Raw genomic sequence first — 52,950 nt, forward strand, 5'->3', positions numbered from 1 at the left:
AGCACACCAATAGCTTAAACCACCCCCATCCCTGCCTCCAAGAAACATAATCCCAGAATTATGAACTGTAGGGATTAATGGTGGGTCCTAAGCAAGTCCGATCCTGCCTTATAAAAAAAAAAATAGTGAATTGTTGTGGTAGAAAGAACATGGCATTTGGAGACAAAAGGCCTGAGTTCAAATTCCAGGTCAGGTATCTATTACCCTTATGACTTTGGGCAAATCATTTAACCCTCCATCAAATAGGGATAATAGCAATGTCTATGTCTACCCCACAGAAAAATCAGGCAAAATAAATGTAAAAATATTCCAAAAGTGCCATAAAATAAAAACACCCTCCAAATGTTAACTCTTCCACTGTACTGTGGAGGCTGTACCTAAACTTAGCAAGTAGGAGAAGTCCGAAGGTATCCAGCTACAAAAATCTCAGTACGCTTATCATGATAGAAAGAGTAACACATGCCCTAGCTGGTTTGGCTCAGTGGATAGAGCGTCGGCCTGGAGACACATGCCCAAGTTGCAGGTTCGATCCCAGTAGGGAGCGTGCAGGAGGCAGCCAATCAATGATTCTCTCTCATTATTGATGTTTCTATCTCTCTCTCCCTCTCCCTTCCTCTCTGAAATCAATAAAAATATTTTTTTAAAAATATACAGAAGTTCACTAAAATTAATTTTTTTAAAAAAAAGAAAGAGTAATATATTGTAGAGAGAAAGATCCCGGGAAACCTGGATTTCGTAAAATTGACCCAGGTATCATATATAGAAAATATGGCAGGTATGTACACCAAGTTATTAAATCTGTTTTTACACAGAGAGCAAACCCAGGTTTTAGAAGCCTCTGTGGCTCTGAGATTATAGAACAAAACATTTGGAGACTAAATTAATCAAAATTAAAAAGTAAAAATAAAAATCACACCTGGTTCCTGATAGCTAAGTAGGCATGTATTACCAAAAGATTCAATAACTAACTGTAGCTAACAGCTGTATTCTTTACACTTCATTATTTAAAAATGCTTGGCAGTAGATGACATCCTAACCTTTTAAGGTTCCAATAGAGGCATCATTTAAACCTAGGAAAAGTTTAATTTTCCAAACATTTTTCTGGATATAAGGTATTTCTGTATATCCCAAATGAGAAAACACATTAAATATCCTTTGAAAGGGTCATTGTTCCATACAAATGTAAGATATTGTTATTATTATTATTAGAGAAATCTGAAAAGCTCTTTCATATCCTGTAAAATAAGCCAGGATATGTGAACATTACAAAATAAAGAATTCTACAAAATTGATATAGAAAACACTTGTATCTCAATACAAACTATAATAAATGAGGGGTGAAATGGAAACCACAAGACAAATTACTTCCCTGGCTGCTCTGGTCATTCTTCTTTGACAACCTTGGCTTTGATTTTCACGTCACTCATGCATACAGACACACACATATCTTGTTAATCTCTGGTCCCCTGCAGTTACTTCTGTTCTGAGCTATTGAGCTTTTCAAATAACTGATTTCTCCTGTTGCTTCTCTGAACTCCCTAAACAGCACAAGCAATCGGCTCATCAGCCACCATTCCTGACATGGTTTCAGCCCCGGTGGCCTCTCCAACCTACCACCTCTTGAGTGGTAAAGCCCCGCACACGAGACCGAAGGGTGCTAGGAGAAGACCTCAGCGCAACCCAAAGGAAAACTCATTTGCAAAACCAACTCATACGCGGCTGCCCTGCTTAAAATTCCATTGAATCTTGAGTTTCCAGAGAGTCCTCTAGGCCTAATGGGTCCTCTAAACTTGCCTGCGAGTTTATGGTAAACCCAGAGTTTTTTAAGGCATTATGAGCATTCATAAACTTCTGGAGGTATTTGGAGGTATACAGCCAGTGATGTTTCAAGACATCTTCCATTTCGTAGCACTTCGACTGCCTGGCATTCATTTTCCGGAAGCGCCTGAACAGTTTGTTGCCAGACTCATTGCCCTCACTTGCCCAGGCCCCGATGGAGCCATCCCTCTCAATAATTTCAGGGACGTGTGCCAGGGTTTTGTGAAAATAATTGGTTATCTTGCCCTCGTATCTATACTTGAACTTGGTCGAGAGGAGCTCAGCAAAACGCTGGGAGTTGAAACTATACTGGCAGAGGGATTCGGGGCACTCTTTAGCCGGGCATGACGATCGCCACACGGGTTTCATCTTCAGATAAAGGTCCATCAGCTCCCTCAGAGCTTCGTGTCTCTCCTCGGAGGGGATTAACTCACAAACGGCCTCCACAGTCTCTTTGGTCATGAGCTTCCTGGCAAAGTTGCCATTCATCCTCATGATGGGTTTGAGGTTCATCTTCTTCCGGAGATGCTTGTCCAGCGTGGCCTGCCACCTTTTCCTCTCCTCCTTGGAGGCGTTGGGATTCCTATACACCTCCCCGATCTCTAGCTGGAAGATCTTGTAGAACTCGGCCGCATTGCCAATGTCACAGTGGAGCGCATCTATGGAAGGGACTGTCTCGATGAAGGGCTTGGCCGAGACCCCTTTCACCCGATCCCGGAGTTCTTCCACAGACTCGTGGTAGGGGTTGGATCGCCAGACCTCATAGCGCTCCAGGTTTTCGGCATGGCTTCTGGTTATGGAGTGGAAGACAAGGTTTTGAGAAGCCTCCAGGCGGGTGGCATCACAAAGGGTGCAGATGTAAACGGAGCCAGAAGCCTCCAGGCCTTCCACTTCGCGGACGAGTTTCTCATCATATCCGGTGCCCCTGAAGATGAACTTGAAAGTCCGGAGGATGCCTCCCATCTCCAGCATTAATTCACTGCTCTTCATGGCCTCCCTCTCGGCAATGAGAGGGCTCAGGATGGCCGTCAGGGTCTCGTGGTCGGACTCATCTGCCAGCATAAGGCACAAGGGCTTGCAACACAGTTCAGAGTTAGGCTTGGCTTCCTCAAACACCTTCACATCCTGTGAGCCATGGGCTACGGTAATCTTCATGACTGTGAAGGAGAACCGAACCGCCTTTTCGGGGACCGCTGGCCCACTCCCATGCTTCTCGCTCACATCTCCCATTCCATCACAAGACTCCTTCACCACCACGGTGAAGGGGCCATTCAGGTAGTCATCGAGGTCTTGGGCTTTCATGCCTTCCAAGATGTCTTCTTCCATGTCCATCAGAGCAGACACCAACGCTGAATCATAGCGAAACCGCTTTGCAATGGTGTCCACGGGGTAATCATCCACAGAGGAGGACAGTCCAGACAGCCCATCAATAATGCCCACGTCGGTGCTGGAAGACACGTTCTTCAGAGGTGGCTGCCACTCAAAGGGGTGGTAGCCCGGCAGAAGGACCTTCTCAGCGCTGCGAAGGGCGTGCAAAGGCTGAAAAATCTGCCTCCCCGTGATGGCTTTCACTGTCCTGTACATCTTGTGGTACTGACTACAGCTGAGGAAGGTGTTGATGCGGATGGCCAAGCAAACAGCTGGCTGCAGGCCAGAGCCACGTCCCTGCATGATGGCCTCCAGCTCATCGGCTTGTCTGTGCTCATTTCTCGCCCTCAGCGCCAGCAGGAACAAGGTCAGGCACACGGACTTGACATCTCCACCTTCTTCTTTGTCAGCAAAGGCCTTGACTTGTAGCTTGAGCTCCCTGAGACGGTGCTTCTGAGCCCTCCGGGTCAGGGACAGGAGATGCTGGCGGGGCCGGCCTCCTTTATTAATATGCACAAAAGTCTCTTTGGAGTCCTTGTGGCTTGCTACATGGTGATTATATTTTTCCAAGCTGACCTCCTCATTGCACTCTTGCGCTGGACATTTCACCATCAGGGAATTCAAGATGCTCAGAAAGGACTTCACTGGACTCTCCAGGTCAGTTGGGAAGCAGGGATATCTGCAAGAGGGGCAATAGCTGCCCATGACTTTGAGGCATCTGAGAATGCAGATCCTGCAAAATACGTGCTTACAGTTGGTCTCCACGGGGTCGGCCAGAATGTGTTCACAAATCTGGCAGGAGATAGATTTCACAAAGTGGGCCGGGAAGTCCACTGCAAGGAGCTTGGTACTAAGATGTATCTTACTGCAGTTGGCGATCTGCTTCATCACTTCCTTGCTACTGGTCCTTGCCTGGGCTCTCTTCTTGCGCTGACGTGCTTGTCTTGCTCGGTCAAGCACGGTTTTGAGTTTTTTGCTGAGCTGCGCGTTTGGCTCACGACCTTTCCTCTTGAGTCCCCGACGGGGAGTGTGGCAGATGTCACAGGATGGTGTGTGGGGGTGCCACTCCATGGTTGCATTTCTCGGGAAGTAGACCTCGCATGGGGCGCTGCTGAACTTCCTGTGCATGACGCTCCAGCAGTTATGGCAGAACTCAGTGGGGTGGATGGAGTCAACATCTGCCTTCACATCGATCCGGAAAACCTTGGCAATGAGGTCTGGCCAGGAAGTGGCTCTCTTTTCCTTCTTTCGTAAAAGGACTTGGGTTTTACCATCCACGGGCCCGTGGACTGGATATCTCCTACTATGTTCACCACTCTTAAAAGAATTCCCACAGATGCGGCAGAGATGCCGAAGGTTGGCTTGGTGGATGGCTTTGTCTCTTGCCTTCCCATCGTCACGGAATTTCCTCAAAAACTTAGGGTGAGGCTTCAATGCTGGTTGCGTCAAGGCCGGCTTCTCACCACCAGCCTTGTCCAGGACTGCAGGAGACTGCTCTAGAGGGAGTTTCCCCTCAGAGGACTCTTTCTTTTCCGTGTGAGCTTCTTCGGGTGCCTTTTCTAAGGATCTCACCCTGAACAGCTTAAATTTCCATTCAGAAAATTTAATATGTGGGTGCTGGATTTCATCTGGGGCCGAACTGAGTCCCAGAGTTGGTGGCAAAGAGACAGCCATGCTGGCTGAGGTGCCTGGGAACAATGAAAACAAGTCATATTAGGAAAAAAATGTCCATATCCCATGGAGGTATCTCGGCAGGCATACAAATTAATACATTCAAATATTCACTCATTAATTTGTCCAAAAAGTGACTTATTAAGCCTCCTACTTTAATATCCTACTTTAGATGCTGATCATACAGCAGAGCACAGAGTCCTCCCCTGTTCTGACACTGCTTCTGGTCTCCATACCGTGTACCGAAGTGCACACGCCACCCATGGTTCATCATATATACACATGTACCATCTTATTTGCTTCCCACCCAAATCGTAGGTTCCTTGAGGACAGAATCTTTGAATGATTCATCTCTGTCTCCCCAAGTTTCCTAGTACACCTTAGTGCTCAATAGTTATTTGCTGAATACATGCAAGGAAAAACTGGCTACTAAAACCAGAGAAAAGTCATATTTTTCACATTGCATTAGCCTCATTGCACTTGCTGGACAATATATTTCCAGCTTTTTAAAGCAGACTCCCAAGAGGTTGGTAGTTTATTTCTTCCAAATGGGTCATAAAGGGATGATAAAGCTACTAACCCAAAGAAAGTAATTACTCACTACTTGAAGGATGAAGTGAATTTTGAGGTTTATGAATGCAAACTAATAAGAAGAATCATGGATAGTAATTTTGCTTACAGTTTTAATTAGTGAACACTGCTGCAAATTATAAGGCTGTGTCTATATTCGAACCAAAAACCACATTATTCTCCAAACCTGCAATAAACCACAGTGGGAACATACCAAGATTCCACAGGACTTTTAAGATGAAAAATTCAAGTCATTTCAGATATAACCATAAGCAACTTTGAGGTGTTTATTGGGCTGCCATCCTGAAAGTCATTACCGGGCAATGGTCATTAGCTCTATAGCTTGTAGCAAGAGGTAGGAGTAATATTTATCTTCTGGTAATAAAAACAAAAAACATTGGCCATTTCATATGCCAGGAAAGCCTACAAATCTGGGTTGTGGTGCAGACATCAATAGTGCTGTAGGAAAAAAGTATGAAAATGCTATTTGGATCCTTTCTAGACCCAATCAGCCCAATACTTGCAAAATTCTTTAGTACCGCTAATTGGAAAAACAGCAATCATATTTTCAAACCACCATCTTTCTCTCCCAGATTTGCCTGGATGAATACTCTTGACCCATCAATTATATCAGGCAACACTTCTCCCGCTCAATTAATTAACTAACCAAAGTGATGTGGTCATGGAAGCTACTCCTCAGGTGAACACACTTTGGCCACGGGTGGCACGGGAGAGGGGAGCACAAGGGTTAATCCTGACTGCAGCCAACAAAGTTTCTTTTTAGGTCATCCTTTAAACTATGGAAGTTCATCTCATCTTGCAAGCATTATGCGTCAGAGATTGATTTTTTCATAAAAGCTAAACGCCAATTTCCAAGACTTGGTTAAAGGGAAAATCCTGTTAAATTGTTCCATATGCAGAATTGTGTGAGAACTAAACAAATTCCAAACTATTTCCAAGTCTCGTTAACCTCAAAAATATTTCAGCAGCAACCCAACAAATACCTCAAATTGGTTTATGCTTCATTGATGTTCCTAAATTCTATCCTGAGTCAGGTCACCCTGTCCTGTTGGTTTGACCACATTCCCACATGTCTTTTCATTCCTTTAGCCTTTCCCTTCCAAGTCTTTGTTGAATGCACTCGTTGTCTGGAATTCCAAGATAATAATGACCCTCTCTGGAGCTAATTACAGTTGAGTTAGTCAAGCACCAGGCATGTTGGAAGGGTCTCTGTATCTCTATCTTCCCTCCCTCCCTGCTGCTCTGCTGACTCCCACTGGCCTGTAATGATATACCAGAGTCTACCAAAATACGTTTATCTAAATACCATCATAGAAAGAGTGCCATCAACAAGCAGTTATCAGTGCTTGAGGTCCAAAGCAAATGTATTTATTAGATTGTTTTTCAACTCAACTTCTAAAAGTTTTTTCAAACTAGAAGCAAGAAGGTGGGGAGGGGGGAGCTGTTATTCTTGTTTTTAGGAAATATTCATCAAAATGCTAATAGTAGTGATCTGTGGAAGCTATAGATATTTTGGGGTTTTTTTTTATCCTCACCTATGATTTTTTACTTTTCCTAAAATTACCATGTATTACTTTTAAAAGAAGATAGAACTTTTAAGAGCTAATGAGATATTTTTATCTATATAATTAGCAAAGATTAAAAATATTGATATTACTCAGCTTTAATTAAGGCATGGGGAAATGAAAACATCTTCATACATTTTAGGGAGGCACGTACATTGGTGCAATATCTCCAGCGGAAAACTTAGCAATGCCTATAAAAAGCTTAAATACGTATTGTCTTTGGTGCAATATATCTGCTTTTAGAAAGTTATGCTATAGAAACATTCCCACATGTTATTCTTGTGGAAATAAACATTCCATAGGTTATTCCCACATACGTGGAGATAGAAAGAAAGATTTGTTTTTAAAAGTTGTTACTTTAAAAATAGGAAACAGCACAAATAATCACCAATAGATCATTATTAAACTACGGTCCAGTATAGAATGGAATACAAGACAGAAATTTAACATTTCTATATGTATTGATGTATACGTGCAATTTTGATATGCATCAACATTACAGCAAGATGCCCACATGACAAAGCAGAGAACAGAGCAACAATAGCATATAGCAATAGCATATAGCTCCTTTATGCAAATTTGTCCATGTTTGAGTGTACCTGAAAATACAGAGATTCTGAAGGACATGCACTAAAGTCTTAACCTTGTCCACTCCTTAGAAAATAGAATTGGTGCTGGTAAGAAGGTCTCTTCATTTTCTATTTTATTCATTCTTATATCATTTGGATTTTTCACAACGAACATTATTTTTAAAATTTTTGTCATCAATTCAATTTAGGGGGAAATGTTTTAAAGACTAGATTTACATGTATATCCACAGTCACTTTTTCATATTTCTTTCTAAATTTGCCCGCAGGAAAGTTTCAAACCTGGCTAAATCTCAAATCTGACCACCATCCTTAGTTTATCTTTCTTTTCTGGGAAGCATGTAGAGAGGGGACTAAAATATAAACCGGTAGACAGCATGAAGATAGAAAAGAGTTCTCTTGTCATCATATTTTTTTCATGCTCGGGAATCTTGCAAATGTTTGATCTCCTCGCTTCTAACAAAAGGTCTCTGCAGTAGACCAGCCTCAGATTCTAAAAAGGCACAGAGACATCTGTACACACCAGTCTGGTGTGGCTTGGACGGGGCAGAGCTGTCACTGGTGGTGACCACTATCATTACTTCCTTCAGGAGGTTGGGCCACCGCAGCAGCAGCAGCTTTCCACCCTACACACGTACATCCTAGTACTTGGTCCTCAGTTTCCCCTCTTAACATATTCAACTTGGTCTACACACAATTTCTAAGTGACTAATATATGACCCCTCATTGTGGCATCTGTTCCACTCATTCATGCATTCACTCCACACATACTATTGTCTACAACTTGCCCGGCACCATCAGCCAAAAGTTGGCAGCATCAAAAGCCTTTTTCTAAGTCTCAGGCAGCAACAAATTAACCCCAAGTTTCCTCCAGGCAACGCATTGCTTGAACCACTTCAGAAAGAGAAGTGTATTGTTACAAGCCCTGGTCAGGAATCCTGGCTCAAGGCCATAACGTCAAAGCAGGGTTTCTACAGTGGTCTCAAAATTATTAGGTATCACAATCCTTAGGGAGCTTGTGTTTAAAAAAGAAACACACACACACACACACACACACACACAGTAATGCAGATCATCAGCTCCCAGAGAGTCTGATTCCATTTATAAGGGATGGAGTCCAGAAATTGTATTGTTTAACACACATCCTAGTGATCCTGCTGTGAGTGGCCCACAGGTCACCCTTTGAAAAATACTCGTCTCCTCCTTAGTCCAATCTGATTCAAACACTTCCCGGCAATACTTGGCAACAGCTGGGAAAGTACACATTTCCTCCCACCCTGCAATTTGTTTGCTCCTGATCATCCTTCCTGCCTGGACTAGCACAGCATTTTCCCCCCAGAGACTCACACCTTTCCTTCTGCTGCTTTGTTGACTCGTTCATTCAAGAAGCATCCCTTAAACCCTTCCTCTGCCTGCAACACTCATTTATAGTCGCTCAGATAGTCTGCATCTTCTCTATGAATCTACTGTGTCTTCCTAAACTTGGTATCTTGTTCTTTTCTATTGTCATACACTGGAGAGCCAAATCCAATTGATGTCAGCATCCCTCTCTCCCTCCCTCCCTTCATCCCCTGCAAGGAAAAAAAAAAAGCCCAAGTATTTCTGATTAGAAACATAAAAATGTAAATAAATATGTAACTCGAGGCAGGAAAAGTCTGAGTATTACCTTGCTCAGCAGGCTGCCTGGGCAAAGTGTTGGGATGTCTGTAGTTCGGTGGATATTATTGGATACCAACAAGAAAGCCAAGTGTGTTCTCCTCTCCCTCCTGGCTCTCTTGTCCCTCAGAACAGACTGCTGCATTATTTATCAGCTTCCACTGCCCTTCCCAGCCTCCCCCACCACGGAGGGCTAACCACAATAATGGCAGCCAATCACAGCCCAGGAGCCCCCAGCTCCAGCTGGCACCTGGCTCTTCAGGAAGTTTTGTTGGGGGACTGAGTGTAGAACCCTGCATTGGTGGCGGAGGGGGGGGGGGTTGGAGAGCGGGGGGGGAGGGGGGGGATGGGGGGAAGGGAGCAGGAGGGGGGGGTGGCTGTCAGTTCACTCCCCTGTTTGGCTGGAGATGATCTTGTCAATATAAGCTCTGGCTTCTGCCAAGATTCTATAGCTCTGTGCCTCTGTTTCCACATCTGCAAGATGGAAATACTAAGAGTATATACTTCAAAGAGTCAGTGAGGTTATATAGGGAGAGTTAATAGTGAAGTGCTTAGAACAGTGTCTGACCTTGGTAGATATCCATCAAATATTAACTATACAATAATTTTTATTATGATTTTGAAATGGTCTTCAAACCATCCCAGAATTGCTCCTACCTGGTCAATTCTCAGTCCAGGGATGTTGGACTCCTTGTAGCAACACTAACTTTAAACACTAATAGAGTTTGAAGTCAACAGACTTTGATGTCACAATTTCTTCATCTAACCTAAGATTGATAACATTAGCTCCTAATTATTGAGAGCAATAAGTGAGTGCTTATTGCTTCTACGTGCTTTAATATCATTTGCCACAACAATCCTACACATTTGATGTGCTTATCTCTAAAGAGAAGCAACAGAAGTTTAGAACAATGAACAGCATGCCGGTGGTCACATAGCCACTACATAGTGAAGGTGGGGTAGGCTTCCAAAGCCTGTGTTCTTTTTCTTTTAATATATTTTTATTGATTTTAGAGAGAAGGAGAGAGAGAGAGAAACATCCATGATGAGTGAGAACCATCTATCAGCTGCCTCTTGCATGCCTCCCCACTGGGGATCGAGCCCGCAACCTGGGCATGTGCCCTGATGGGAACTGAACCTACGACCTCTTGGTGCATAGGTCGAAACCCAACCACTGGGCAACACCAGCTTGGCAAAAAGTCTGTGTTCTTCAGCACTCCACTCTATTGTAAATGGAGAATATTGAAGGCCACTTGTAGCAATGGTGTGAGGATGACTGAAAAGTGAACATCAGTATACCTAGTGCAACCTGTATCTCAAATCCCCTTTATAATTCTCAGACCAGCTTTATCCCCAAAGTACCACTGTGTTCAGCTAAGATGTGAGGGATGGCCTTGCTCTCACTGGGTCCTCAGCAGGAACTGTTGAAGAGGCAGATGCAAGGATCTCTTCATGCTCTTTAGCCCTTATTAGATGCTCCTCTTATATCCCCACTAGTTTGCACTTGGGCCTATCCAGCCACACAACAGTCCTGGGGACACAGTTTCTGCTCAGTAAATAAACTCAAGACAGGGCAGAAGCCATGGCAATAATATTGAGAGGGAGGGGAACTGGCCTGTGACCTCTAGGAGCTTTGGTGATTTTATGCCCAAGGGGATGGAACCTTCACCTGAGGTTCACGTGACATTGTGAGGCTGGGCAGGTGGGAACAGAGCATTTCCTGACTGACAGTGCACATGTTCAAGTCAGCAGGAAGCAGGGCCTCCAGGATGTGCCTTGATGTCCTTTTTGAACAATGGGGTCAAGTACAGCGGAGTCACAGGTGGCTGACATGAGAGAAGATGCCCTTCCTGTCCATCCTCCATGCTCCAGAACCCTCCATCTCCACTGAACTCACAGAAAGAGAAGGAAAGGGCCAGATTTTCTAGCTTTATTTCAAAGGAAACAGGGAAAATAAAATCTTAAATAATTGGGGAAAAGTAGCAGGTGCCAGCTTCCAAGGATCAGGATTAGTCCATAGATTGCCTTAGAACTTTAGTGACACCAGGGTGACCAGCCGACCCAATGTGCCCAGGACCTTCCTGGATTTAGCCCTGAAAGTCCAAGGCAAATTGTGTCAGCTGGTCACCATTTAGCTCCAAACCAGAACTAAAAAATGTTCTGAGCTCAAAAATTCATAAAGGAGATCTTTTTCAATTTTTCTTGGGGAAGTCAGTGTTCAAAGAGACCCATCAAAGAACATTATTCAGTCCATGGGGCACGGGGCATGAGGGTCAGACCAGATAATGGGAGAGCATTCTCTCTCTTTTTTTTTTTTTATCATATTTAACCATTGATTTTTATATTGTTTCATGTTTATCAGTCATGTACTGCTTTTATAAATAGAAAAAACACAAGATTCATAAATAAACACAAGTGTTGATAATGAATTTAAAAGAAGACAAAAATGTTGAGTGCCTAAGAAAAGAAACTCTTCTCATTGTTTTGTTTCATAAAAGTCTGGATTTGTATATGTCAGATTCTTCAAGGGCAGGATTTCCAATATTTTCTTGTTCTTCTCCATTACACCCGGGGGCTCTTTCTCCAATTCATGTTGAAACCCTGTTGTATCACCTATCCTCAGCTGTGAAATGGGTCCTCCACTGGATCACCAAGGAAAACAACTCGAGTGAGGGGCCCTTCTCCCTTTGCCTGGCCACTAAAATGCCACCCACCTGTTCTTGTTTCGAATCTTTTCCACACAACAAATTCCACCTGAAGCAAACTTTGACTTCCATCATGAAACAGCAAAGTCAGAGCTACCTGAGATTCTACGTTGTTCCAAGCAAATTAAAAATAAGAACACTGTTGACAGATCTCGGCCAATTTAGCAAGTGGAAAAGGGCAAACTAGAGTTTGAAGGACTCAATGCCAGATTCCAGCCTCCAGCGCAGCCCGCCCGCTGAGTGATTAGCTGTGGTTAATCCTAGTAGTGCCAGCAGGCCCTACACAGACCAGGCTCCCACTGGGCACCTACACCCCACTGTTCCGCCTGGCACCCACCTCTCCATCCAGACCCCAGTCCCTCCTTAGCAAGCTGCCCACACACACTCCCCTTGGCTCCCTGTAGGCCCTTCTAAGAGACCTTTTCAAATTCAATTTCTTCCCAGACCACCAGCTCTGGTTGCTGATATCAATCAAGATCTACTCCCGCTGCTGTGGTCTGAGTGTGTGAACACAGCATTTTGTGCTCTTATCATCATCCAGCAGATGCTGCTTACTGGCATTATGATTACAAATATAAGCATGTATCTATATATGCCCAGCTAGCAAAACTCTTGTCTTCTAACATCAAATTGAATGCTAGGGCTTGCAGCGGTTCTCAACCTGTGGGTCGCGACCCTTTGGCAGTCGAATGACCCTTTCACAGGAGTCGCCTAAGACCATCCTGCATATCAGATATTTACATTACGATTCATAACAGTAGCAACATTACAGTTATGAAGTAGCAACGAAAATAATGTTATGGTTGGGTCACACCATGAGGAACTGTATTTAAAGGGTCAGAAGGTTGAGAACCACTGGCTTAGAGGTTCTCTGACCCAATGGAAGCATTTTATAGGTGAGAAACAGTCTCCCCAGAGGACAAAGCGCCCTGTTCATTGTCACGGGAGGGAGCTGGTTGCAGAAAGAGCATTACGAACCCGGCCTTCTGGGTCCCAGGACCATCCCTCTCTCCATGCCACCTTGTTTGTTTCTTCAGCCAGGGAAGGAGCTGGAGCTGGCAATGCAGCAGAACCAGAACAGCTCATTGCTAGATTAGCGCCTTCTGTGATCCCCAAACTTGCCCTGGTCCTGATGGTGAGAGCCAGCATCCCCACACGCTCATTTCAACCTCGCTACCCCAGTCTTGCAATTGCTTTCTAATTAACTCCACGTTGATTATCCCTGTTAGTAAATCTCCTAATGCATTATTAATTGCCCTAGACGTCAGCTGCAGCTCATTCCCCACAAATTCGGGAGTGCCGCAGCGGACTTTCTGAGGTTAGCGAGGCTGTTTTCTAAACAGCTAGTGCCATCATGTGGGCAAAAAGGTCTATATCACTGAGCTATCGGAAAAAGTCTCCAAAATTAACTGAATCTGTGAACTGGCTTGGAAGGAATCATACGTTTGGTTTTCTTCTCTCCTCCCCTTATCCCAACTTCTATCTTCCCTCCCTACCCCTCCACTATTTCCTACCTCTTAGAAATCCCCCATAATCCATTTTGATTAAGAAACAGCCCCCAAAGCTTAGGCAGTCATAGGCCCCACAGCTAACCCCAGAAACAACAGAAATTTATTTTCCTGCAGTTCAAGATCCAGGGTTGGTCTCCAATGAGTCCTTTTCCTTGACTTGCAGATGCTGCCTTCTCATTGCGTCCTCACTTGGCCTTTTTTTAAAAATTGACTTTTATTATTCAAAGTATTACAGATGTCCCCTTTGTTTTGTTGTTTTTCCCATTGACCTCCTCTTCTCTGCACCCGCCCCTCCCAAGCCTTTGCCACACTATTGTCTGTGTCCATAGGCTGAGCATATATGCATATAAGTTCCCCTGGTTAATCTCTCCCCCCCACCACAGACACACCTCACCCCCACCTTCCCTCTGTAAATCATCAGCCTGTTCATGGTTCTATGTCTGTGGATCTATTTTGTTCATCAGTTTATCTTCTTCTTTAAGAGATTTCCTAGGGTCTCTTTCTCTTCTTAAAAGGACTGTAACAAGGATACTATGAATTTATATGGAATAATCTTTAAGAGTTACTGTTAGGAAAAAAAAGGAAAAAAGCAGGAGGAAAGTGGGGTACAGAACAATGTTCAGGCTCACATAGATAAAAAGTGAGCAAAATATGCATGTAAATACCTTTTAGCTTATATATGCATCTATTATTTCTGGAAAGACACACAAGAATCTAGTAACACCGGTTTCCTTCAGAAAGGGGAACTCCTGGACAGAAACGTCCAGCTGCCTCTAGTACCTTTTGATTTGGAAGGTTCTATGGCAGAATTCGTTCCTTCTTCTCCCTGCCTCCAGAGCTGCATCCCTGCCTTCCACTGGAGTGGCTCTGTTACTCCAACCTCAGTAACACACTGCCTTCTCTGCTCACTGTGTCAAACACCCCTCTGCTTCCCTCCTACATGGACTCTTGTGGTCCCATTTAGGACCCATTTGGATAATCAGCCCATCTCAAAAGCCTTAATTTAATCGCATGTGCAAAATCTTCTCGCGGAAGATAGCATTTAGAGCTTGCAAGAATTAAAACCTGGCATCTCTGAGGGCCATTATTTATTTAGCCTATTGTATCTACCTTTAAAAAGTTGCCACAGGAGGCCTACCGGCTCACTAATTGTGGCAAATGAGTCATATCAATGTCATAGAGCAGTGGTCCGCAAACCACGGCTCGCGAGCCACATGCAGCTCGTTGGCCCCTTGAGTGTGGCTCTTCTACAAAATACCACGTGTGGGTGCGCACGTACAGTGCGAAGTTGACTTAAAACTTAAGTAAAGCTTATTAAGTTAATTTTAGGGAACATTGTGGAGTCAAAGAAGATGTAGTGTCGAGGATTGAGAAAGGTATGTTGAGATTGTTTGGACATATAGAGAGGATGAACGAAAGGAGATAGACAAAACAAGTATACAAGATGAGTGTGGATGGGAGAGTTGGAAGGGGTCGACCTCAGCGAACGTACCTCAATCAGACTGAGGACGTTTTTAGCAAAGGCCAGCTTAGGAGTACCCTAATTAAGTTAATAACAATGTACCTACCTATATAATTTAAGTTTAAAAAATTTGGCTCTCAAAAGAAATTTCAATCGTTGTACTGTTGATATTTGGCTCTGTTGACTAATGAGTTTGCCAACCACTGTCATAGAGGAAACTAGGCAAGAGATAGAGGAGGATTGTCTGCACTACCATCTCATTGTTTCCCATGCCTCTTAATGCCTCAGAGACCACACTTCCATGGACGTCATGTCCTTTCTCCTCGCACTGTCCTTCTCTTTGCCTTCTGGTGACCCGTGGGAGGGTGGCTGGTCAGAGACCTCTGTGTGTGTGTCAGGCCTTGCCATTGGAAAGGTCCATGCAGACACCAAACTCTGACCACTTCTGGGGCAGCCTCTCCTTCTTCTTGGACATCTATTGGTCGTAACAGAGGCCACTAGTCAATTAGCCCGACTATTCCAAGTCAGCCTCTCAGTGAAACTTTACAAAGGGGAGATCAGTTTATTTGTAGAAGCAAAAGGGGGCGGGGATAAGATGCCAGTATCTCCGTCATTTCGCTCTGTATCACCTGCATTGTGTTTTATCCAAATAGTACCTGTACTTGTTTAATATTTGTCTTTAAAGGAAGTCGCCCTGCTTACTTAAGGTAGGAAGGTTAGTGAGCATAAAAATCTACCAGCCCCAAACAGATATTCTCCCTTTCCCCTAATCAAAAGGATTGATAAAATTTGGAAAAACCATTCAGTGTTAATGTGCACCCAATGTTAATGTGTCCCCATCTAAAATCCTCTTGTGTGCTATACCTACCTACAATATTCCATGTACCACAATGAGACTTCGTAAAACGTCAGCGTGTGATGTCTAAGAAACCTTCCAACTCTAAAATGCTGCCACTTGTGTGCACTGCCAATCACTCCATACCTGTCACTGATTGGCTGGCTGCAGAAAGTCAATTCAGGAACATGCCCAGTGGGTGGTGGGATTGAGAGGAGCAAGCACTGCAGATGCACTTTCTTAATTTAGCCCCTTTGTTTACAGCTCTTGTGGCCTCACCTACTGTTTGTCTGCATCTTCCTCTGGTCCCAGAGGAAAACAACAGGCGAGCATATCACTTCATGCGGAAAGCAGACGGGGGCTCCAAAATACTACCATTTGGTGGGAGATGGCCCATCCCCCTGCCTTCACTCCTCAGGACTCTGGACTCACCGTCTACTACACCTAGGAAACATAAGGGATGGAGAATATCCCTGGGCCTTGGGTCCAATTTGAGGTTATAATCAATCAACCAACACTCCCACGTTTTTAAACGCATGCGTATTGTGTTAGACAGGCATCACATCATTTAACCTGCTCTTGCCAGCTTCGGGTTAACTGGGTAGATGATATTAAAGCTGTTGCTATTCATGAATGGGAGAAGATAGGACATAACTGTTAAATTACATGCTAAAACCCAGGAGAAATGTAAAGTTTCAGAGGAGACTAAGGGAAGGCCAGTGTGTAATGGAAAATGAAGATGCTATACTTACATAAAACTACCCATATTAATCTTAGTATGTGTTAAACCCAGCTTGTTACTCTAACCTGATTTTTCTCTCAAAACTAGAACTTAACATGGGGGGGGGGAGGAGAGAGAGAGAAAACATCGATGTGAGAGAGATACGTTGATTGGTTGCCTCCCCACAGGGCCTGACTGGGGACAGAGATGAAACATGCAACCCAGATACATGCCCTTGACCAGAATCAAACCCACCACCCTTCTTATAATTGCATGTGAATCTGCAATTATCTCAAAATTAAAATTTAACTTTTATTAATTATAAGCAATTGCAAACTTGAACTGAATCCTGGATAGAAAACCTAACCAAATTAACAGCTCTAACAGATTATTTGGGGTACAATTGGAGGAATTTAAATTTGGATATATATTAGATAATATTTATTATAGAACCCCTACGTTCATTGCAGCATGACATGGAAACAACCCAAGTGTCCTTCAATGAATGATTAGGTAAAGAAGACGTGGCACGCCCTAACCGGTTTGGCTTAGTGGATAGGGTGTCGGCCAGCGGACTGAAAGGTCCCAGGTTTGATTTCGGTCAAGGGCATGTACCTTGGTTGCGGGCACATCCCCAGTAGGAGGTGTGCAAGAGGCAGCTGATCGATGTTTCTAATTCTATTCCTCTCTGTGAAAAATCAATAAAATATATTTTTTTAAAAAAGGAAGATGTGGCACATATATACAATGGAATCCTACTCAGCCATAGAAAGGATGAAATACTGTTAGTTGTGACAACGTGGATAGATCTTGAGAGTATCATGCTGAACAAAATAAGTCATGTGGAAAAGGACAGGAACCATATGATTTCACTTACATGTGGGTCATAAGACAGAAAACAATGAATGGATGAACAAAACAAACAAACAAAAATTATTGACACAGACAATGGTATGGGAATATCAGAGGAGAAGAGAAAGGCAGGGGGTGGTTAGTAAAGTGTAAAGGAGATCAAATAAATGGCGACAGGAGACTAAACTTTGGTTGATGATCACACAATGCAATATACAGATGATGTATTATAATACTACTAGAGGCCCAGTGCACGACATTTGTGCACTGGGGTGGGGGTGGGTGGGTCCTCAGCCCAGCCTGCACCCTTTTGCAGTCCTGGAGCCCTGAGGGGATATCCATGGGGAGTGGGCCTAAGCCAGTAGTCAGACATACTTAGTGCTGCTGGAGGTGGGAGAGGCTCCTGCCACTGCCACTGCACTCACCAGCCTTCAGCCTGGCTTCTGGCTGAGAGGTGCTCCCCCTGTGGGAGCGCACTGACTACCAGGGGGCAGTTCCTGCATTGAGCGTCTGCCCCCTGGTGGTCATTGCATGTCACAGTGACTTGTCATTCTGCCGTTTGTTCCATTTGCATATTAGCCTTTTATTATATAGGATAGGATTATACCCTGGAAATTTATATACTCTTATTAACCAATGTCACCCTGGTAAACTTAATATTTATTGTATAAGTTAAATTTCTGAGTGTGATAATGGTGTTGCAGTTATTTCAGAGACTATATAACTGCACTTATGCTTAGTATACTGAATTTAGGGAAAATGTATAACATCTGCACCTAACTCTCGAGTAATTCAGAAATTTTTTAAAAAATAAAAACTTCTCAAATAATTTAGAGGGGGTAGGGAATGAGGGAGGAGAGGAGGCAGGGAGGGAGAACATGGAATATTTCTGGAAGATAAGCAAATAGGCAAGACACTCAGGAGTGGTGGGGAGGCAAACAGCCTCCATAATCAATAGTTACGAACTTTTTCCTGTAATCGGAGTGGTTAATGTCTTCCTTCCCTAGACAAGCACAAGGGCTCCTTTTCCACTCTCTGAGGTAAATGCTCTTAGCTTCTTAGAAATCTTAAGTGTTTTGCTGACTAAATACTGTCATGTCACCCTTTTTCAAAAGCATCTGAGCAGGACCTCTAAACAGCCTTTTCAAGTTGGCCAGCCTATGGCTTCAAAGTCCCCCTTCCCCTCCTGACTGAACATGCTGAGGACTATCTTCCCCCTGGACTGTCAGCAAACGGCAAGGCAGTTCCTAGAGGTGGCTTCAGGTTGTGCTCCTGTTGTTGTGCTGTGACGGTGATGAATGCATGGGTTGTGCAGGAGTGGCCCCCAAGTGCCGGAGACCAATGCCAGCATGTCATAATTTCAAGAGTTTCATCAAAAGGTTGCTGAAACTTGGGGACTCAACAGGTTTGAGTCACACATGTAGTCACCTGTTGGGAACGGCTAAAGGCACTTCCCCAAACCTGAATAGGAAACTGATTGTGGCTGCCAGACAGTTAAAGGGCATCTTAATCTACATGTTTTGCCACCTACTGACCAAACACCTGAACAGCCGTAGGCTATTCCCCAAACTGACAATGCTTCTGTACCCTTTGAAACCTTACCCTTTGAAGTGTATTATCTCCACCTTGCCTTAGGACAAATTGTGTTAATAAAAGCAAGGGTCCTAGACAAGGAGGGAGTCTTCAGTTCCTTTAGCTGAAGGTCCTCTGACCCCCAATGCCTTTCAAAATTATATCTCGTCTCCGGACTCTTTATTAGTCTCTGGATTTATATGTCATCTACGCGCAGCCCCTTTTCCAGATTCCTGAATCCTTCGTGATGCTGGGGCAGAACACCAACAATAAATGACACCCGAAGTGGGACTTCCTGAACCCTGGCAGCTCCAACACCCAAGCCCCAGCAGGGAAGCATGTCCTTCACTCTCAATGTAGTTATATAAATAGCAAGGCCCGCATTTTACATTTTAAGTTGGTCATATTTTTTTTTCCTTCACAGTGGTTGCTTCGGGAAAGTAGCACTGAGTTTCAAAAATATAAGGAGAGAACTTTTTCCTTTTGTTTTTCAGCCTTCTGTAACGTGACTATTTTATGTGGTGTGTGAATTATAATTTCTTTTTTAAATTATTGGTGTGTGTTTATTTTTTTAAAATAATGCTCAATCCTAGAATTCTAGGGAGAATGAGTAAAATACATGCCGAGAAACAGATGGAAAACAAAAATGACAGTCTTTCTGGGAAGTCCTTTGTAACACAAGCCATAAATATCTACAGCCTTTGACCTACCAATTTCCATTGAAGGAATCCATCTTAAAGTGATAATTTTAAATGGAGGGGAAAAAAATCACGCACAAAAGTTCATTGACACATTACAAAAGCAAAAATAGTAAAAATAACTTTAGAGGAAGAGTTCATTTACCATAGACATAGTCATATAAATAGAAAACTATACATTCTTTAACATTACTTTGAGGCATTTCAATCACATAGGAAATGCTTGATATAAGAAATGAAATATAAACTATTTTAAGAGCAAGGGAACTAAGGTTGATGAATCATTCCAGTTTCCAATTGTGTTCCAATTTCTAATACTTTATTTCCTCTCCGGAATATGATGTTTGGCTCTTTCCAATTTAGTTTGAAGGGATTTCCTATCAGAAATCCTGCCCCTCTGATCATGGCTAAAATGATCTCTTGCTCATAGATTTCTGGCATTGACCTTTGTATCTCTAGTTCACTGGTACAGAAAACAAAAACTATAAATGACTTTTAATAGATTCTGTAAGAAGAAAACACCACCACCACCATCCTCAGAAAACCATTTTATAAATCTTCCAATGTGCATGCGTCAAATCTCCAAAGATCATTATTAACTTAACATTACTATATGTTGTATGCCCTACAGAATCACCTTCAGGAAAGTGGTCGAATACAAACTACCACCCAGAACAGAAATTTACTTTGTTATAAGGAAGTGGTCAATTTCGTGTTATTCATTCAAGCAATGTTCTACTTAGAAAATCTAGAAAGAAATATGTTCCATTCTGGCAAAAATTGGGATGAAAGTATGGTATTTTGGGTGGATGAAATACTGAAATTGAAAATTAATTTGTTCTTTAAAATAACAATGTATTTACACCATAGGAAAAATGCAAATTCGGGCAAAGGCTTCAGAGGAACTTGGAATGTGACCTACTCTATATGATTAAAAACAAAACAAAACTCTAAAAGGTGTAATAGCATTAACACACACACACACACACACTTTCTATTCCCTCTTATAGTGAAGCAGATTTTAATTAATTTGTCATTGTAAAGAACCTCACTGTCTCATGGTTGGCTGTTCTCAATCTATAAAAGAATTGTATATTCTCCCCCAAAGCATTTTTATTTAGTTGCTCCAAACAAAATACATATTTTCTATAAAAACAGTGTTATACATTGAGACTGGTTTACAAGTCTGCCCTGCAAAAGACTTTGATTCATATTGCAATGAAAAGACACAATTACTGAAAATAATACTGTTGCATCAGAGACATTATTTCAACTACATTTTGGGCAATTCAAGGAAACTAATATTATTCATTTAATTGCCTTTTGGGGGAAACTACATAGTAAGTTAGCATCAAGAACACTGGAAATATGTCTCCTGTTCTTCCCACCACGCTGCTCAAGCCACAGTCAGGACATTTCCTCTTGTCCTGTCTCAGATTCTCCTGCTGCTGCTGTGAGAGTCTCCACACCATCAACCAGTAAGAACACACACAAATGAGGCTTTGGAACTCAGAACCTTCCTGAACTATTAGCCTCTAGTTGTTCCAGAATATGCATAAGCCAGAACTTTAAACCTACATTTTTGGTTTTGTGCTACGATGTCATGATTAAAGTTTTTTGGGGTTTTTGTTATTGATTTCAGAGAGGAAGGAAGAGGGAGAGAGAGATAAAAACATTAATGATGAGAGAGAATTATTGATCGGCTGCCTCCTGCTCACCCCCTACTGGGGATCAAGCCCACAACCCAGGCTGACCTGGAATGGAACCATGACCTCATCCATGACCTCATGGTTCATAGGTAGATGCTCAACCACTGGCCACTCCGCTGGGCTCAAGTTTGCTTTGTTTGTTTGTTTTGTGTGTGTTTTTAATAAGGGATCCCAATGTCCGGAAAGATTCAACATTTCCCATTCAAGAGGTCAAACACGCGAAAATCTGACTGAGTGATTTATTCGATACGCAAAAATTGGAAAGAAGCAGACTCAAGCAGGAATGTTGTAATGTCAAAATAATTTTCAAAAAATTAAACACAACTGCTAAGCAAATAAGAATTAACATATAGAATGAACACATCAAAGATTTTATCCCATCCATTAATTAATGAATCAGCAAGAGGATAAAGCTAGTTCAAAGGGAACTTGGAAAAATAGAGATTTTATATAGTCAGTCAAAGGAATGCTGAAATTAGTTTCCCTGCTAAATAGATATGAAACCAGTTAATATCTTCTAATGCATTAACCTCTGGGGTTTGGCTTTTTACTGGACAAAAACATCTAAGTTAATGTGTAACCTCAGTGTCCGGTCTCTAATCAAATAGTAAATAGCAAAGTCAAACATGGGTGAATTCTCAGTCATATATAAATAATTATTAGGTGAACACATTAAACAATGACACTAAAGGACAGTAGTCTTCTTCCAGCTATATTTCATGTTTTGGATGATTTTGTAATAGTAATTGTTTGTAAGGTATCCAGAAAAGAATGTACAAAGAGAAGTCATAAGGGATTATATCCTTGGCTCTGTCAGTCCAAAAACTGATTTTATCCACCAGGTGTGTCTTAGAAAATGGTCAGCAAGCAAGATCTCAGAGAGCAGCGGAGGGAGTAGGGATGACCAGTGAAGTGGGGGGGGGGGGGAGGGGGCAGGGTGGGGGGGGCGGTGCAGGGGGGAGGGGTGGCAAAGAAGGAAGGTGAGTGAGTCAACAAACCCAGACAAAAGCAATTCATTTATATCAAAAATGTAGCTCACAAATAGATCAGATACATGCATCCTATGGCTGGAACATTCTTTCCCTCAAGGAAAGCAATAAATTGGGTCAACTTATCATCTCAACATTGCTTGATGAGCAGTGGTGAAACTATAAAAAAACTGGTTTCAAGGCAGTGGAAATTTGTTTGCCCTCCCCATTTTTCCAAATGAAGAAGAAGAAAAAAATCCCCTCCTTTCTCTAAGAGCAGGAAAAATGACTGTGCCACAAAACATTTGGGTTCTTGATTGGGACTTGGGAAGAAGGTGAAGAGTGAAGGCCAAGTATTTTTACCCCTTTGCTAGTAGACAGGCTTTACCGATTGCCAAGGACAACACTGGGAACTTCCGCAGATTCCAAGGCGGGTTCCAAAACTAAGCTTCTGCTTCCTAGTGGCTGTCAGCTCTCAGCCTAGACCAGTGATGGCGAACCTATGACACGCGCGTCACAGGTGACACGCAAACTCATTTTTTTGGTTGCTTTTTCTTTGTTAAAAATGGCATTTAAATATATAAAATAAATATCAAAAATATGTCTTTGTTTTACTATGGTTGCAAATATCAAAAAATTTCTATATGTGACACAGCACCAGTTAAGTTAGGGTTTTTCAAAATGCTGACACGCCGAGCTCAAAAGGTTTGCCATCACTGGCCTAGACAGTGGACTGAACCCAGGGCACACCACCCAAGCCTGTTATTACTGTCTGAAATCCCCCAGGAGCCTTACCTCACACACCCACAAGACTACACAACTCACTCACCTTCCCTCTTTGCCACCCCTACCCCCCACACCCCCTTCACTGGTCATCCCTTCTCCCTCCTCTGCTCTCTGAGATCTTTCCCTTATTTTGGTAGAATGGGGTGGAAAGAGGGAGGGAGAAATGGTGGAGGTTACCTTGGAACTTATTGTACTTGAAACCTATTCCAAGGCCAGAATCCTCTCTTGGATAACATCCCTTCACGTGCTCCTTTGGCTCCATTTGGCCACTGTTAACGCAAGTACATCCCTTCAATAGGTAACTGCTTTCGCAAGTCAAAGGTTCAAGGCATCAGGCCATCTCCAAAACTCCTGGACAACAAAGGGGACATTTCAAGGCAGGGCACTTCTCCTCCCTGCAGAAGGCAGGTGGGAAATGCCCCATTGCATCGCTCTGACTTTTTCTGGGCTCCGTCATCACTAATGCCTCTTCTGATGAACTGCGTCTTTCCCGGTCTGTAACTGGATCAAAGGGTTATTATAGTTACTTTCCTGCTCTTCCTGTGTCTCGTGTGAGAAAGATTCCGACTTTAAGGTGCTCTTGTAAGATGACATATTCCAGTGCATACTTTTAGGTTGGCATGTGACAGACAATATTTTATAAGTTCAAATAATTGCAAAGACTGTAACTCTACCATGGTGTATATTTCACAGGTGCTTTACATATTTTTGACAAAAGTTTGGAGCTCCACAGATAGATTATTCAATTTTCATTCAATTTACGGAGGGAAATCTACTATATAATCTAATTAACCAAGCCAGTCCTCATTGACAAACCAATTCGACCAATCAGATTCACTTTCCATCAGTTTTCAGTCAAAAATCAATCTAATAGCATGCATCAGGAAAACCATCTTATTTGTGAATGTTAACTCTGAAATAAACATAATATGATAGATGAGTGTATAAACAAACGGATGTTCAGATGAAAGGAAGAATGAGAGAGACAGAGAGAAAGAAAGAGAGTGTGTGTGTTAGTTTGATGGAAGGAAAGATAGAAAACTGGTTTGTCTTGCCCTACCCAGTTTGGCTCAGTGAAGAGAGCGTCAGCCTGCAGACTGAAGGGTACCAGCTTTGATTCTGGAAAGGTCACATGCCTGGGTTGCGGGCTGGTTGAGGGTTGGTTTCGGGCTGCGGGCTGCGGGCTGCGGGCTGCGGGCTGCGGGCTGCGGGCTGCGGGCTGTGGGCTGTGGGCTGGTTGAGGGCTGCAGGCTGGACCCTCCGTGGGTGGCATGCAGGAGGCATTGATGTTTCTATCGCTCTCTCCTTCTCCCTTCTCCTCTGAAATCAATAAAAATATTTTTTTAAGAAAAAGAAAACTGGTTTGCCTTGAGTTTGTTTTCTGAATGAGATGAGATGCAGTCACTTAGAATATTTCTTCCTGAATCTCTCCTGGCTGTCCAAGAAATCCTCCCTTAGCAGCTGCGAATTCCGGACGAGGCTCCTTGGAAACCCTGGAGTCAGCCTGGCCTAGGAAGGCACACTCTGTCATTTTCACATCTTCTTGGTTACACCCTCTTCACTGTAGAAGGGGGTCACACAGGGGAAAATACATCTCCGCGGCTGTCTGCCACACTCACATCATGGTTGTTCAATAAGCGTTCAGAACAAATGAATTGTGTTTTAATTTTATAATTTAACTCTTATTTATAATTAAACATCTGCCTTATTGCTAAATGTTTGGGGAAAGAATCTCTCACCTGCCCACCCTCACCTGCAATAGTCTGCAAGGTGTATCTTATTTCATTTCTCAAGTAAAACATAAAAAAAAAAAAATCAATCCTGGAATGTGGTGATGTTTTTGTACACTTTGAGGTACTTATAGAAGGACAGCTGAGCAAAATATTTTAAATTAGCAGCATTTCAGAAAACTGGGCATTGTGACTGTACAGCCTGGAAGGTAAATGTTATCCCTGCGTTTATGGTTTAGGAAGCGGAAGCCCATGAGGGTTAAATAACTTGCTCCAGAGTTCATACTAACCAGAGGGGGGAGTCTAACTCCCTTGCTCTTCCTTTTCTCCATCTCTCAGTTTCATATAATGTTCTCTTTGTCATCCATAAGTGATTTAGTTTTAGAAAGAGGTGGGTGGGGGACCCATAGGGCCTGGCAAGTCTACTGACAATGTTTTATTTCTTGAGCTGGGTGGCAAGCACAAGGGTGTGTGTGTGTGTGTGTGTGTGTGTGTGTGTGTGTACTTCTTTTTATGTCTTAAATATTTCAAAATATGTTTTTAAGAAAGGGGGGGCAGATGGAGTCTGAGAACCAGTGACAGGTTCCTATCTTAAAAACATAAGCATTTGCTATGAACACTGGCAACTAGAAAGCAGGAAATACAGTATTGTTAGCACATATTATATCACAGACCAGCGCTTTTCGACCGTTTTCACCTCACAGCACACATAAACTAATTACTAATATTCTACGGCAAACCAAAAAAAAACAGATTACATTTTTTGCCCATCTGACAAAAAAAAAAGGTGTAATTTTGATTCATTCACACCGGATGTCTATGTCGTGTTGGCTGTTGTCATTTTTTTTATTTGACAATCTAAGGGAAAAAGAGGTCAGTGCCCCAGGCTAAATAGTCAGGTATCGCATGTTTTAAAAATTCTTGCGGCACACTGGTTGAAAATTGCTTACCTAGATGGTTATACATAGTGTATTTACATTACTAGCTAGTTAATCTCACCTTTCCAACAAACCTGTGAGGTAGGTACTATTATCATCCTCATTTTAATATGAAATTTAAAAAATTGAAGTAGATTATAATTGATAAAGGGGGGAACGCTAGATTTAAATGAAGTACTCTGGTTTTAGAATATGTGTATGTAAAAACCACCACCCTGTGATGCCTCTCTCAAGAGGCAAGTTTGCAGCGGTGGGTGGAAATCCTGTGTGCCTTCCCTGCAAAGTGCCTGTTACATTCCTTAGAGATCTGCATCAGTTAAACAAGGAATTCAAAATAGCTTTCTGGTGACATTCACAGGAAAAAGGGTGGTATCGTTGGCAGCAGTTTCGGGGAGGGGGAAAATATTTCATATATGGGCTTGCTTGCTTGGACTGGTCGAAGGGGAAGGACCAGGTGATAACAGAGGATTCTGCCAATCATGAAAACTTTCCTGGCAAGGGAGGTGGAGTCTGGGAGGTATTTAAGAATTCTGGATGGCCAAGTGATCTAACCCAGTTAGGGGTTTCTCCTGGGCAGATCTCATCGCCCTGGTTGTGGGAGAGAAGCCCAGCCCCAGCTCCGGGTTGACAGCTGGCCCAGCCTACGCATGCGCCGCAGCACGCAGCATGCAGAGGTGGAGGACCGCCGCCAGGGGTCGCCCCGGCCCGGCCGCTCCTCCCCGCCCCCTCCCCGCCCCAGCGCCCGGGCGGGCCGGGAAGGCGGAAGTAGGGGCCTCCGCGGCTGGAGTTGGGGCTCCCGGAGGCCCGGGGACGCGGGAGCGGCGGCCTGCGGGCCGAAAGATCGGCGTCCGGGCCGCCTCGGCTTGGAGCGCAGTGCCCGTTCTCTCCTGCTGCCTTGGCTGAGCGGAGTCGTGCGGGCGGAGGAGGCGGCGGCCAGAGGACGAAAGCGGTGAGTCCCCTTCCGACGGCCCCGTCAGCCGCGGCCTCCCCTCTCCTCTCGCTTCCCAGGGGTCGGGGACCCTCCCCTGTCCCTTCGCTCCCCCGAGGTCGGGGACCCTCCCCTGCCCCCTCGCTCCCCCGAGGTTGGGGACCCTCCCCTGTCCCCTCGCTCCCCCGAGGTTGGGGACCCTCCCCCCGTCTCTTCGCTCCCCCGAGGTCGGGGACCCTCGCCTGTCCCTTCGCTCCCCCGAGGTCGGGGACCCTCGCCTGTCCCTTCGCTCCCCCGAGGTCGGGGACCCTCCCCTGTCCCCTCGCTCCCCCGAGGTTGGGGACCCTCCCCCCGTCTCTTCGCTCCCCCGAGGTCGGGGACCCTCGCCTGTCCCTTCGCTCCCCCGAGGTCGGGGACCCTCGCCTGTCCCTTCGCTCCCCCGAGGTCGGGGACCCTCGCCTGTCCCTTCGCTCCCCCGAGGTCGGGGACCCTCCCCTGTCCCTTCGCTCCCCCCGAGGTCGGGGACCCTCCCCTGTCCCTTCGCTCCCCCGAGGTCGGGGACGCCTCCCCCTGTCCCTTCGCTCCCCCGAGGTCGGGGACCCTCCCCTGTCCCTTCGCTCCCCCCGAGGTTGGGGACCCTCCCCTGTCTCCTCCGCCCCCACAGGTCGGGGACCCTCCCCTCTGCTCCCACAGGTCGGGGACCCTCCCCTCTGCTCCCACCGGTCGGGGACCCTCCCCTCTGCTCCCCAGGCCCGCGGGTCCTCCTTCGCAGCTCCTCCCACTCCCGGGCGGGAGCCAGCCCCGCGCCCACCAGCTCAGCCCCTTCCCGGCAAAGGCAGTTGCCTCCTGGATTTTCCCGTCCCTCCGAGCCGACACCGGCTTTAAAAGAAAAAAGAAAAACTCCCTTTCAGTTCCCAGCGAGTGCCTCGGCCACTGTCATGGGAGAGCTATTTTTGGGTTCCCCGGTGAACTCGTTTGAGGTCCCAGGCAGCAAGTTTAAAAAAATAAAAAAGGTTCGATGACACGAGCCTTCCTCCCCGCCCCGCGCGGCGGGCCAGGCTCCAGCCGCGGCGCGGGGCCCTTCCCGGCACCGGCGTTAGCGGAACTCGGCCGGAGGCGGACGGGCGCGGGCAGAAAGCACCGGCAGCGCCGGCGGCGGAGCCTGCCGTGCCCGCGTTCCCCCCGTTTCTCGGGAACTGCGCGTCACTCGGCGTCTCGCTCCAAAGCCACAGGAACCAGAAAAACTCGCTAAGAAGGGCTCGTGCCGGCCCGCGCACCTGGCCCCGGGCGGGCCCGCTCCCCTGCGACTCCGGGGGAGGCGGAGGGGCTTTTCTGCCCGGGGCGGGGGTGGGGGTGGGGGGCCGCGCTCTCCGTAGCTCCAGGGAGAGGTGGTTTCAGGCCCTTGTGGGCACACGATGATCCGAGTTTCCACCCGCACACGCTGTGCGTGTCCTTCGCGGTGTTGCAGGATTGCAACCTGAGGGTCTTTTGTTTGAGAACGATGCCGATCGATCGGTTTTGGGCCCCGTGGATTTTGAAAGAAATCGTGTGAACCACTAGTGCCGAGGCAGGGGACTGCCCCTTGACTCTGTATTCAAAATCAAGACAGCTGACTGTTGGGCAGCATTTGCATCTCTGCAGGTCTTTGCATTTTAAGAATAGACTTTAAGGAGTCAGCAAACAGTTCCTGTCTATTCCTGAAGCTAGCAGCAAACTAAAGGCAATTTCTTTTTCTTTTAAAAAATATTGTAAATGAAATGTATTGGGATGACACTGGTTAGTAAGATTATGTAGGTTTCAAGTGTACATTTCTATGATGCATGATCCTTTTACATGGTTTTACTTTATGAGTCATCTGTTTAGCCACGAATGAATTTCTGCTGACTTAAAATTGACCAATTCATGATAGGACCTGTTGATTTCTTTAGCTTAGACATTTCTCTCATTAGCACCTGTTGATCTTAGGGAAACCCTACTCCCCACCCCCCAAGACATTTAACAGTATTCTCTCTGGATTATAATACATTCCCAGAGACGAATAGGTGGAATATGAAGTTTGGAAGATAAAGAAACACAAGACACGCAGGACAGTTCCCCTGAAATGACTGCTCTGGCTCTATTATAATACGGCCCCACCCTGTCATCTTTCAGAGCTTCTGTGGAGGCAAAGCCTGCGTTGGGAGCAGCTCATGAGGTGGATATCCGTGACACCATATAAAGTAAAAAGACTCCTGAAAGAGCACGTTTCCTGCATGGGTGTCGGATCGTGTTCTGTTCCCGTCTACAGTGGACTCAAAGCACTTTTTATTCTTCCCTCGGTGCTAATTAACATCGTGATTGTAGTTCGGAAAGGGATTTTCACTTAAGTCGTTATGCCAGTCTCTAAAATAAAGGGGGAAATGTTTTAACTTGCTAGAAAGAAAGAGTAAACATACATACTGAATGGCACTCAAAATACCCTTTTAGCTTAACTTTTTCTTCGCAGTACAATTACGTGGGTCTGTATACTGCAGGCACAGAGCGTAACTATCTGAAAAATTTATTTGGAGGATGTAGAGCTTCTGTGTTACTTCTTAAAGCATGAAAAGTAATGTGAAAATCGAATACATCTAGATCAGAGGTTCTCAACCTGTGGGTCGCGACCCCTTTGGGGGTCGAACAACCCTTTCACAGGGGTCGCCTAAGACCATCGGAAAACACATATATAATTACATATTGTTTTTGTGATTACTCACTCTGCTTTCATTATGTTCAATTTGTAACAGTGAAATTGGGGGTCACCACAACATGAGGAACTGTATTAAAGGGTCGCGGCATGAGGAAGGTTGAGAACCACTGAGCTAGATGTTTAGAGTGCTCACTTCCATTTCTTAACACTGCATTCCTACAGTGGAATTCGTTTTAAGGAATTGTGACCGATAAGACAGGTTTTCTTAACAACACATTCGCTATAAAAGGTCTCTTTAAATCAAAATACCTTCAACTCTTTCAAACTGGACTGCAAGAGGGCAGTATATAGACTACCCAGTAAACTGAATTTAACTGAACAGTTGGGCAGAAAAAGTAGACTTTGCTCAGTAAGTTGCTTTTTTTCTTCTGACTTTGATATATTCTGTACAACGAAGCAACAAATACTAATTTCTCAAAGTGATTTTACTTTTTTTAAAAAATAAGTGGTTGAAGATCCAAAAGATAAAAATACCTAGAATTGTCAAAGGTATGCAGTAAAATGGTCTCTCTCAAACTTTTTTGGGGAGTGGGAATTAAAAAGCCTTTGATACATATTGGATAACCAGACATCAGTGGGTTGCCTTAGAAAGTTACATACCCTTTCACCTAATAATTCTACTTCTAGGAGATTTACCTAAGTAACTGGACACAAAAATGTGTATGGGAAGAAAAATAACAAAGGCTATAAGCCCTAAGTGTAGCATAATAGTGTCACATGTCCTCAGGTTTGGAGGGTATAATCAGGGCCTTCTGCCCCATCCTGGACCACAGGTACATGACTAGTTCTGTTTGCCACTATCTTGCCATCCCTTGCTGCCTCTCAGCTTGTACCAAGTCTTCCCTAGGAATCCGAATTAGCTATAACAAGGCTTTGAAAGCTTTTATTTTTTGTTTTAATCCCCACTCGAGAATATGTTTATTAATATTTAGAGATAAAGAGAGAGAGAGACATCAATTGGTTGCCTCCTGTATTCTCCCAGACCGGGAACCAGACCAAACTCACAACCTAGGTATGTGCCCTGACCCGGAATCGAACCCATGACCCTTCGGTGTACAGGACAACACTTCAACCAACTGAGCCACATTGGCCAGGGCCTGGGAGCTATTTTTAACTTTTCTTTTTTTTTTTAAATATATTTTATTGATTTTTTACAGAGAGGAAGGGAGAGAGCTAGAGAGTCAGAAACATCGATGAGAGAGAAACATCGACCAGCCGCCTCCTGCACATCCCCCACCGGGGATGTGCCCGCAACCCAGGTACATGCCCTTGACCGGAATCGAACCCGGGACCCTTCAGTCCGCAGGCCAACGCTCTATCCACTGAGCCAAACCGGTTTCGGCATATTTTTAACTTTTCGAAAATAATATTTCAAATGTAAAATAAAATGCCATTTTTTTCTCTATTGATTCTTTGAAATTCTATCAATCCAGAATGACAATGCTAGACAGGTCATGTTTTGTAGAAGCTGGAGGGTCAGCACCTTAGTCTAGTGCAGTGGTCGGCAAACCGCGGCTCGCGAGCCACATCCGGCTCTTTGGCCCCTTGAGTGTGGCTCTTCCACAAAATACCACTTGCGGGCGCGTACATACAATGCGATTGAAACTTCGTGGCCCATATGCAGAAGTCAGTTTTCGGCCTGGGCAAGTCTGTTTTGAAGAAGTGGCGTTAGAAGAAGGGGGGGGTGTTGGTCCGACGGGAGACAGGGCGCAGGCGGGCTACAGGAGACGCGGCGCAGGGGAGGTACATTGTTTTAAGGTACGTTCGCTGAGGTCGACCCCTTCCAACTCTCCCATCCACACTCGTCTATCTGAAACCAGTATACAAGACGAGTGTGGATGGGAGAGTTGGAAGGGGTCGACCTCAGCGAACGTACCTCAATCAGAGTGAGGACGTTTTTAGCAAAGGCCAGCTTAGGAGTACCCTAATTAAGTTAATAACAGTGTACCTACCTATATAGTTTAAGTTTAAAAAATTTGGCTCTCAAAAGAAATTTCAATCGTTGTACTGTTGTTATTTGGCTCTGTTGACTAATGAGTTTGCCGACCACTGGTCTAGTGTAATAAAAATAAAGGGAAAGAAATTTTAAATGCAGCTTTATAGACAAATTTGTCGCAACTCGAAGAGGCAAACATGGTAATAGTACCAAGTGCACAGGCTCTGGGGTCAGGTAGACTTGGGTTCTCATTCCAGCTCTGTTACTGATTAGTTGAATAGTCCTGGGCAAGTTAGTTCACCTTTTTAAGTTCCAGGGTTTCCACTTTGCTAAAGGGGAGGGGGCAGTGAAATTACTGCATAAAATTGCTCGAGAGAGCTGCACAGAACAGTGACTCGTTCTTACTGCCAGGCACAGTTCTGAGTGCTTTCACATACCAGCCCATTGATTCCTCTCTGCCATTCACCACTTGGCTGTCCTGCCCCCCAAGCCAGAACAGGGCCTCGACCTTTGCAGGTGCTCATCAGACTGTGTGCAAAATCTTTTTGAGCAGAAGAAAAAGAGGCCTCTGGTGGCCAAAACAAGGCTAGAGGGTTGCTTTCTTAACCCAGGGGGAAGATTGTTCACCATTCTGACCCGAAGCTTGCGTTCTGTTTCTAGAACTATATCTGGCACATATTGGGAATTCTCCACAGTCTACTGCAGAGACCTGGTCAATAGGCCGTGAATTGCCTTTAGACATTAGTCTCTCACTCAATAATATCATATGATTTAGAGTTTGAAGGCGTCCCACCTACCCACGAAACCAGTAGTTTTCCATAGACAACAGAAATCTCACTTGTTTTTCCTGTCACATGATGAAATAGAGTCACTTGACATGACTGAAGGCAAAAGGACATACCAATATACTTTTTCAAAATTCTGTCCTTTCTACATAATAGAAATCTCCACAATGAACATTTGGAAGTACTTGTGGAATTTCAGATCTAGAAGAAGAAACCAAGATCCAAATGGCTAAATGGCACCAAACCACATGCCTAATACTTGCACATGATCATCTCACCTAGGGGTGGAGAACCTGTTTTCTGCTGAGGGCCATCTGGATATTTACAACATCATTCGCTTAATATAATTCACTTCATGTAACTTTATGTTGCTGTGAAAGAAGCTCCTAGATTTATTGCATTTTGAGTCCTGCCTGCGGTTGCCTTAGCTGGGCTGGACCAAATGATTTCAAGGGCCTTATACGGCCCACGGGCCCCACCCCTGATCTAATCCCTTGTGCATTGCTCTTCCTTGCACTGCCTGCTGGTCCTACTGTTCTCTTTAGCTCAGGATACTTGAGGGAACTTCAGCAGCGTAATAAGTGCTTCAGCAGATGCTTAATGAACACCTATTATGTGAAAGATCTTGTGCTGAGTACTAAGGATATGAAAAGTAAATTCTTAAAAAAAAAAATTAAAGAAAAGTAAATTCTTGACTTCAGTCACAGGAAACAGAATTTAAACATAATTGTGAGATAGCTCAGTATCAATGGAGGTCATTTCTTCTTTTAACTTTACATTCTATCTACCTACTAGATCTTGAACTCCTTCACTTACTATAGAATACTAGTCATGAAGTAAAGCTCAAAAAACTTGTAAAGTTTTCTACACTTGATCTTAGCCAAAAGGCCGAGAAGCGATGTGTAAAGTTTTCTATAAATAATATTAATGCAGCTTTTCTATATCAACGAAGAGGTGACCTGCCTCGATAAGCTACGGTGTATGTGTATGCATGTTAAGGCATTTTTCTCTTGCTATTTTTACAGAGTAATTGATAAGCTCGTTACTATGAGTCTGCTAAACTTTGAAAGCAGCTGTGCCTCCAGCCAGTCTGAGAGCGACTGCTGCGCAGCCATGGCCAGCTCCTGTAGTGCTGCAGCAAAAGACGACAGCGTGGGCGCCACTGCCAGCACAGGGAATCTCTCCAGCTCTTTCATGGAAGAGATCCAGGGGTACGACGTCGAGTTTGATCCACCCCTGGAAAGCAAGTATGAATGCCCCATCTGCTTGATGGCGTTACGGGAAGCAGTGCAGACACCATGCGGCCACAGGTTCTGCAAAGCCTGCATCACCAAATCGATAAGGTACGTGAGCATAAGAAAAGAACTGTGTGTCCTATAACAGAACCAAATACAGAGAACGATATTGCACAGGACACGGGTCATCCCAAGAGTAGTCTTATATGTAAACACCTACTCAAGGAAAAAGAACACTGGACAGAAACTTGAGACATCTACATTCTTACCCTAGTTCCTACTGTGGTATAAAAGGTAATGTCTGTCTTCTACCCTCCTCTGATTCTCAGATAAATAAGTTCTCTATGCTTTAAGAAAATAATATAACACCTTAAGTGATAGTGGAGTATGATCAGCTCAACCATACAAAGAATGCTGACTCTATAATCGATCAGAGATGGTTTTAGCCACATTAAATTCTGTCTGTTATCTGATATCTGTGGACAAAAGTGAAATAACCAGTATTTTTAAAGAAGTATTAGTCGATGCCTCTGCCTTTACAATATATCCAAAATTCAATCCCTTCTCGCTGCCTCCACTGCTGCCACCCTATTCTGAATCCCCGTCAGCTCAGCCGCAGGCCTGCTTCTCCCCTTGCCTTCCAGACTGTTCTCAGGGTAGCAGCCAGAGGGAACCTGGTCATCTCTGCTCAGAACATTGCAGCAAGTCATCTGCGTGTGAGGCCCTGTTCTTATATCCATAATCCGTTTTCTGACCTCCTGTCCACTATTCCCTCCTTCCACCAAGTCACTCTTTGCTGTTCCTTCAACATGCCAAGCATGCTCCTGCCTTGGGGAATTGGCTTTTGCTGTTCTCTCTGTGGAACATTCTTTCTTCAGTTAACTGTCTAGCTAACACCTTTCACTCCTCCAGTGTGGCTCAGATCTCACCTTTCATAGGTGCCCTGGCTACCCTGTTTATACCACAGCATGTTCCCCTCTGTCGCCCCCCACACTCCCAGCCTCTCTTACCCAGTTAGAAATAAGCTCCTTGAGCCCTAACCGGTTTGGCTCAGTGGATAGAGCGTCAGCCTGCAGACTGAAGGGTCCCAGGTTCGATTCTGGTCAAGGGCATGTACCTTAGTTGTGGGCACATCCCCAGTAGGGAGGTGTGCAGGAGGTAGCTGATCAATGTTTCTCTCTCATCGATGTTTCTAACTCTCTATCCCTCTCCCTTCCTCTCTGTAAAAAATCAACAAAATATATTAAAAAAGAAAAAGAAAGAAGCTCCTTGAGAGCAGGGGTTGAGAGCTATTTTATTTCTGGATATTTCCTATGTGCCGGAAGTAGTGCCTGACACCCAGCAGTGCTCAGTATCATGGTTGCTTTAACTGAATGAAGGTATGTGGGAGTCCATCGATGATTCAAGTTCATCTCCCAAGAAGTAAATACATTTTACTTAACTCAAAAGTAGATGGGAATATTTTAGGTGACTAAGGAAGTAGTGGGAGGATTTTATGTTGTTCAGTAAATAAGCATCGAGTTATGTTGGTGAAATCATTTGTAAGTAGGTAAAGCTGGCTACTTGCTATCTTGCAGATTTTTCTTTCAACTTTTAAATTGACTTTTCTTTTCTCATGGCGTCCTTGTATGGGTTTGGTATCAGGGTAATAAAATGAGTTTGGAAGTGTTCTTTCCTCTTCCATTTTTTGGAAGAGTTTAGGAATGGTAGGTATTAATTTTTCTTTAAATGTTTGGTGGGATTCACCAGTGAAGCCATCTGCTCCTGGACTTTTGTTGGTTGGGAGGGGTGTGGGTTTTTCGGGAGGTGATTACTGATTTACTCTGTATACTAGCAATCTGCTCAGATTTTCTGTTTCTTCACGATTCAGTCTTCATAGGTCGTATGTGCCATATTATGGATCACTGATATTTGTAGAGAGAGAAATGTATTTTATTAGTGTCATATGCCCAAGAAGATCATCTTTAGCAATTTTTTAATAGCAAGATATTCATGAAAGTAATGGACAGTGGTCTTAAAAGGAAGTAAAACCCACAAAAGGAAGTCTGAGGCTTTCTTTTTCTATCTCCCTCTCAGCTAAAAATGACCACTTACTTTGAGTCTAATGTTCTTAAAAGAATAGCTTCAAACTTTCTCATCCATTATAATCATTCAGGAAACCAAAATACATGCTAATCCAGTTCCATTTGCTGTGGATAATGGTTTCCAGTTTACTTTGTAAGTTTGTTTTTGTTTTTGTTTTTTTCCTCTTTGACATCCATAACTTAGATCTTGGGTATATATGTCAATAAATTTGTTTATAGTGTCCTATGCTTCTCATAAAAGATTTGACTATACGAAGACCATTATTCTGACAGAAGCCTCATTAAAGACTGGCTATCTCTCTGACCTTTATTCTAAGGCGTTTGACAGTAGACCCGTTTTTTACCTACCATGGCAATTTCCACTGTGGCTTACACACAGGAGCTGCTCAGCAAATGATTTGAGTGATTGATTAATGCTTCAGTGGTCTACCTGACCTGCCACATCTTGTGAGTGAAGATTTAGACATCCCAAAAAGTTAAAGGGAAGTGACAGATAACCAAACTTCCTGGGGATGGTTTTCCCCATCATAAGATTAAGTAACCACTGGGAAACCACTGGGAAGGAGGAAATAGAGGTCCTTTAATTCCCTACTAAATTGTCCCCTAGACATAAAAACAAAGGAAAACTTTGGTTGTCCATGAGCTAGTGAAGTGTTATTGGTATTACGAGCAGCATATGTAGTTTATCTCACTAGCATGTTGTGTAGCTGCTGACAGAACAGAGGCCTGCCAGACTGCAAAATCCCCATCCTTAGCTTGACTTCATTTAAGGACAATCAAAATAGGACTTTATTGAGTTAATTTTTCTCATTTTTGTTGTTGTTGTTGTTGTTGAAATCTATCCCACAGTCTAAAATCCCATAGTTTTTTGGGGCCTAGCTGGTTTGGCTCAGTGGGTAGAGCTTCAGCCTGCAGGCTGAAGGATCTCACATTCATTTCTGGTCAGGGGCACATGCCTGAGTTGCGGGCTTAGTCCCCAGTAGGGGGTTTGCAGGAGGCAGCCAATCAATGATTCTCTCTCATCATTGATATTTCTGTCTCTTTTTCCCTCTTCCTTTCTCTCTGAAATCAATAAAAATATTTTTTTAAAGTTAAAATTAAAATAAAATCCCATAATTTTTTATAGGTCACCAATATGGTACTAGTTGCATTCATTGCATAAAGGAACAGTTCATGAACTGTCCATAAAAGGACAGGTGTTGGTTTTTTGATTTGGGCCGGGGGAGGGTAATGTTATGAAATATAATGTGTTAAATTATTTTCCATAGGAAATAATAAATGGAGAATGTATACGTGGTGAGTTATACACATATATAACTCGTTTAAACGTGTAAAAGTTGTTTGTATTTTTTAATGTAATAGTCTACTAAATGTATGTATCTTATTTGTTTCTTTTAGGGATGCCGGTCACAAATGTCCTATTGATAATGAAATACTGTTGGAAACTCAACTCTTTCCTGACAATTTTGCAAAACGAGAGATTCTTTCTCTGATGGTGAGGTGTCCAAATGAAGGGTGTATGCACAAGATGGAACTGCGGCATCTTGAGGTACTAAAGTTATTTCTTAGCCTTAGCATATAGGCAAGGCAGTTCCTAGAGAATAGAGACTTTGCTGTGTCCATCAGTGTATTGCCGACGCCTAGCATATAATTGCTTAGTGAGGTGCCAATCCTTTCATCATCTATAATAATAAAAGCATAATATGCTAATTAGACCAGACAGCCCAGTGACCTTCTGGGCATCCTTCTGGATGAAGACAGGGCTGCGAAGGCCGAGGCAAGATGCCGCGGCTGTGAGGGCCAAGCCCCTTGCACGAATTTCATGCATCGGGCCTCTAGTTGGATATAAGTAGAAACCAGAAATTTCTAATTCCATCTTCTCTGGCCTTGCCAAATGATAAAGAAATCAGTATTCTTTAAGTTTTGGGGTGAACATTATTAACTATAATACTGAAGAGCATTTTAAATACAAGTGTCACATTTCAATCCCATAACTTCACTTATTTCTATCTTTTTGTTTTTAATCCTCACCCTAGGATAGGAAGGACACACACACACACACAGGTCAATGTGAGAGAGAAACACTGATTGGTTGGCTCCCGTACATGCCCCAACAGGGTATGGAACCCACAACCTATGTGTCTGCCCTGACCAGGAAATCAAACTCTCAACTTTTTGGTGTATGGAATGATGCTTCAACCAACTGAGTCACCCGGCCAGGGCTATTTTTCTTTTTGAAATAAGCAACAAGTCTCATAGCCATCATCTTGGTACCCTCATACTTTTTTCTCTTTTTTCTAAATTGTGGGTTTTATTAATGACTAAATGGAGTCTTTCTATAACTTGAGATGAACTGAAGCAATCAGGTAAAAGAATTTGCTTTTAAATTAAATTCATTTTTAGCTTGGTGGTTTTATGAGAAATTAAGTATCGTTTATGATTTATTCGAAATTAAGTGTTTAAAACATTTCAACTTGTCCCTTTTCCTTAGGTCCTTGTGAAGGAGTAGCTGTTTTGAGAGAGAATAGTATATAGTCAGAAGAGATTATATTTAAGAGATTTCTTAAAGATTAGCAGGTGCTCATCAATTCTTTTTTTTCTTATTATAGGATCATCAAGCACATTGTGAGTTTGCTCTTACGAATTGTCTTCAATGCAACCGTCCATTACAAAAGTGCCAACTTAATACTCACATTCTCCAGGAGTGTCCAAGAAGACAGGTTTCTTGTAAGAACTGTGCTATGTCAATGGCATTTGAAGATAAAGAGGCATGTACTACTTGGATTTCTTAATTTCACTACTTGTTAATTTGTTTTTATGTACATTTAAGGGCTTCACAGTAGATGAGGATGCTGTTCCATTTCTGAGTCTATATTATCAGTTGTGGGAAGATTGATTTTTAAGAAAGAAAGTTCAGTAAACCATTTTAGTGACTAAATGTGGGGTTTATATTTGTATATCTTCTTTTTAATCATTTTTTAAAATACATTTTTATTAATTTTAGCGAAGAAGTGAGAGGGAGAGAGACAGAAATATCAATGATGAGAGACAATCATTGATTGGCTGCCTCCTGCACGCCCCACACTAGGGATGAGCCCACAACCCGGGCATGTGCCCTGACCGGGAATCGAACCGTGACCTCCTGGTTCATAGGTCAGTGCTCAACCACTGAGCCACCCTGGTCAGGCTGTATACTTTCTTAGAAAACATTGTTTATACTACTTAACAGCATAGTAGATCTGCAAGTAACAAAACCTTCCAGGAAAGACGTGCTGATCTGCTTTCCTATGTGATATTTTAATGATCAGTCTTGGATTTGAGACAAATAAGTAGAATGATGCCTGTATAAGACTTATGCTTTACTCTCTGAAAAAGAGAATGGGATGTTAAAACTTTTATGGAGAATAATTAAATTTAATCTCACAACGTGTGTTTTTTGGTGATAAATCACTGAGCTATGCACATATGAATTCATTTTTCGGGGAGTAGGTTACACTTCAGTTAAAATGTTATCATTAAAAAGAAACTTCGTGGCACCTGACAGCATCATGATGATAGAACAGTTTTTTCATATAACTATTAACATACTTCCTTAAACTTTATTTCTTATATAGTCAAATCTTGTTTCTTGATCATCTCCCATCTCAAACAATTCGGTCCTTGACCAAGTTGTTCACAGAAAAAATGTCTGGGTTGTGGAACCAAACTACGGCTTTCAACCTGACAACACTTTCATGCTGATACCTCAGCATGGCAAAAAGTGTCTTTCAGGCAACAAAGGAGAGAATGCTTTTGTTGCTGGCAGAAATCAACAATTAGCACAATTTTAGAACATAAAGCGGCCTTATTAAGAGTGCTGATGTTGCTAAGGGTGTGAAAGAAGCAATAATCACAGGCAATTGAAGAGGTAGAAAAACTGAACCAGCCAAGATACTGCATGCTGACCTGAAAGACATCCTGGACCCAATGCTAAAAGTGATTCCTTTAAGGCGAGTAGGGGGTGGTTCGATAAATTTAAGAAAAGAAGTGTATTTATACATTAAACAGTACATTAGACATGTACTGGATGTAAGAAAGGTTAAAACGGAATCATTTGGGTGTCTAGAAAAGATTAATTCAATCTACATTATTTCTTATGGGAAAAAATGATTCGGTTTTCAAACAAATTGCTTCTGGAATTAAGTTCGAGAACCAAGGTTCCACTATAAGTTTATCTTGGTAATTTTTCCTACTTTCTTATGCAATCAAGCATATTATACTCATTAAGTTGATGAAATGTTCAAAAAAGTCAGCTAACTTGCTAAAAATGGGGAGAAGGCTGAGGCATAATTAGAACAAATTGATGTTTTCCTGAACTTAAGTAAATTAAATGGATGTAACCTGAAGGGTTAGTTATTTCTCAAACTCATTGTACTTTAGAAAACAAGGCTCACCCTTCCAGGGCCTGTGAGAATCTGAGCACCAGGGCCTCCTGCCCTAATAGTGCTCTGTTCTCTAACCCCCTAAGAGCTTGAATTAGATATAGTATTGGTCAATGATGTCCAAACTAGTCACAGATGCCCTGCCTCCGGTTAAAAGAAGTGATTTCAAAGATTCTTTTTTGTGTACTGTATTCTTTGAAAGAGCTGAAACGCAAGATGTATCTCATTACTTACTATACTGGCAGAGGGAGAGAAAACAACCTTTACATATTATTCTCACTTTTTTTATTTAACACACATCAAAGTCCTTAATTTGTTTATGGTGAAAAATTACTTTTATAAAAGTAAGGGTGTTTTTGCTTTTTCAGATTTTTCTCATGTTTTTCTTATATTTTTCTATTAAAATTTAGAGCCATGACCAGAGCTGTCCTTTGGCAAATGTCATCTGTGAATACTGCAGTACCATGCTCATCAGAGAACAGGTATAATGATTTCTTTTCATGAATGAATATTTCCATAATAGATTAAAGGAGTGGGCTCGGTTTTTTATTAAATCAATACAGCAAAATGAATACAGGTTGAAGAAGTGTTAGAACTATGAAAATTTTTCATAAAATTAATAAATATGAATATTTCAGAAAAACAAATACTCAGCCCTAACTACTTAAAGTCATTAATATAATCTCCATGTTTATGTATATTTATACAAGTTCCAGACAAAACCAGGTAATTTTTAAGATACAAATCATCAAAATTCCCATTTAAAGGGAGAAAAAAAAACGCACCTTAAATATGTATTTACACACTGTGCAGTAAGGGTCGTAGGTATCCAGAGACTAGCCAAAAGACCAATGAAATAGAGGACAGCAGGTTTGTTCAGTGGTAGAGCATTATTTGTCCCCATGGCCCTGGGACACACTGAGAGATTCTGAGACTCCCAGGATCTGTACCCCTCTGTTCAGTTGTCCTATAGACCACTGATGGGGCAGCGGCAGCAGTTACAGTAGAAAACTGCATTTACATTATTAATAGAGATAGGAAAATTCCATCTGATTGCTATCTTCTGACATTTGGGGAATTTATCCAACCAATTTGAATACTAGTCACTATTTATACATCCATGAAATCTGCAAACCCAAAGATCATAATTGATTACCTTAATAATAACTAGAAGCAAGCAAAACCTGTCCCTCCACTAAACTTTTCCATTTGTCTAAACAGAGTCCTGTAGTTTTTTTCCAACCGTCTTTATGTGAAGGTGTTAAACTTTGTTTTGCTAATGAAATCTCACCTCCCTGGCTTTTCTTTCTGCTCTGCTGTAATATTTAAAGGAAACCATGCAGCGCATCTGAAACCCAGCAAAAATAAAACTTAATGTAGGAAAAAATCCTTGGTTAACAGAAAACTTAGGTTTTGACCCTGGTTGTGCCACTGACTTGCCGCTGATCTCTGGCAAGAAAGTTGAAATTCTAGATAAGGATCAGCAGAGCTGCCTGCAGGCCCAGCCTGGCCCACTGCCTGCTTTATAAATAAGTGGTATTGGAACACACCCATGCCACGTGTCCGCACGTCTGTGCCTGGTGTTCTCCCACAGTGACAGCGGTGAATACTTGGGACAGCGACCATAGGGCCTACAAAGCTGAAAATACTTACTGTCTGACCCTTTCTAAAAAATGTTGCTGTCCGCTGTTCTGGATTATGCAAAATTGAAAGATTGGGTTAAATGGTCTTTAATATTTCCACTTGAAATATTTATGACTAGAGCTAACCTAAATTTCAAATATGATCCTCCATAATGGATCTTACCTTGAAGAGTCCTAAGCTGAGACATTCTTTAGAACCTTTATTAATGTGCTTATGAAATACTTTCTAACAGCTGAGTCTCCCATTGTGGTCAAAACATGCCCAGGCTAATAAAAGGTTAGAAGGTTTGTGAAAGGCGGTCATGAGGGAAGTACCGGGTACAATCCGGGGCTTTCATGTGTACAGTTGGCTGGTCCCTGTTATATGGCCTGGGCCACAGTGAGAGTCCTGGTGAAGTTTGCAGTTGAGGCTGACGTCAGAAGGTGCTTTTTCTTAAAATGCCACTATAGCGTTCCAGTTCCCAGCAATAGGAACAAATTCATTTTCTTGAATTGAATTTTGAGTGATTTGGGGGATGGTATGTGATGTTGGTATTTCCTTTTCTCTGTGACTTTTGGAAGTAAATATTATTTTAATCTTTGTGGGCTACCTGGTTTCTGTTGCAACTATTCAGCTCAGCCATAGATAATACATGATTTTGATTATATGAAATGTAAATCTTTATTTCAAGTGTGATCTCATTAACTAGAACATGATATGCAGGGAAAAACATTGTTCAACCTCTGCTTTGGTTTTCAGATGCCTAATCATTTTGACCTAGACTGTCCTACAGCCCCAATTCCATGCACTTTCAGTTCTTTTGGTTGCCATGAAAAGGTAAGGTATTTCTTTTTTTTCTTTTGACTCTTGAATATAGATCAAGAAAATTCATTTATCTAGCGCAGTGGAGAATACCAGTGGGAATGGAGGTACCTGACAAGGGTTTATCTTTCATAACCAAGGACACTTAGGAGCAAATGTTGTACACATTCTGGACTGGGCTCGGTCTCCGTCCCTCTTCAATACACTCAAAAAGCTAAACAACCAGGAAATAAAGCTGGCCCCTTTACACACACATTTTGATGAATCAGCATACTGAAGAGCTAATGAATATTCTGTTCGCTCCTTCCCAAAGACCTCCCCCAGGATTCCATTGGCCAAAGAGAGGTTAAATAAAAGCTTCAAGACAAAGGATATGGCACGCTTTCCCTCCCAGGAGCACACCCACACCTTTCCCTTCCCCAGCTTCTTCCACAGGCGTGCATCTCCTAAACTTCAAGGGAATCCCACAAGACTTGCACCAGGAGAGCGGTGGGCAGTGGCAGCTCGTCCCAGGCTTACCCCTTGAACCTGTCATCAGGGCCCCAATTTTCTCTGACTGCCCAGTGAGCTCACTGTCACTGTGACTTTAATTTCTCAGAGAGCCAAAACAGCCCCATCTAGGCTCTCTCATGTTACTTCCCCACGCCTTGTATCTTTGCTGTTTTTCTCCCAAACTTTAAGGGATCCCATGGGACTTGCAACCAGGGGAACAGCACGCAGTGGCAGCTCTACCCAGGCTACCCTCCTGAACCTGTCTCCAAGACCCCTTTTCTCTGACTTTTTCTCTACTATTGCTTCTCCTACCTTACTGCCCCAGCTTGAGTAAACATACTCTCAGAAGCCACCCAGACTCAGGTTGTGAAGTCTTTACTACACAAAATCAGGAGACCACACTCCACGGTCAGACCATCCTGGGCCCAGACCCTGTCCAGTAGCAATAGGATCGAGAATGATGGAGACAAAGAAGGTTGTAGGGGATTGAGAGAAATGGTGATGTTACTTAAAACCTTTTATTTGGTGTGGCTAGGCCCCTTTCCTAATCCTCACAGTACCTATTCCCAGCCTAAGGCTTGTGCTTAATTTTTAGATGCAGAGGATTCACTTGGCACGCCACCTACAAGAGAACACCCAGTCACACATGAGAATGTTGGCCCAGGCTGTTCAGAGCTTAAACCTGGCTGTAGCTCCCATGCCTCAACGATACGAGCCTGCATCTCTGGCTCGGGTCCCCTCTGGGTGTAACTCAGAGGTCTACAATTTTCAAGAGATCATTCAACAGTTAGAGGGTCGCCTTGTAAGACAAGACCATCAAATCCGGGAGCTGACTGCGAAAATGGAAACTCAGAGCATGTATGTCAGTGAGCTCAAACGAAATATTCGAACCCTTGAGGACAAGGTTGCTGAAATAGAAGCACAGCAGTGCAATGGGATTTACATCTGGAAGATTGGTAACTTTGGGATGCACTTGAAATCTCAAGAAGAGGAGAAACCTGTTGTCATTCACAGCCCTGGGTTCTACACAGGCAAACCCGGATACAAACTCTGCATGCGCCTGCACCTTCAGTTACCAACTGCTCAGCGCTGTGCAAACTATATATCCCTCTTTGTCCACACCATGCAAGGAGAGTATGACAGCCACCTCCCTTGGCCCTTCCAGGGTACAATACGCCTCACAATTCTCGATCAGTCCGAAGCACCTATCAGGCAAAACCATGAGGAGATCATGGACGCCAAACCAGAGCTGCTTGCCTTCCAGAGACCCACAATCCCACGGAACCCAAAAGGTTTTGGCTATGTGACTTTTATGCATCTGGAAGCCCTAAGACAGAGAACCTTCATTAAGGATGACACTTTGTTAGTGCGCTGTGAGGTTTCTACTCGCTTTGACATGGGCAGTCTTCGGAGGGAGGGTTTCCAGCCACGGAGCACGGACTCAGGGATATAGAGTCCCTCGTTGGTTTGTTTTTCTGAAAGCCTGGAGAAAACGGCCTTTTCTTGCTCTGTTCGCAATAATAATATGTAAACAACGAAAGCAGTGGGAAAAATGGGGTACCCACCAGTGAATGTGGCGAAGGAGGTCGCTCTTGTCACTTGTACTTGTTTCTGTTACAAATACCTAAAGCAGTTTTTCCCTGGGACTCTGCGTGTCCCCTGCTTTTTCAAGATTGTTACTACTGACTACTGAAGCACCTGTGGCACATGGTAGCAGCTACCTGTCATTAGTATACCTCTTTGTTGTGCTTTCATGGGCCTTTTTCCAGAAAGTTCTGTCAAAAGCCCAGGGTTGGAGTAGTAAAGCTCAGCCCTTTTAATAGTAGTGGATGCTCCTTAAAACTTTAGCTTATTTTTCTAGTATTGTATGTAATATATTAAACTTGAGAATCACTACCACCTTGTGCTGGTGCCAGTGGGAAGTTGCTACTATAAAGCTGAGTTCTCATTTTATTTGACCACCGGTAGCCTTCAGAGGATTTGAACTTCAATCCTTGGAAAACTTAAGTTCTCATTCACCCCGTTTCCCTCCGGGGTGTTACTAAGGATATTCAGGGACTAGTTAAAAACCCTGGCTATTAACCTCACTTTTTTTAGTGTGAACATGTCTGTTGAAAAATTCTTGTTAAAGCCTTTCATTCTTCCTTGCTCACTTATTTCTTCAATACTACAAAGTAGCATTTTCAGAGTTTAGAATGCCGACGGCTCAGTGTTGTGCTATAAACCCCTTGATGTCTAGTCAATACAGAGTGCGGTCCACAGCCCTGCAGATGTTCTCTGACGCTTAATGCTGTAGACAAGGAGAGGCACACACAATTACCAACATAACAATTTAAAATGGCTCAGCTAGTCGGCTAATAGGCCTTCTCAGTGGTGGTGACAAAAGCTGTTTGAACCAGGCATTTTCAACTTTTCTGAACACCCTCTGGTTTAGTTAAGTGGAACAAAATTGATTGTCAAAGAGCAAAATTTCTTAATACTTGCGAGATCATTGGTGCTTCCTGAGCTGTCACTAAACTAAGGTTGGAAGTCATAGTGTTACATCAGGACTTGGCTTGAGCAGTTGCTTTAGTCCATACCTGGGGAGGACTGTGTAGAATTCATTAAAGTGGCTAAATGCTCCTAATAGGGAGAGATGACTTCTGTGTCATTCTATGTTTATTAAATTCTCATTCACCCCATTTCCCTCCGGGGTGTTACCAAGGATATTCAGGGACTAGTTTAAACCCTGGCCTGTAGGTATTAAGTATCATGATGACATCTAGTTCTCAGGGTGTCCTCCAGCTAGTATGGGCTCTTCTCAGGAATCTAAGGGCCTTCGTACCTTGCCACGAAGTGGTTCGAGATTCTCCCCGGGATCTCCACCATGCGTGCGCACTTCCCCACCCCCAGGCTGCCACTGCGCATACCCGCAGCTTCACTCACGGGGCAAGGGAAAAAGGCTTGCCTATTACTCCTGTCAGTGCACTTTGTGGGAAAGAGAGGGTGTGTCTGTGAAGTTAATTGTCACTATATGTCGAAGAGTTTAGAGAACAATGATTAAGAACACATTTTCCCGATTGATGAAAAATAACTCAGCTAGACTGATCTACCCCTACTGTAAGGTTATTATGTAGCATGCAGTGTATTATGTGGTGCATAATAAAATTAAAAAAAAAAAAAAGAATCTAAGAGGACCCATACACTATACAGTTGGCACAAGGCTGTTTAAAGTTGTGTGGCCATGAGAGATTGCACTGCCTCTCCTAAGAAGCCATTTCAGAGCCCCGACCAGTGTTCAAGATCAGCCTCAGAAAAAGCTAAAAACGGTATGATTTCACTCATGTGGGATATAAAACTGAAACGCAGAGACACAGACGACCCTGTGGTGGTTACCAAAAGGAAGGGTGGGGAAGCAGGAAAGTGTAAACGGGGCCAAAGTATGGTGATGGGAGATGATTTGACTTTGGGTGGTGGGCACACAATGCAGATCATGTATCAGAGAAATCTACACTTGAATACTAATCTTACTAACAAATGTCACCCCAATAAATTTAATAACTTTTTTTAAAAAAAGATCAGCCACAATTTCAAGAGGAAGCAGAGACTTTGTGGAGAAGAAAGGTTTCGGTTCCAGGCAGAGCCAGACTGGAAAGTCACTTTGACCTTTACCTTTACTCACCTCTCTACCCTCCCTCCCCACCCCACATTTAGGCTCCTGCTCTGGTGGGTTTATGTTCTAAAATGAAAATCACGCCTCGCCGGTTGGCTCAGTGGATAGAGCATCAGGCCCAGACTGAAGGGTCCCGGGTTTGATTCTGATCAAGGGCATGTACCTCAGTTGCAGGCTCCATCCTGGCCCTAGGGCCCATGCGAGAGGCAACTAATCAATGTATCTCTCTCACATGGATGTTTCTCTGTGTGTCGTCCCCCCTCCCCTCGCCCCCGCCCCCGTTCCTTCCAGTCTAAAAATCAATGGAAAAATATCCTCCAGTGAGGACTAACAAAAAATAATAATTAAATGAAAATCAAGGTCATGCAGAGACCCTGTTCCCCAGTGCATTGTCAGTACCCCCCCTGGTCATCGACTAGGTGGCAGTCTGTCCCTTAGCCACCCCGCTTTCCAACTGGCTCCCTGTCTCTCGGCAGGGACCCCGGAACCCCTGCTGTCCCTGTGATTGTGTGTCAAAGGAAAAGTAATCGTCATGTTCCATTTACAAAGTAAATGCTGGTTATTTTTGTTGCCTAGAAAAATGTCTGAAGGAAATATAATAAACTATTTTTGATGGCTTATTTTCTTTGTGCTTCCTTGTATGTTTTACATTTTCTATAATAAACATGTACTTTCACCAGAAAAAGTTAAATGTTGCCACAAAACATTGAACCTCACCAAAAAAGGAAATGGTATTTAAAAGCTTCCTGGTCTGGTCAAATTTCTATTAAAAGCGTGTCTGTACATTAGGTACTGAGGAGTCATTTCCTGCTTTGTTTTTTGTGGGGTTTTTTAATTTTTTTGTCTTTTTTTTTTCTCTACTCAGGAATCTTAATCCAAATAGTAAGGGGTGTTTTTAATCTAACTTCAATTTCCAGCTCCAGGTTTCCTATTTGTAAAATGTGGAGTTGGGTTAGATCAGTGGTTCTCAACCTTGGCTGCACATTAGAATCACCTGGGAATCTTTTTAAAATCCTGATTTCTGGGCCTCATCCTCCGGAAATTCTGTTTCTTTGTTACTAATGTTGTGGACCCACCCCATAACAAAGAAACAGAATTTCCGGAGGATGAGGCCCAGAAATCAGGATTTTAAAAAGATTCCCAGGTGATTCTAATGTGCAGCCAAGGTTGAGAACCACTGGGTTAGATGTTTCTAAGGTCCACGCCAGCCATAACATTCTGCTTTAAGACATTAGGTTCTAACTAGCAGCATACCAATAATCCTTACAAAAGGGTTTTGCCAGTAGAAAATTGTTTTAGCTTATTTTTTGCTGACAGAATACTTCAACTGGGTCTGTCAGCTGGGTCTCACTGTAATTTTAACAAGCAATGTTTTTAATCCCTAACATTTGGCATTTTGTAATACACCAGCCGTTATTTTAGACTAGTCATTCATTGTGATTATAGACTAAAAGTAATGATCAAACTGTCATTCCAAATAGACACATTTGTTAAGACTTCAACTCCGAATCAAGTCTTTCCTGGAAAGCAGGTGTGTTTTTCAAATTCCTGCCCCCCTCTCTGAGACATGCTGGTGTCACTCAGCTGGCCTACAAGTGTTTGGGCCATGTGTTTATATTTTATCAACTTTTAACGTATTTATCGCTTAACATTATTCTTGGACATTGCTAAATTGAAAATAAATTGTTTCCTCGTTTCCCAGACATATCTGACCCAATGTTAGAGGAAACTTGCCTCAAGACATACGTTTTGCTCTTGGAAAACAAGTTGGGATCTTGGTTTGTAGTTGGGTAGTTTCTTACTACCCTTTGGCTGTTGCAGCAAAGATAGTTTCTGGCTATATCATAATACAACGATGTTCACCCATGTGCCACAAGAATTTTTAAAACATGCAATACCTGACTATTTAGTCAGGGGCACTGACCTCTTTTCCCTTAGATTATCAAATTAAAAAAAAAAATGACAATGGCCAACACAACAATAGCCACTGGTGTGAATGAATAAAGATCACACCAATTTTTTGGTCAGATCGGCAAAAAATACCTTTTTGGGGGTGCTGCAGAATTTTAGTCATTCGCTTATGTGTGCCAGGAGATGACGCAGGTTGAGAATTGTGGCTATGATTCAACTTTTATTCTGAGGAATAAAAACAGAAGAGAAAAAAGTGAAATAGAATGAAAGGTGAAGAGATGTTGGGTGGGTAGTTTGGGGGCAGGTTTGAGATTATAAAATGTCCCTGCATCACTGTTCACGCCAGGAAGTCTTGGATAAACTAGGAGAACATTTGTGACTTGTGCATGCAATTAGGACACATTCTCCACAGGGAGAGCCCTGGCTTGTCATTCCTCTCTCCAGAGAATCTCCGGTCTCTGATCACCAGATGTGTTTCATTATTTGAGAGTACTTAAGACTTTGAAGTACTTTTCCTTCATTCAGTTACTGCTGCTCTTTTCTTGGCTTGCCTCAAATTCTACTCATTGTTTTCTAGAAAAATACCATCAGGTGTTTTGGGGATGCCTAGCTCCTTGGCAGTACAATGCCTTTAGGGCAGTGGTCAGCAAACTCATTAGTCAACAGAGCCAAATATCAACAGTACTTCTTCAAAACAGACTCGCCCAGGCCGAAAACCGACTTCTGCGCATGGGCCACGAAATTTCAATTGCACTGTACGTGCCCGCACATGGTATTTTCTGGAAGAGCCACACTCAAGGGGCCAAAGAGCCGCATGTGGCTCGCGAGCCGCAGTTTGCCGACCATGGCTTTAGGGAAATGAAAAAGGGAAAATAAAGAGTCATTTGTATTTTTCTTTTGAAAAACATTTCTTTTAAGTTCCCAGGTTCGCATGATGACTTGTAGTTAGTTTCACAGTTGCAGCCGTTGCATCTGTAGAGTGGGGTTGGCACCTTCAGATTCCCAGTATCCAGAGAGATGATCTGGTGAAATCCAGCAAGATGGATCTGCAGATTGTAACCTTGAATCACAGCCTTCACTGTTAGTGGACAATGCTGGGTTGTTTTTGCTAAATGCCACCTAAGCCTTTAATGCTTTAAAGCTTTCTCCTCCCTGAAAATTCGAATTATTATAAAATACCTGTAAAGTGGGGACCAGAATTTGGAATTTAGATATTGTTATCTAATGGCTAACACTTATTAACGCATGGATGAAATCTGACTTGAAAAATCGAAGCACACGGTGTAAGAGTTCTATCAAAAAACCTGCTGTTGCCCAGCTGGTGTGGCTCAGAGACTGAGCATAGTCCCATGCACCAGGAGGTCACAGGTTCGAGTCCCAGTCAGGGCACATGCCCAGGTTGCAGGCTCAATCCCCAGGAGGGGGCGTGCAGGAAACAGCCAATCAATGATTCTCTCTCATTGATGTTTCTATCTCTCCCTGCCTCTCTCTGAAATCAATGAAAACATATTAAAACACACACACACACGCACTGCTGTTCTTAGAACTTAACTGTCACGGCAGAATTTGTGAGTGGGTCTTCCTAACCCATCTGGACTCTGCCATTAATGTGTTTTGTGAGAAGGAGTGAACACAAATTTGGGAGAAAAGGGACGCTAAGCACAGAAAGACTGAAAATCAGGGTTCCATTGAAGAGCAGGTTGTATGGAAGGGGGAGGAGCTTAAAGAAATTACTCAGATTTACTGCAACACTCTCCGAGGCTTCCCACTCCATCGCCATGCACAATGTGAAAAATGAGCCCTGGCCTGTCTGCCTGTGGCTTAGCCTTAGAGGGTCTCCCTCAGGCCAACCACTGAGTTGAGGGTTGCCTGAGGGGTAACAGGGTCAGTGGGCTCCACTGAGTAGATGCATGACCTGCTCTTTCTAAGCCCAGATTACGAATGAAGAATCACTGTGATCTCCCGAAGGCACAAAGGATTGTTTACTAGATGACATCTTAGTTGAGGTTGCAAGGATATGACCAAAACAGTGTTTCCTGAATGACCCCTTACTGAATACTAGAGGCATGAAATTCATGCAAGGGCCTTGGCCCCGGCCCCCGCCCGCCACTGCCACCTCTGCCCACTGTGGCTTTGTCTGGAAGGAAGGATGTCCAGAAGGACATCCGGTCTAATTAGCATGTTACGCTTTTATTATTATAGATTAAGTAAAAGAAAACAAATATTCGATTGACAGGATTAATTCCTCCTGTTTGTTGTTGATATTCTCCTATCAGCCTGTATATTGCACTCATATCTTTACCCAGAAAGTACTCTGAATCAAAATGAAATCATTGTATCTATTAAAACACAAGTGAGCCCGGCCGGTGTGGCTCAATGGTTGAGTGTCGACCCATGAACCAGGAGGTCACGGTTCGATTCCCAGTCAGGCACATGCCTGGGTTGTGGGCTCCATCCCCAGTGTGGGGCGAAACAAAATCAGGCCCTAGGAGAGAGGATACTAAACAGGTAAATAGAAAATGTGAAACCGGACAGATAACAGCCCAAACTTCTTTCCAACTAATGAACGAAAGCCCCAGTCCTCCGGGTTCCGGGGCTCCTGCTGCCGGCATCCTCCCCCTGGCCAGCTCCCTGGGTGAGTGTAAGTGAGGCTGCCTCTACTGTGGGGCAGAGTCATCTCTAGTGAGCTCTCCATGGGTCCACCCCTGTCTCTTCTAAAACAGACTCAGTTGCCCTAAGTGGGGTGTGAAAGCTGGTGAGACGTGTCAATGCTTTATAAAACTCCACCGTAATCTTTAAGCTCCATAAATTGAACTACTTAGTATTAATCTCAGAATTAACCATACTTTTTTTTTTAAACATTCCACCTCTATTTGGGGGTAACTCCTTCACACTTCTGACTCATTCTTGTGAGTGTCTGTTAAACTGTTGTCACTTTTTATTTTGTCACATTTTTTAAATTAACTTTGGTATGGGGACCAACAGCAACAGGGTTACTTGATAAAGTAATCATTGCAGCCTTGCTGGGGAATGATCCATAAGCACACGTTTTTCGCTTGGTGGGTAGGGATTTCTAGATTTTAACATATATGTGAGTCAGCAAGTCTGATCCTCACATAATTTATGCTCCTGAAAGCGTAACAATAAAACCACACTGAAAAGTAGATCCCAAAATCCTGAAAAATTAGCTTTCCATTCTGCTCTATCCTGACTGGCACAGGAGAGGGGGAGGGGAGGAGGGAGGAAGGGAAGGGAAAGGGAGGTGAGAGAAAGAGAAAGAGAAAGGGAAAGGGAAAGGGAAAGGGAAAGGGAAAGGGAAAGGGAAAGGGAAAGGGAAAGGGAAAAGGAAAAGGAAAGGGGAAGAGAGAGACCCTGTCTGAGGAGCTCTGGCCTCTTTGTCTTAATTTGTCTCAATCCCAGGTGCCTTCCCCGCAGCGGGTCATTGAACTTGGTGAAGTAGACAAAGCCCCACCAAAGGTCCTTAGAGAAGGTAGCTGCCCTTCCCTTTAGAACAGTTAGGAGCCTGAAAGTAAAATGTATCTCAAACCTAATCTGATAGTCCTTAGGAGTCATTGTTAAAGAAGAAAAGGAAAGAATACAACTAGGCTGATAGAGCCGAATTTGGCTTTTTTTTATGTCTTTAGGGTCAGTGTTTGCAATTTTTTTTCTCACTGTCTACAATGAATTACATACATGGATGGATAGATGGATGGATGGATAGATAGATAGATAGATAGATAGATAGATAGATAGATAGATAGATAGATAGATATAATATGTACACTGATCTCAACAGGAATGAAAAGTTCATGAAACACTTGCTTTTACTACATCTGCTACATCCTGGTATTTTCTGGTCCTGATGCTCCTGCCTCTCTCTCCTTCCCTCAGCAGGAGGTAGAGTCTCAGTGCTTTATTGAAAGGAAAGGCCCATCTCCTCTCTCTCCAACATGTGGGTCTGCTCCAGCTCCTCTAAATTCTCCAGCTTTAGGGAAACAACATCCAGACATACTTGCAGACTCCTTTGTTTTGCTTTTGCCAGCACACCTCCCCTGAGGCAACGATGCCATGGTGGGCTACCTGTTTGGATAAGGGGAGTTGGGGTGAGGAGAGGAGGGGGTTTTCTTTAAATCTCAGAGTTGCTGGCAACATTGAGTGTCTCCTTAATTAGATTTTCAAGGAAGGGGCGGGCTCTTCCATATCTCAGATGGCAACCAGAGATCTCTAGTAGGATCCTGGCCTTTGTTACAGAATCATTTTCCAGAACAGAGTCCAATGATGTCTCTTAGACAGATATCAAATGAGCACGTGTTAAAGATGTTATTAACTCTTACTAAGTGCCCATCAGTAGATGATTGGATTAGAAAACTGTGGTACATCTACACAATGGAATACTATGCTGCTCTAAAAAGGAAGGAACTCTTACCATTTGCAACAGCATGGATGGAACTGGAGAGCATTATGCTAAGTGAAATAAGCCAGTCAATGAAGGAAAAATACCACATGATCTCACTCATTCATGGATAATAGAGACCATTATAAACTTTTGAACAATAATAGATACAGAGGCAGAGCTGCCTCAAACAGATT

The 52,950-nt window shown here is 43.3% G+C and overlaps 2 protein-coding genes and 1 pseudogene across 2 annotated transcripts; 1 reads left to right on the plus strand and 2 right to left on the minus strand.

Annotated features, from left to right (window-relative positions):
* Positions 1-601: 601 nt before the first annotated feature.
* Positions 602-9,364, minus strand: RAG1 (recombination activating 1). Its single transcript, XM_036326159.1, has 2 exons — positions 9,267-9,364; positions 602-4,874 (listed from the first exon to the last, which is right to left on the minus strand). The coding sequence occupies exon 2, from the start codon at positions 4,858-4,860 to the stop codon at positions 1,729-1,731; it is 3,132 nt and encodes a 1,043-aa protein (XP_036182052.1). The 5' UTR covers positions 4,861-4,874; positions 9,267-9,364; the 3' UTR covers positions 602-1,728.
* Positions 9,365-26,483: 17,119 nt separating this feature from the next.
* Positions 26,484-45,995, plus strand: TRAF6 (TNF receptor associated factor 6). The gene is made up of 7 exons (XM_036326160.1): positions 26,484-26,692; positions 33,146-33,463; positions 36,838-36,988; positions 38,049-38,207; positions 40,271-40,342; positions 42,243-42,320; positions 43,393-45,995. Exons 2-7 carry the CDS (start codon positions 33,168-33,170, stop codon positions 44,248-44,250), a joined length of 1,614 nt encoding a protein of 537 aa, XP_036182053.1. The 5' UTR covers positions 26,484-26,692; positions 33,146-33,167; the 3' UTR covers positions 44,251-45,995.
* Positions 32,850-33,020, minus strand: LOC118665630 (annotated as a pseudogene).
* Positions 45,996-52,950: the final 6,955 nt, after the last annotated feature.

The sequence above is a fragment of the Myotis myotis genome, unplaced genomic scaffold (assembly GCF_014108235.1).
Source record: "Myotis myotis isolate mMyoMyo1 unplaced genomic scaffold, mMyoMyo1.p scaffold_m19_p_10, whole genome shotgun sequence".
Lineage (NCBI taxonomy): Eukaryota > Metazoa > Chordata > Mammalia > Chiroptera > Vespertilionidae > Myotis > Myotis myotis.

Bases quoted from the DNA above. Each gene is read 5' to 3' on its own strand.
- TRAF6 (XM_036326160.1), top strand. From the start codon at position 33,168: ATGAGTCTGCTAAACTTTGAAAGCAGCTGTGCCTCCAGCCAGTCTGAG. The intron at 33,464-36,837 runs GTACGTGAGCAT...TGTTTCTTTTAG, and splicing joins TGCATCACCAAATCGATAAG to GGATGCCGGTCACAAATGTC. The intron at 40,343-42,242 runs GTATAATGATTT...TTTGGTTTTCAG, and splicing joins CCATGCTCATCAGAGAACAG to ATGCCTAATCATTTTGACCT.
- RAG1 (XM_036326159.1), bottom strand. From the start codon at position 4,860: ATGGCTGTCTCTTTGCCACCAACTCTGGGACTCAGTTCGGCCCCAGAT.